General features: G+C 42.1%; 1 protein-coding gene, 1 long non-coding RNA gene and 1 pseudogene across 5 annotated transcripts; 1 reads left to right on the plus strand and 2 right to left on the minus strand.

Annotated features, from left to right (window-relative positions):
* Positions 1-10,428: 10,428 nt before the first annotated feature.
* Positions 10,429-28,910, minus strand: SDR16C5 (short chain dehydrogenase/reductase family 16C member 5). Of its 4 annotated transcripts, none has more exons than XM_037803468.1 (7): positions 28,827-28,866; positions 24,090-24,425; positions 22,162-22,293; positions 19,573-19,672; positions 17,401-17,545; positions 14,611-14,736; positions 10,429-12,037 (listed from the first exon to the last, which is right to left on the minus strand). In XM_037803468.1, exons 2-7 carry the CDS (start codon positions 24,420-24,422, stop codon positions 11,944-11,946), a joined length of 930 nt encoding a protein of 309 aa, XP_037659396.1. In that variant the 5' UTR covers positions 24,423-24,425; positions 28,827-28,866; the 3' UTR covers positions 10,429-11,943. The 4 variants fall into 4 exon arrangements, with proteins under 4 accessions (XP_037659396.1, XP_037659397.1, XP_037659398.1 ...); XM_037803469.1 differs by having other exon boundaries at positions 28,788-28,835; XM_037803470.1 differs by lacking the exon at positions 28,827-28,866 and adding an exon at positions 25,086-25,227.
* Positions 28,911-43,317: 14,407 nt separating this feature from the next.
* On the plus strand, positions 43,318-45,639 carry LOC119509324. Its single transcript, XR_005211677.1, has 3 exons — positions 43,318-43,381; positions 44,548-44,639; positions 45,258-45,639. It is a non-coding gene; the product is annotated as an uncharacterized LOC119509324 (long non-coding RNA).
* Positions 45,640-64,934: 19,295 nt separating this feature from the next.
* Positions 64,935-65,271, minus strand: LOC119508782 (annotated as a pseudogene).
* Positions 65,272-71,822: the final 6,551 nt, after the last annotated feature.

The following is a 71,822-nucleotide window of genomic DNA, read 5'->3' on the forward strand; positions in this document are numbered from 1 at the left end:
TCTAGCACAATGTTTAATAACAGTGGTGACAGTGGAATCCTCATCTTTTTCCTGATCTTAGAGAGAAAGCTTTTAGTCTTTCACCACTGAGTATGATGTTAAAAATGGGTTTTTCTTATATTCCATTTAGCACGTCTAGGAAGTTTCCTTCTATTCTAGTTTTCCAAGTGGTTTTATTACGAAGCGGTGCTGCATTTTGTCAAATACCTTTTCTTCATCAATTGAGATGATTACATGCTTTTTTCCTTCATACTATTAATAGGGTATATTACAGTAATTGATTTTCTTATGTTGATCACCCTTGCATACCTGGGATAAATCCCAATTGATCACGGTGTATAATACTTTTAACGTGCTGTTGGATTTGGTTTGCTAGTATTTTGTTGAGGAATTTTCCACCTAAATTCATAAAGGATATTATTCTGTAATTTTCTTTTCTTGTGTAATTTTCTGGCTTTGGTATTAGGGTGACTTTGGTCTCATTGAATGACTGAGGAAGTCTTCCCTCCTGTTCAATTTTTGAAGTGTTTGAGCAGGATTGTTGCTAAGTACTCTTGAAATGTTTGGTAAAATTCACCAAAGAAGTCATCAGGTACTGGGCTCTTCTTTGTTGGGAGGTTTTTGGCTACTGATTCAATCTTTTTACTTGCTATTGAGATCTGTTTCTTCTTGAGTCAGTGTAGGTAGTTCGTGTTTTTCTAGGAATTTGTCAATTTCTTCTTGGTTATCTAAATTGTTGGTGTACAGTTGTTCGTAGTATCCCCTTGTAGTCCTTCTTATTTCCATGGTATTGATAGTAATGTCACTATCTCTGATTTTGGGTTTTTGCATCCTCTTTCTCTTTTCTTTTTAGTCTAGCTAAAAGTTTGTTAATTTGATTGATCTTTACAAAGAACTAAATTTTGGTTTCATTTATTCTATTTTTTTCAAGTTCTGTATTTCATTTATCTCTGCAGTGATCTTTGTTAATTTCTTTCCCTTTGCTCACTTTGTGCATAGTTTGCTCTTCTTTTTCTGGAGTTTTGAGGCCAGGTCTCTGATTTGAGATCTTTGTTCTTTTTTAACATTAGCATTTAGAGGTATAAATTTCCCTTTCAGAACTGCCTGTGCTGCATCCCTGAGCACTTGAGAAAAATGTGTATCCTGCTGTTGTGGGGTGTAGTGTTCTATAAATGACTGTCAAGTCTAGTTCATTTATCATACAATTTAAATCTCTATTTCCTTATTGATCCTCTGTCTAGATGTTCTATCCATTGATGAGAGTGGTGTATTGAAATCTCCAACTATTATTGTAGAGGTATTTACTTCTTTCAGTGTTCTCAGTGTTTGCCTCATGAATTTTGGGGCACTCTGGCTTGGTGAATAAATATTTATGATTGTTATATTTTCTTGATGAACTGACCCTTTAATTAATATATAGTTTCCTTCTTTGTATCTTTTAATTGTTTTACTTTTGGAGTCTACTTTGTCTGATATTAATATAGCTACTCCCACTTTTTTCTGGTTGCTGTTTGCACAAAATATCTTTCTCCAGTCTTTCGCTTTCAGCCTATCTTTTTCCTTGTGTCTAAAGTGAGTTTCTTGTTGACAGCATATAGATGGGTCCTGTTTTTTAATCCATTCTGCCAGTCTGTGTCTTTTTATCAGGGAGTTTAATCCATTATTCAGTGTTATTACTGTAAGGGCAATACTTTCTTCTACTGTTTTGTCTTTTCGATTTTATATGTCATGTCTTATTTTTTCATCTCTCTCCTTTTACCCTTCCTGATAATCTTCATTTCTACACTCTTCTCCAAACTTCTCTCTCCTGTCTTTCCCTATCAGCCTGCAGCATTCCCTTTAGTATTTCTTGTAGTGCTGGTCTCTTATTCACAAACTCTCTCAGTGTTTGCTCATATTTTTCCATTCTTTTCACCACCTGTTCTTTTGTGTGTATGAATTCAAATGTTTTGTCTTCCAATTCACTGGTCCTTACTTCTGCCTGTTCAAATCTACTGTTGTATCCCTCCATTGTCTTTTTCATCTCCTCTATTATGCCCTTCATTCCCATAAGTTCTGCCATTTGTTTTTTCAAGTTTATGAATTCCTCTTTATGGCCATCCAGTGTCTTCCTTATATCCTTCATCTCTTTTGCTGTATCTTCCCTCAGTTCATTGACTTGATTTTTGAATTGATTTAAGAGATTTGTTTGAACATCTTTATTTAGTTCTTCATTCAGCTCATTGAATTGATTTAGCATTAGTTGCCTCAACTCCTGTATCTCAGTTTAACTACTAGTTTGTTCCTTTGGCTGGTCCGTATTTTCGTGTTGCCTAGAATGGCTCATTTTTTTAAGCTGTCTAGGCACCTGACTTTCTTGATTATTTTATTCTGGAGCTCATTTTCACTCTTTTGCCCAGGATTTTCTTGATGGTTGGTTTTGTTCTCTAGCCTTTGGTGTTCAGTTCAGCTTATTCAAGACCTCTAACTTAGGTTCTATTTAGTTGATCAGAGTTTTTCATCTCTTTTCTTTTTCCTGCCCTGACTCTACGTAGCATTTTTCTGTGAGGGTCTCCTCAGATATGGTCAACCCCAGTCAGGTTTTCTGAGTCCAGAGAGGCCCAGGTCTCAGGAGGAGCGCATGGAGTTCCTTTGAGAATCAGACCCTCCTGTGAGGCCTTTAGATTCTGTGCTTTTCCTATCCTGTCCAGCAGGTGGTGCTTGCCAGCCCGCAGCTCTCCCACCAGTGTAAGGTGGCGTGGAGCCTTTATTTCTCCCGGTCACCCTGACCCTGTTGGGGGTGTGGCTGACTGAAGGTGGTTTCTGAATTCCAGCCCATGGGGTCTGAGTTCCCTGAAGGAGGGCTGCCACTCAAACTGGATCATTCTCCCCTTTCCTTTGGGGAAGTTAGGCCCTTTAGGGAATTGTCTCCCCCACTAGACTTATTGCTTTCTCTCTCAGAGCTATCTTAGCTCTGCTCTTGCCTGGGCCCAAATTGCAAGTCTTTGAGGCTTTCTGTAATGGGCTACTTAGAATAGTTATTTAAAAAAAACAGAGAGAGAAAAAGATAAAAAAAAGAAAAAAGTAAAAAGAGAAAAAAAGCACTTTAATTCCATCCTTGCAGTTCTGATGGGCTACGGCAATGCAAAAAGACAAGGAGTTGGAGAACAACTGAGGAACAATCAAGAATCCAGAAAAAAAAAATGGCTTTTTAGAGAAGGGCACTGGCCTCCTAGGTTTGCATATGTGCCTGATTCTGTTTGAGTCCAGCCTTTCTCCGTATTATGTTCACCCCCAACTCCAAAAGTCTCTTTTTTTGTTGTTGTTGTTGTTTGTTTTTGTTTGCTGTTTTTGCTAGCCCTATCTCCTCTCTGCTGGGCTGACCGCTCCCAGATTCTTCAGTGTCTGGTCTCCGTTTATCCATGGGTGGAGTTTTTGTTCAGCAGTCTGAGATTGTTAATCAGTTCTGCAACTGGGGCTGGATTGAGCCTCCCTCCTGGTTCCCAGCACCGATGGCCCCTCCTCCCTCAGGAAACCAGCTGCAGAACAGTCCGTTGTGCCTGGCAGGGAGGGGAGCAGGCCCCCTGGATGCAAGAACTTACAGATTTTGTTGATCTCAGCTACTACAAACACTTGAGACTGTTGTATGATGCATGTCCGAACTCAGATTTCCCTGAGGTGTCCATTCCACACAGTTCCTGGCTATCTACCACCTGCCCCAGAGGAGTAACTAAAACCCACACCTCATCACTCCACCATCTTGCCCCACCCTTTGTGCTGCAGCCCATAAGTTTCGTATGTTATATTTTTGTTTTCATTTTCCTCAAGATATTTTCTAATTTCCCTTATGTCTTCTTTGAACCATTGGTTGTTTAAAGCACCTTATTTAATTTCCACATATTTGTGAATTTTTCATTCTCCCTGTTATCAATTTTTAGCTTCATTTCTTTGGGTTGGAGCAGATAATTTTATGATTTCAATATTTTAAAGTTTATTGAGACTTGTTTTGTGACCTATAACATATGGTCTATCCTGAACAATGACCCATGTGCTCTATAAAAGAATGTGTATTCTGCTGTTGTTGGTTGAAGTGTTCTACATATGTCTTTTAGGTCTAGTTAAGTTAGAGTATAGCTCTTTTTCTATTTCCTTATTAGTCCTCTGGCTAGATGTTCTGTCCATTATTGAAAGTGGTGTATTGAAGTCTCCTGTTAATATAGGACAGTCTATTGTTCCCCTCAAATCTGTCATTATTTGCTTCACATATTTTGGGGGCTCTGCTGTTAGCTGCATATATTTATAGCTATTATGTCTTCCTGTTGAATTGACTCCTTTATCAGTATAGTGTGACCTTCTTTGTCTCATAACAGTTTCTTGGACTTAAAGTCTAATATCAGTATAGCTGCCCTAGCTCTTTATATTTGTTGCTGCTTGCATGGTATATATATCTTTTCCACCTTTAACTTTCAATCTATTTGTGTCTTTGAATTTAAAGTGTATCTCTTGTAAATAGAGTATAGTTGGATCATGCTTTATACGAATTTTGCCAATCTTTGCCTTTTGATTTGAGTGTTTAATCCATTGACAAAGTAACTATTGATAATGCAGGACTTTATTCTGCCATTTTGCTGTTTGGTCTTTGCAAGTCATATCTTTTTTGTCCCTCATTTCTTCTGTTGATGCCTATTTTCATATTTATTTGTGTGTGTGTGTGTGTGTGTGTGTGTTGTATCATTTCTTTTTTTTATATTTTTCAGATATTGTTTTTGTGGTAACCATGTGGCTTAAATTTAATATCCCAAACCTCTAACAATTACATTTGATTTGATACCAACTTAATTTCAATAGCATATACAAACACTGTTCCTATACCTCTCCTCATTTGAATCCAAGTCTGTGACTTGAAAGAGCCTGTGATCAAGATTCCTAATGCCCATTTTCCCACTCTTAGACACCTCCACAGTTATTAGATGGGGTCCTGGCTGCTCTAATGAAAACTACAATCCCCAGTCTCCATTGCATCTGGCTGATACTATTTGAGGGGAGTGTTGCGTGGAAGCTTCTAGAAATAGCCTTCAAAGGCAAATGGGTGCCTTTGTCCCCTTTGCCTTTATCCCTTCCTACACTCTGATGCCTGGAAGGTGAACACGGTGGCTGCCATTTGCCCAGAATGATGACAACCATGCTCTTGGGATGGGAGCATGAGGGGCAGCCAGGAGCCTGTGTTCCCGGGATGTCACTAAGCAGAGATGCTATAAAAGATGTGTCCCCAGCTCTGGACTTCTACATGATAGAATATACTTTTATATTTCTTCAGTCACTGTTACTTAGGATCACTGTTACAGCTGCACTCAATTTCAACAGTGTCTTATAGAGGGGTGCCACACTTAAGTGAAATTCAGATGTGGTATAACTAAGTGTGAGCTCTCACATGGCAGATGGTAAGGGCTCAGATTCTTACAGACTGGAAACCTGGTGATACTTGTTTTGCAAAGGAAATATTTGGTTCAAATTGATCCTACTCTACCTTGGAAGATACACTGCATGCTGAAAAAGACTGTTGCATTAGGGGAAATGGTAAGATGAATGCAGAATGTCCATGCGGGCTGGATGCTTTCACTGCTTTAAGCAAAGTCTCACCAAGATGAGCCTATGGAATACAACTCCATTAGCACTGCAATTTTTTCCCCCTTCTCCCTTGGGGATCCCACAAGGCAGAGATCTGTCTCCTCTCAAGTCCCATCTTCAACCTGAAGGTCATTCACTATTCTGAGCCTCATGTCTCTCTAGCATAAAATGCTACTGATTCCTCCCACTTTCTCTCAGGCTTCCCACAGGTGAAAGCAACTAGAGAAACAGTGGGGTTTCTGGAGCTCCACAGATGGGTCTAGGGCACCTTTTAATGCAGCCAAGATGAGAACAAGGTTAGGCAGGAGAGGCAGCTTAAAAGTCAAACTCCAGGAAACCACACCCTCCATACCATACCCTTGGCACCTGAATGGAAGCACTCAAAAGTGTGGATTTGAGGTGATAGCCTTAGAAGAAGGAAGAACATGGTCCTAGACCTTTTTAAGAACCCTGCATTAAGGATTGTCTGCAAGACATTGGACCCAGTGCAGCAGCTGAAAGCAAATGAAGAGTTTGGCTTTCCCCTAAACCTTTGCTCAGATGTCCCCAGGGCAGTCTTCATTAAATTGGGAGAGAGAGTATGAGAGAGAGAGAGTATGAGAGAGAGAGAGAGAGAGAGAGAGAGAGAGAGAGAGAGAGAGAGAGAGAGAGAGAGAGAGAGAGAGAGAGAGAAACCAGAAAGGGGCAGTTGCTTAGCTTAAAAGTTAACCTAGGCAAGATTCTTTGATAGTGGTTTAAATGACCAAGGAGCTGGATAAAACAAATCTACCAGACATATACTTAGTCATCAAGGGACTTACTTGCCAAAGAAAACAGAGGCCAGGCCTGAAACAGTCTGTAATTCCTCACACCTCTAGTTTGAGACTATATAATCTGTGAAGATCTTGGAAGGGTACAGTCTGCAAAGCTTATCTCAGATGTGATCTTGGAAAAAACTAAACATCAAAGAGCTCTCCAGGGCAGTGGGGGATGGTGGGCAAGGGGGCACCTGGCAGAGAACCAGGCACTGCCTGCCACCCAAGATGGGGGATCCATGCCAGTTCTGACCAGCTGGATTTGATCATTGCTACAGGCTATTGCAGAGTTTCTGACTGTCCCTTCTTTTGAATGGAGAGTTCTCTCTTCTTCTATCTTCCTAATCACAGCTATCTTATTCCCCATGCAGCATTGTATACTGAGTGTGATGGGGTAAATAACTCTTAGTTTTGTGGTCCCTGGGTCACAAAGAGCCTCACCTGGACCACACCCCTAAATTCTGGACTTGGAGCTGCAGGCATTTACTGGACAGGCTTTGAAGTGGAGAGGGTTCTCCTACGTAAGAAGAGTGGACACTGATATTTCTGTGGTTAAAGAGGCAGACTGTGGCAGAAACTGTATGTTTCCAATATCTGCTCTTATCCTTTGCCCCAGTAACAGAACTCTGACGCTTCAGCTGGCTCATGGCAGTGCAATATAAAGACCCTATTTCTCAGCATTCTCTGAGGTCAGTGTGGCCATGTAGCTATTTCTGGCCAATAGGATGTAGTGTATGCAGGGTGTGCAATGTTCACGGACTGTCCTTGAAGGGAGTGACGTGCCTTCTGCCCTCTGGATTCTTGCAGGCTGGAATGTGGGCGTAACGGCTGAGGTTTTGGTGGTCACCACAGACGGTAGTCATCAGTCATGTTCAGAACATAAGCCCTGAAAGGCTGAACAGATACCCAGAATAAGCTTGGGTTCCTGAAACTGGGGAACAATAGCCCTCAACAGCAAGCTGCCTCTAGATGATAAATATGGGTAAGAAATACACTCTACTTTCTGTAAGCCACTGTTCCAGTGGGGTTTTTGGTTAACCCAGCTAGTTCAAGGCTAATAGAATGAGCAGGACTCAGTGCAGAAAGACCAGCTGGGAAACGACTGCAGGGGCAGAGAATAAATGGAAGAGCCTGAGCTAAAAGCAGCAGCGGTGGAGACGGTAAGGGAAAGGTGATAGAGATGTTGGAGAGGCAGAAGAGAATGGCTTGGTTCCTCACTGTCTGGGGGTGGTGAGAGATGAAAAGCAAAAGCAGGGCAGCACATCTCGGCTTGTGGCTGGGGTGGCTTGCAGGGAGCAGAGGAAAAGGGGCCATGGATATGGTTCAGAGCCTCCAAGCAGAATCTACCAAGTGAGAGCTCCAAGGAGAGCAGCTTGAGGAATGGAAACACCTGAAGGAGTGAGCAGAAGTGTCACTGAGACCAAAGGCAGAGAGGTTCATGGTGTCAGCTGTGAGGAGTGAAAGAAGATAAGGGATGATCTCTTCACAAAGGTCGCTGAAGCCTGGGGAACTTAAGGGCACCTGCCAGATGAGAGGATGGATGACTCGCTGGAGCCTGCACCTTCAGAGATATAATGTCGAGGAGAGTCATGGGAGGGAGGGCTTTGCAGATTTATCTACTTGCATTACTTTTAAATCTGGCATCACCCTTGGTAGGTTTATAGGATGCAAGGGGGAAGCTTGTGGACAGGGGCTGGGACCCCTGATGGCGCCCTGGGAGGCACTGAAAATGGAGAGCACAGGCAGAAGGGACAGCTGGGAGCCGGAAATGGCTTCCTCCGTGGCCGAGGAGAGGTAGGAGTATGGACAGGAGTACCTGAGAAGGTTCTGGTTTAGGGAGCTGCGGGAGCTTGTACCTTCAGCCTTAATCTCCAGGGTCACTGTTGGGAAAGCAGGTGACAGTACTGTGGTGGGCTTGAGAAGAGAGGTCTGGGAGGCTATCTTGGGGAATGGGAACTTGAGCTCGTCGGGAGGGCCAGGGCAACTTCCCTACCCTACTAGCCTTCATGGAATCCAGTGGTAAAGACAGATATGAGGCAAACGTAGGAGAACAACAGTCAGTGGCATTGAGATGTGCTGTCTCATGCACCTCTGTCATCACTGCTTCTGCGAGTGTTGATACACAAGAAGAGTGTCCAGGCGTGCACATTTGATCTGTTCATGGATGCCAGAGCTTTCTCCACCACCTCACAGCTTCCCCAAGGGGTGGCCCCCAATGGCTGGTGCACTTGTCATTGGTTTGGTTTCTGATTTGATAGCAAGCTTAGGGAAAAAAAGGGGACCCAGGCCTATGATGGTTTGAAGCTGTTAAATAGCCCAGAAAAGATCATGTTCTTAGAGCTAATCCATTCCTGCAGGTGTGGACCTATTGTCGGCGGGAACTTCTGATTAGGTTATTTCAGTTCAGGTGGGTCTTAATCTCCTTACCGGAGTCTTTTATAAGAGATGAAATTCAGAGAAGCACATGAAGAAGCTGAGGGAGGACAAAGAAAACACAGAAGCTGCAGAAACAGAGGAAGCCACTGAAGCCAGTAGCTGGAAGCATGAAACCTGGGAGAGAAGGAGGCGGCCAGCAGACATCACCACATGCCTGGAGGGTGGCAGAGGAACTGTGGATCGCTAGTAGCCAGTCTTTGGGGAGAAAAGTATCATCTTGTTGATGCCTTGATTTGGATATTTTCACAGCTTTGGAATGGCAAGCTTGTAAATGAAAAAGTCCCTATGCAAAAGCCAACTCATTTCTGGTATATTGCGTTTCGGCTACTTGAACCAAAATGAGGCCCCGAGCACTCCTTTGTGGCCTGGTTGAGCCAGCTTGCTGGCAGCAGAGGGGAAGCCGTTCAGCAGCTTGGAAGGCAAGTGGGCTGGGGCTGCGGGGATCCACTGGACAGGTCACCAGTCTTGCAGTGTCTCAGGTACCTGGTCTGCTGCGTGATCTCGCCATGCAACCGCTCTACCTGAGATTTCTTGCCTCCCCTCCCAGTCTTTGTTCGTGGCCCATATTCTGGATTGTGGTTCTCCAAGTGGTTATCTCCAAGGTTGGAATTAGGGTTTTCCAAGCATTCCCAATTCATTCTGCCTGAGATTCTACATCATTTCCTTTGATAAAGTCTGAACATCTCAGCGTTTGTAGGAAAGGCCATCTGGGGCCTGGGTTTCTTTTCCTAGTCTGGCATCAAAATGTAAAACCAAACCAAGTTTTTTTTTTTTTTAATTAAAAAAAAAGGAAAAGGAGCATGACCACACAACTTGACCCAGCCAAACTCTTTCCCTCTTTTGCCACCAGGAGGTCTTTGCAGTTTGGAGCAGTCCTGTGCCTGTAGGATGCTGAACAAAGGGGCAGTCCTTGATTTCCTTAGGTTTGCTTAGGTGTTGGGCTCTTGATCAAGTCTTTATTGGAATTAAATTTCAAATGGAAACTGGTAAGAAATGCAGGCAGAGAGCATTTCTTGCCAGTGGCTCTAAATCCCCGTTACTTATTACACACTAGAATCTTCCAATTTAATGTGCTCTCTTCTCCTATGAGTACCCTAAGTAACTCTGAATTTGTTTAGAAAAGTTTGTGAGTATTGTAAAACCACAGTCGAAGCTCAGGCCCAGGTCATAGTCTGAAGATGCACTTCCGTTAGAAATAATTGCTAGGAATGCTGTGAGGATGTGGTAGGTACTGGCTGTGCCCCCCAAGGCTTTTTGTTCTACTAAATCCCCTGAGTTTCTGTCTTTATCTCTCCACTAAATAGACAGGCACCTAGAATATACGCTTTGGAATTGACATCTAGGAGCAATATTGTGCCTCTCTCCTAATTAACCTTGTTAACCAAGGATTTGGAATATCAGTTGGTTTGTCTAAGAGGGCCTTTTGATCCTCTCGGACTGAGTAGGATGTCGGTGTGTGAAACAAAATGCCTTCTACTCCACCAAAATGCTTTTATTCTTTGAGTAATGGCTCTTTCGGTAGTATTCTTGCTTAATGAAACCATGTGTGTAAAGTACTTAGCTCGTTGCCAGGCATAATGTATAGTAGCTATTATCAGGATTATCCTAAAATAAGTTTATTATGATTATTTTTAGGTTTTCTTAATGAAAAAGAAATAGAGGCAGAGTTATCAGAATCACACAAGCTGCTCGGGCTAAATCAACCCCACAGTGGATCCCAGACTACAAATTTCCCAGGAAGCCTGCCCTTCTAAGATCACTTTTACCCCCAAGATATTCATACTCTTTCTTCTTTGGACTCTGACAGGGTCTTCCTATCCCGTCCTTCTCTCCACACAAAAGGGGGCAAGACACAAAGACTCCTGCTTCTCTCACAGGCCATGTATCCACCCCCCCACCCCCAAGCTTGGGAAGGCATGCCAGGGATATGGTAATTAACATATTTTTCTTAATCTTGCTTTTATAGTTAATCTCCAAAGCATGAAAGCAGTTTGCCTATTGATTAAACTGTAAGAACACAATAGATCAGAAGTGAGCACAGCATCAATGAAAATAAAGGCAGAAAATTTCCCATTCTATAGAAAAATATCCCAACATGAAGCCTGACCTGAACTACAAAGTTAAAAACTTTGAATTAACCAAATGAATATGTTTTTGGGTCAATAGGAAGCAATAAATCTGACTCAGTGGTTTCCTTTCCAGAGTAAGGAGCAACCATTTTTTGATCTCTCTTAGGAAAAAAAATATGCAATCCTATTTACGAGTTTTGTCTGGGATCATGGCCTTCCAGGGTTGCTAAGGGAATGTCTAGTAATGCTCCCTGACTCGATGACCCGCACCTTCAACTGGACTTGCATCTGGTCTGTGAGTGTCCAGGGTGTTTAGAAGTGTTTGTGTAGTTGCTCTGGAACGAAGGGCACGGGAGGCTGGGCTTCTCCATAAGCAGGTGATACCTGCTCAAAAAGGCCACAGCTGAGAGCAAGCTGCTGGCAGAGCCCAAGCTCTGTCCTCTGCAGAGAGGGTGTTTCTGGTGGGCTGAGCTATATACCCTGACAGAGACATGTTCCTAATCTTAATCCACATTCCTCTGGGTGTGAATCCATTGTAAATGTTACATTTCAGTTAACATATGGCCCAACTGGAATAAGTGTGGGACTAACCATGTTATTGGAGGCCTTATAAAGAGAAGAAACTGGAAGCCAGAAGTTGCAGAAGGCCCCAAAGGAAGAAGCGAGAAGTCAGCGGAAACTGGATGAGCCAATGCAAGGACAGGACATCGCCACATGATGGGAGGCAGAGACACAAGCCAAGGAACCCCAGGATTGCCAGTAGCCAGCACCAAAAATGCTACAGTCCCCCAACACCTGTTGGAAGTGGAAATGGCAAAAATGGCCTTTGTTTTGGGAAGAAAAAAAAAATCAAACAAAAAAGCAACATTATTTTCAAAGGCACTGGCTGAAAATCCTAGCCCAGGTGGCAGAATAAGAGTGCTCCTTGTGGCATCCAGAGCTATACTTCTGTTGGAAAAAAATGCTTTTCTTCATTGAACCAAAGGTGCGTCATGTTGGATTTTGGTATCAGGTGACTCAAGCAGTCCTGCTGGTTCTTACTCTTTCTTCTTTGCGCCAATGAAACCATCCATGAGATTAAGGACGCCCAAATATTCTGCCAAAATCAAGGCCGTTTTCAGGGGCAAGATACTAAAAAGAACACAAGAGGAAACTTTTTGGTGAGCATTCACGGAAGCATCGTTACCAGCTGAGCTGTTTGTCCCAGATGAAGTCACTCACACATCACACATCTGCCTTCACCTCAGGATCACCCAGGGTGGCCCAGGAGGGTCCCCAGCCCTGTGGGAGGACACTTGTGCAAGGCCTCCATTACATCTCTCCTTGCTTCACTCATGTCATTCAATTCACTTATCACGTCAGCATCTGGAGCTCCAATGCTCCACTGAACGACTAACGGGAAGCAAGCAAGTCTTGTGGCGTGTGCGCGGGCACTGGAGGCAGACCTAGCCCAGCTCGGACCCTAGCTCTGCCCTTCACGGTGCCACCTCATGCAAGTTATTGGGATGAACTGGGAGCCTCTGTCCCTCAAGTGTCAAGTGAGGTCATAAATCTTTCTCTTTAGGGCTGCTGTGAGACTCAGACGCGATGACTTCTCAGGCCCTTTGGCAAGGCCTGACCAAGACTGCTCTCCTCAGCCATCCCACCCACCCACCCACAAACACCCGCACATGCCCACGTGCACCATCTCAGCCTGGCGCCTGGACCACATGGTATGGGACGTTTCATGCTGCAGAGAAAGGAGGGCAGAGCAAACCCGGGATGCCTGAGGATGGGATGAAGGCTGGCTGGGGTAGGGAGGAATCTGCACTTGCTGCTTCTCTGTTGGGTAATCTTCCCCCAGAGAGCCACACGGCTCATGTCCTCTCCAACTTCAAGTCTCTCCCGGAATGCCAACCTTCTCAGCAAGACCTCACTGGAGTACCACTTTAGAACTCAAACCTCAACTTGCAGCCCTTCACTCCCCAATGAGGATTTCCTTTCCTGCTTTAAATATCTTCAGAGCACTGATTACTATCCAGCGTGCCTTTTTTTTACTTTATTGTTTTGTTTGTTTGTTCCTTGCCACTCCCCACTATCCCACCCCAAGAAGATAATCCCATGTCAGGCAGGGCCTCTTGTCTGTTTTGTTCACTGCTGTAACCCCAGGCCTAGGATGGGAAGCGATGCCTGGCACATATCTGTCACTTGCTAGGTGTTTGTTGAATGAATGTCTGAGTGAGTGCTTGCTGTGAGCACATTCATCGTGGCCCTCCACAGACCCTTCCTTTGCTCTAGTCTTCTCAGAAACTCTACTGCCCTTTCTCAACCTCTGCTGAGACCTATTATCTCATAAAAGCAAACATAACTTTCATCATCATTTGAAATGAAAAAATCAAGTCCCACATTCTTTACAACTGGCATTACTATACTAGAAATGTCTACTTGTTATGCAAGAAGTAGTTACTGTATGTAGATACGTGCAATGGTCAAGAAATGGCACTGCACTAATCTACAGGTGATAGCACACATTATCTCTAGCTTATCACAGAAGAAACTGCAGCCTGAATTGATGGCGTGCCTGGAGCCAAAGACTCAGGAAACAGCAGGAACGAGAGCTGGGTTTTTAGATGACTTGTCAAAGATCCTTTGCCCTGTCCCACACAGCCTTTGTCAGTCATACTGATCAGTCCTGTGCTAGATGAAGCCCTGGCCAAGTGGTCTGACAGAAGGATGGCTTTTGGTTCACTGCCCAATGGAGATATAAGGAGCTAAAGGGAAGGGCAACAGCTGCTGGTCACGTGGTGGAGATGACGTGTGATACTTGTGTTCAAATAACTGAAGAACTGTCATTGTCAAGAGGAATGGAATTCCATGTAGTGCTGGAGAGCAAAGCGAGGACCAACAAGAGGAAGTTAAAACAAGACAGATTTCAAATCAACAGAGGGGAGTGGTTCAATAGTAGAATGTGCTTCCTTGCAAAGCAGAAGCCCCTCTGAGGGAGAAGTTTAATTAGATGACCCTTTGCAGTCTAGAAAATAGATTGAGAGAGTGGGGACCAGCAGCTGCTGATGCAATGTTGCGCAAGCATCCCTGTAATCTAGTCCTAACACTGCAGATGATGCATTTCAGCCATATTAGACAGAGAAGGATGGGCAAAGATACTTCATCATGCTTCTAAGAGAAGATCTTTTAAAGTACCCCCCATCTTATTTCTCAAATTTTCTTTCACCATCTTATAGCTCAAATTAATTTCTCTATTACCAGTTTTACCCCTACCATAAATTCCTGAAATATTTGGTTTGATGTCTGACCCAACATTGGGGCCCTGTATTTGAGGAAGTACAGTCTCTATATTCCAACATGCTTGTGCTACAATAAGCACCAGAAAAAGCATCTTTCTTAAAAATATCACTTCTATCTGTCCATAGATCATTCAACAAATCTGCTTCTTTTTGACAATAATATAATGCTAAGACATCAGGAAGGCTCCAACCCCATTTACTAGACTCATGAAGAATACTGGAACTTTGCAAATTTGCATTTGTCTGCAAAGGGGCACAATGAAGGGCTCAACAGAACGTAATAGATTTTCCTTTTAAAAATTAATTCATGTAACAGATACTGTTTAAGTGGCTCCTTCAGAGAAGATTTAGAGTAAACTGTTGACTGGCACATTAGAGAAGAAATAGAAGATACTAAAAGGAAGAAGCTGATACTGTTACCTTCTTAAAAACACCATGATGTATATAAACTTTGGCATATACAAGTACACTTTTTCTTGCAGAATAGCATCTATTATCTTTGTGACTGCATATTCTGGTTCCAGAAGAGGCAACAGAAATGGACAGCTAGGGGGGAAAAAAAACACCCACACATCAACAAATTAATAATGACAATTCTTACACCTAAAGGATAAAAAGGTTGTGAGGCATTGTCACTTATTTGCTTCTTTCCTTTCCAGAGTTCATCTATTTCTGTAATCAATCTCTAATTATCAATGTGGTGAATAATATCTGGAATTTGAAAGGGAAATAATAATTCTAATGAATACACTGATATTACAATATGAACAATGACAGGAAACCATATTAAACAAATGGATCTGAGAGTTTTAAGGCAAGTAGCTGGAATCAAACTGCCTGTGGTCTCCACAAAATGTGGAATTATGTTATTTGTGCCCCTTCAATGACCCCCAGCTCTCCTGTGGCATCAAGGGAAGTGGGGGGAAGGAGATTGCAGTACGAAAAGGATTTGGCCAGGGAAGCCCAGGAGAAGGACTCAGCACATCCAGGGCTGGAGATGGCTCAATGGTAGGATGTCGCCATCACAGATCACTCACATTAAACTCAATTTTTTTAAACACAAACAGAAATACACACTAGGAAAGACTGAAATTCTAAAACCATTTATAGATAAGGCTAAATCCTAGAAAAATATCTTTAAACAAGTTTAAAACATAGAACAAAATTAAAATAGATTTGGAAAACTAAAAAAAAAAAATTAAAAAAAGAGAAATCAGTAGATTGGGAATGCAGAGACTTACAAAAGAAAAAGATAGAGCCCCCCACCCAATGCAACTTAAAAAAAAAAAACAAAAAAAAAAGAACCCAAAGGAGTTAGGCTGGAATATGTTTTATGAAAATAACTAATTTCAGAAAGACGACTGACAAAAAAAAAACCACACACATAATTTCTCAGTGATTTATAGAACTCATGTCATAGCATATGAAGCAATGGAGATTAAACATTTTTTGGGCAACAGAGAGTTTGTGATTTCTTGTTACTGCCACTCCTGTTAATTACTGTAGCAAAGATTATCAGATGATTTCAGCAAAAATATAGGACTCTTTTGGCTAAACCTGCTTATAATTGTGCCTCAGAGTCTCCCCCTGAGTGCCTCTTTGCTGCTCAGATGTGCCCCCCTCTCTCTAGCTAAGCCAACTCAGCGGGTGAACTCACTGCCCTCCCCACTACGTGACACCTGACTCCCGGGGGTGTAAATCTCCCTGGCAACGCAGGATATGACTCCCAGGGATGAGCCTGGACCTGGCATCATGGGATTGAGAACATCTTCTTGACCAAAAGGGGGATGCAAAATGAGACGAAATAAAGCTTCAGTGGCTGAAAGATTTCAAACGGAGTCGAGAGGTCACTCTGGAGGGCATTCTTATGTGCTATATAGATACCCCTCTTTAGGTTTTAGTGTACTGGAATAGCCAGAAGTAAATACCTGAAACTATCAAACTCCAACCCAGTAGTCTGGACTCCTAAAGATGACTGTATAACAATGTAGCTTACAACGGGTGACAGTGTGATTGTGAAAACCTTGTGGATCGCACCCCCTTTATCCAGTGTATGGATGGATGAGTAGAAACATGGGGACAAAAACTAAATGGAAAATAGGGTGGGATGGGGGGGGATGATTTGGGTGTTCTTTTTTACTTTTATTTTTTATTCTTATTCTTATTCTTATTCTTTCTGATGTAAGTAAAATGTTCAAAAATAGATTGGGGTGATGAATGCATAACTATATGATGGTACTGTGAACAGCTGATTGTACACCACGGATGATTGTACAGTATGTGAATATATCTCAATAAAACCAAATTTAATTATACAAAAATATAGGACTCTTGATTAAAAATCATTTATCAATTTTTTGAAATTAGGATATAGGTAGCTTATTGGTGGAAGTCCATATGTCATGTATTTCAGTGCTGCTTTTCTAAATTATATCTTGGAAAACATTAAAAAAATCACTTCAGACAAAGCATATTGAGTTTTGTGCTGGATGCCAAAGAGGGTACTGGGAGGAAGCTTCTCATCCTCAAGGAGCTTACAGTTGAGTTTAAAGACAAGGAACAGACAAATAGCAGCAAGGCCCAAGTCACAACAACTGTACAAAAGATGCGGTCAATCATAAATGAGAAGTATAGCCAACGAGAACTATGTTTACAGGGAAAAAGATGTGACTGTGGGTCAGCCTGTTGGGAACATTTAACTTTCCACGATGCCTGAAGAGGAAAATTAGGGAGGTGGCTGATGGGCAAAGCAAAGTGACCAGTACCAAGTTAGATAGCACTGGGGGAGGAATGAATGTTCAGTAAAAAACAGCTCACAGCAGGAAGCAGGAAGCAAATTCCTTTTGCTCATTAAAAACAAACACAAAAAAATAATCCTGCCCGATCATCGTTAAGACTGAAGATGCCACTTCCTCTCGGAGCCTTTTCAGTGAGGTGGGACCTGGCCTTCCTCTGGGCAGCCTGGAGCTTTCTCATGGCACTGAGGCCTCTGCCTGAACAGCCAGCCATGTGCATGCAAACTCATCTCTGCTAGGCTCTAAGCTCCTTATGATGGGCAGTACTGAATTCATCTGTTTTCCCACAGAGCAGCAAAGTGCCTGGCACTGCATAGGGAGTTAGAGAAAAACAAAACAAAACAAAAAAAATAACAAACAGATAGGCATTCATTTTTTAAAAGTGTGGTTTCTTTGAAATAAAGGACGTACTTACCCTGTAGAAACACCAGTGAACATTTCAGTTTTTATAAAAAATGGACACACGATCGTGGTTTTGATCCCATTTTGTTTTTGGGCAACTGTTTCTGCCAATACAGATTCAGCAAATCCACAGGCTGCAAATTTACTTGCACAATAATCTGAAAAAAGGCAAATGATGCTGATGAATATTCTGAAGTTTTTAAAACGGCAGCACATCAAGGCTTACTGATGTACCACTAATCCCAACACAGAATGCAAGCAGCAACTATTTCAGTGTTCTTCCTCTGCGGCCCACTGGGAGAAGTGAGGAACAAGTGGGAAGGGGCACGGGTCAAGTAACTGTCAGCTGATTCTGAGTGAACGGACGCCAGTGAATGGACGCCTGGGCCAAGTCTCCTTGGAGACTCTTCTGGGGTTGCATCTGGACTTGACGTAGAAGGTAGAAGAATGAAGACACTGTGCTGGTTCTCACATGGGGCACAGGATATATGTGTCTAGACCCTCACCTAAACAACTCAAACACAATTGGGGCAGGAAGACACATGAAGCAGAAACCAAGCAGTAAGTGATCTGGGAGTTTAGGCCAGAGAGGTCAGCACGGGTCATGATACTCGGATGAAGTTTTCTTCCAACTATGATTCCCTTTTCCACTTCCAGAAAAAAAAACAAAGGACTTGGCAGCTTCAACCTCATCCTCTTGGCAACTTCAACCTCATCCTCTTAAATAGCATGAAAATGCAGCGGGGAGTGGGAAGTGCCATTTGTATCAATTTTAACACAGGAATATTCAAATCACAGAATGTAGAAGTTCGGAGAAGAAAAGGAGGTTAGGCGGACTTACACTTTTCCCTGGCCTTATGTAGTCAAAAGGGGCGTATCTGCCATGTTACACAGCAGCTGCTACACCATTGCAGAGCCAGGCTACAGGTGTCAGGCCTGGGATAGTAAGACAGTGAGGAAAAGTGGAAGAGTAGTTCTAGGAAGTGTTTAGGATCATGGGAGTCACCTGTAAAAATGCAGCTCACTGAGCTCTTCAAACGGGCCATTCTGATTAGCAGATGTGGCCCAGGGATAACGGGTTCTGCATTCTGAACTTGCTCATGGGTGATTCTGATGCAGGGGAGTCTAGGCCCACAAGGTGGGAAATATCAATGGCTGATAGTTGTTTCCATGATGAGCTGGGAGTGGGAAGGTCTTGTAGCTGAAGGAAGGGACATGATGCCAGTAAAAGGACTGAGAGGAGCTGTAGTATTTCAAAAGCCTGTGACTTATCAGACATATAAGAGAGGTAGCGATAGCAACTTGATGAATTTCAAAAAGGATAGAGGAAAGAAATTCAAAGCACAGGGAGATGTGCATAGGGAGGTGTGCATAGATTCGTGATATTCTGGGTGGCTGGCGGTACTGAGAAACCTATTCCTGTGAATGAAATGTACTGTGTTAACACTAGTTTTGTGACAAAACCATTAGCTCAAAAGCATTAGGAAGTGTCCCATCAACAAACCGTCCAATCTGTTATCCAAATATGGCTGCCAAGGGTTCTGATGGGCGAGTCTCCGAGAGCTGGTTGAGCCAGTGCACAGGGCATTTCCCCTGGCGACACCCTGGTAGGTTAGGGCCAGCTTTCTGCTCCTCCTATGCCTGCTCCTGAGTCAGGCCTCTGTCCCTGAGGATCTGGGACTCTGTGGCTCCCTCCCCACCCTCTCTCCCCACCACTATTCTCAAGACAGGAAGTGAGATGGATGCGGCCACCACTTCCTGCAAGTCCACAACCAGTGAAAAAGCAGAGAGGTTAATCATAGGTTTTTTGAGGGGTGAGAAGAGTTTCTTCAAACTCATGGCAGGGGAAGACCCCTAATGAAAACTTTAGGAGAAGGCAGGGTGGACCTACTTACCATCGTGGTTAAAGTGCCAGGTGAATTTTGGGGACTGTTACTATGTTAAGCAATTGTGCAAAAAATACATCAATAAGGTGTCTCTCTTCGTAAACCCGAGACTCCAAAGAGCACAGTCTAACTTCAAATAAATATAGTTTTGCTGCACAAGATTCTCAAGCCCTTATCTCACTGAATAATACCTCTTAGTTATTATCCTTTATTATCAGGCAATACTGGTTATACAGAGCTGCCATGTAAATTAAGGTTTCAAGGAAGCTTGCAATTGTGAAATAACGTATTTTGCTTACCTGCCAGTTTGTTGACTCCAATCAATCCAGCTGAACTTGAAATACAAACCAAGTGCCCATGGTTATTAGCAATCATGGCAGGTAGAAAGGCTTTGTAAGTCTGAGAAGAGAAAAATAAAATTCTTAACATTGAATACCACCTTGTATACTTTTGTCAGATGTTTGTATGACTACTGTGATTAAAAATTTTTTTTTACACTCATAAAAATACACGGAGGCCTGGGGATATGAAAATGTAAACATCTGGAAAGAAACCAATTTAATCTGTTATGGCACTATTTCCTTGACGGCAATTCCAATATTACTAAAAATAACTTATTCTGAAGAAGTTTTTTGCACATAAAAAACTTTTTAAAAGTTTTTGTGCTAATACATATATTATAAAATTTTCCATTTTAGCCACTTTTAAGTGTACAATTTAGTGGTATTAATTACATTCATAATGGTGTGCTATCAGCACTACTATCCATTACCAAACTCTTCCATTACCCGAAACAGAAACTCTGTACCCATTTAGCAATAACTCTCAACTGCCCCTCCCACCTCCCTCTGGTACCCTGTAATCTACTTTCTGTCCCCATGAATTTAGTCTAGATATTTTATATAAGTGGAATTACACAATATTTGTCCTTTGGTGCATATCTGACTTTTAGCAACACAATATTAAGTCAGTGATTGAAGTAGTATAAGAAAAGCTTAGTTGTGGCAGCCAAAACCCAAAACAAATGAATACCAGGGAAATGATTTTTCAGATTTATATTGTCTTTTCTTTCTCTTATTTTGGAATGTCAAAGCCATCCTGAACACTGTTCATTAGACATCTTGCTGTTTGCTTTGATTTAAAAAGATAGCTTTGTCTTCTACTCGTCTCTATTTCTTTGAAAACTCTTCCTTATTTTTATTCCACATAATAAGACAGAATATCTGTCAGAAAGAGGGAGGTACGCTCTCTCACTGAACTGTAGAACACCTTCCTCTTTGATGGGGGATCTGGAGAGAGAAGGTAAAGCAGAGAGAAATGGGTTTTGCAGATGTCTCCTTCAACAGAGAAATAATTATTCAAAGATGAAGAGGAGCAGGAGATAAGAAAAGGGATCTCTTAAAAGGTGCAGGTGTCTGATGTTTCCCAACATCACAATGAGTTTCAGGGAGAAACTAAGACACTGGGAGAGGTGGAAAATCAAAACAAACAAACAGAAAGGAGACAGCACAGCATAATGAAAAGCACCCTGATGTAGAGAGCTCTCAGTGGGGACCCACCCTCCTCCTGGGGACCCTGTCACAGTGGCACTCTCCCACCCCTCCAGCAAGGAACGCCCCTGCCTCTGCACTTGGCAAAGGGCAAATGCTCAAAGAACAGACAAGGCTGCCCAGAGAGAGTGAGCAGAGTGGGGGGACAAGAGGGGATGGCAGGGCCCAGGGAAACACCAATATTTAAGGGACAACTAGAAGAAGAGACAGAGAAAGAAGAGAAAGAAGAGACCATGAAGGAGATGCGGAAAAAAACCCGGGAGGCAGGAAAAGAACACAAAAGCTGCAGGAATGGAGACTTCTCTGGAGATCCTGGTCTTCATCTCTAGTTTGACTATATATTGGCCCATTCGGGACAAGAGAACATGAATTATGTGCTGTAGGTCCTATAGAACATGGTGGCCACTTGGAGCTTTCTGTTTTTCTCCTGAAAATCATACGGAACACGACGACTATCACCACCACCACTGCATTTTTAGTGAAACCAGGGGACAGAAACTCTACAAACGCCAAATGACATTTAAAGGCTGCCGAAGGAGGGTTGGGCAGGAAGCCCAAGTGCAAAGGTGTGAGGATTCCGGAGGGGCGATCTCAGAGCTCCCCAACAAATCATCACTCCCAAGAAAAGAGCCATGTGCTGGGAAGGCAGTGCTGCCGGCAAGGCTGGAACTAAGTAGGCTCCAGAGGGGGAGAGGTTGAAAGAAGGAACCTGCATGGCTTGGAGAGGCCAGAGGTGGCTGAACTCTAGAAAACTCAGGAAATGCAACTTCAAAAAGTAGATGCATCACTATGGAAATCAGGAGCTATGTCCCTTATGGTTGGCAATATGTAACAGCCAGGGCCAGTGGCAGGAACCTCCTTCCCTGAGATAGGTACCAAGTATGGTGAGCGTATGTCTCGGTTTGCCCAGAACAGATGCTTTTTAATAATGTTCCCTTTCACTTTCAAAGCTGTCCCAGTTTAGACAAATTATGACATCTAAGTATTGTCACTTACTAGCTGTGCAACCTTGAACAAATATTTTAACTTCTCTGTTTCCTTGAGGAAATGGATATGTTCCCTATTTTAGGGTTGTACATGGGGTGCCTGAGATTGCCAGCAAGCCATAAATGGTGATATGAAAATGAGGACAGTCTCTCTTTGCAGGGTCTCTGAGAAGAGCTTCGGGGAGGCGGAGGTCAGGCTGGGCCAGGAGAGAACAAATGAGTGGACCAGGACAGGTCCTGAACTGAGAAGGTGTTTTCTTTAGAGGGTAATACTCTTGTAAGAGAGCAGGAGGAAGGTGTTTCTAAATGCCAAAGAAACCTTATACTTGTTATGAGAAGAGAAAATAGTTACCCATAAATGTGCTTTGAAATTCACGTCAAATGACTTTTCCATCAGATCATCTGGGCAGTTGAGGAAGCTCTTGCCTGTTACCACTCCGGCATTGTTGATCAGGATGGAAACGTCGCCTACTTCTTTTTTAACCTGAATTGAAAAACAGCAGCACCATAGTTTTATATATATTTTTATCCCTGTTACTCAGATGGGATTTATGCCCACTAGAAAGAAAGAATGTGCTATTTCCTTTACATCATACACCCAACCCTGAGGCTCCACTTCTTGTTTCTTCCCTTCATCTTAAGATGGTTCAAATGTTGAAACACTCCCTTCCTTCTACAATTTGAGCTGCTATATATGCTTGGTGATTAGTAACTTTTTTCTGGGAGCTGTATAAGTAGCGAATCATGATGGGATACAAGAAGAGCTTCGTTATACCCAAATGTCATCTAAATCGAGACCTAGCCCACAATGAGATAGGGGTGGAGCAGGGAGAGAAAAGAGGAAGGATGAAATTTGTAGACAGTTTTAAACACACAGCCTAGCTTAGAACCTTTCTGTGTTGCTTTCATCAGCTGGGTTGGTTTTCTTCTCACCTCGAACATTTAGGGGTAAGCCGCCCAAGGAGAGGACCAGTGGCAGGTGCAAAGTGGACCGAATACGTGCTCAATAACTTCTATTTAATAAATAAAAATTCTGGGTGTGACTTGGGAGCCCTTCCCTTATAACACATCTTCAGGGTGTCATCCTGGCTCTTACGTCAGATCTGGGCCCAGGATTTTCCAGGAATGAAGACAGGAGGTGGTGCTGTCCCTTTGCTTTTGATTGTGTTCTGAATTTCATTACTCTAACCTGTATCAAGCAGCAGGGTCCCTGTCCCCCAAATCAGAAGGAACCATTTTGGGGTTACCGTGTTGCTATCAGTGGCAGCCCATGTTAGCTCGTCAGGTTTCCATCTCCAGAGATGTAAAATGTAAAGTCAAAAAACTCATCCGCCAGTGACCTGCAAACGTCTCCACCGGGATGAGGAGTAGCAAGCAGCAAGGGGACCTTAGGTAGAGTCTAGAAGTTATGGAAAAAGTTTACGATGTGAGTAAGATTGCTCACAGAAGGCTCGTGTGATACCTTGCTTCCCGCTAAACTGGGGAGTCCGGAGAGTCACAGGAAAAGCGTTGCGTGGCTGATATGTGCCAACATGGGGACGGAGGGAAAGGAGGCAGCCAACCGACGGGTTGAATTAAGGCAGTCCTCACTATTGGCATATTGGAGTCCTGGTTTCCTGAGAGATTTCTTTACACGTGCATCTCTATAGCTATCTAAGAAGCAGATGTAGCTAAGAGTCTTTAGGATGCATAGAATATTCTGGTTTTCTTTTGAATACTTAAAATAAACAAACATTTGAATGAAAGGCACTGAGGTGTGGCAGAAATAGCCTGGGTTTAAAATGAGGCTAAATAGGGGTTCAAATCCTGGCTCAGTCATTTACCAGCTCTGTGACTCTGGGCTGGTTCTGTACCATCCGTGTGTCTTGGTTTCTTTATCCTCAGAGAAGGAGGCTATCACCAACCCAGTGGAGGTGGTATGGCTTAGTGGTTACAAGTCTGGTCTCTGGACCCATGAGACTCAAGGCCCGGCCGCAGCTCTACTACTTCCTCACCGTGCTTCATGGGTAAGCTACTTACCCTCCCTACATCTCAGGTTCTTTAGTTGCGGAACGGGCTAATATGGGATCTCCTTTACAGATCTCCTTACTGTAGTGTCTTGCATATAGTAATGGCTCAAAATCTTAATTCCCATCCTACCACTATATTCTTTAAATTAAAGGGATATGGAAGATAGACAAACAGGCACTGAGAAAGGCAAATGCACAGAGAAACTGATGGATGTCCCAGACTTACTTAGGGTGCTTACCCCCTATCAAACAGCAAGCGTCCAAGATTTACCTGACTGGCCACACTATACACGTCTTCCTTGCGACTGCAATCACAGGTATAGGCGTAAACTCTTGTGGCTCCCGCTTCCTGGACCAGCTTGCACGTCTCCTCGTTCTGGTCCTCATTGATGTCCCAGAGAACAAGCACAGATCCAAGGCTGGCAAATTTTAAGGCTAAAAGCCTTCCCAGTCCTCCCCCTGCACCAGTTATCAGGACGATCTCGCCAGCGACGTTTTTCCTGGGCCTTGGGATGATGGTAAAAAGCAAACTCTCCAGAAGAGAGAGCAGAGACTTTCCCAAGAAGATCAACATTTCTTCCACTGATTTCCAGTTGGGAGTCATGTTCTGGTTGACACATATAAAGAAAGATAGACCTATATGAGAACTCAGCAGTCTGTTCCCTGAGGTTGCTGACTGCACCGAGCTCCTGCTTTCTGAAGCCGTCAAAGTAACTGAGAAGCTTGACCTAAATGTCTTTCCTGGTGGAAGATGCTGAACTCAGAAAGGGGAAGGAGCCTCCAGGGACTATTCCACTTTCTCTCCTCAGTACATAACACTGAGCCAGGCACACCACTGAATGCCTATGTGGTACAGAAGTGCTCATTAATCAGGAACTGTAACTAGTACGCCAAAATTTAACCCAAAGTCTGAGTTCATTATTTCTGCAAAGTTAACCTTTCTTCATAATAATCATGGGTGATGCTGGCTGGTATTATGCTTAAAGTCTTGACCATGTCATAATGTTTAGGACAACTTTTTTCTCTCTGTTTTTCTTTTGGTCTGTGGTCTCATTTTAGGTTTGGGCTTTCTTGTTTGCAATGCTGGTCTTTAATTTTGAGTAACTATTTTAAATCTGAGATTCCAAAGAAAAATTCTCAATCCTATTTGTGCCAAGTATTTGAAGAGAGGTAATGAAGCATTCTAGACCTTTTCTGATGGATTCATGGTCAGCACTTGAGGTCTTTCCCTGGGCTCTGGGGCTGTCCCCAGCTCCACAGTACTTACCCCCCTTCTGCGGGACTGCTGGACATCAGTAAGAGACAGACTTGGGTCCCTGCCTGCCTCTGTCTCTGCCAAGGTATGAAATCTTGGGCAAGTTCCTTAGGCTTTCTGGGCCTCGGGCTCCTTGTCTGTTCTGTCCTGTGGCCTGGGGTGGTGAGAATGTTGCTGGTTGCTTAACCACAATGCTAGCACACGGTAAAAACTTCACTTATGTTTTCATGTTTCTCAGTTTCATAGTGCTTCTCACCAAGAAGGCACTTGATAGGTTGGCGAAATGAATAAAAAGCCTCCCCTTGACAAGTTCACACAAGGCTCCATGCTTACTTACATTCTGCTACTGGCCACTCGCACTTTAATGAGAACAGGTTTATAAGATGCTTTAGGAACAACTAGCTGAGAAAGAAGGAAACACTTCCTCCAGGATGAGAAAACAATTTTAGCAGGGGTCACACAGTGCTGGGGGTAGAGGAGCTTTCCTGAATGGGTTGGCAATGAAGGGACTCAGATGAGGGCACCATTGTCAGGAGATGGAAAGAGGGTGCTGAAAGAATGGTAAATCTTCATTGCCTTTGCAGTTTGGCCAGAAGAGCACTGATTTTTATTAATGGCTATGGGAGGATAGAGACAGCTACAGGAAGGCTCAGATCATAGCCACATACTGAGAGAAGGCCAGAGTTGAATGCGCCCTAATATTGTTCCTTGGCTCATTCTAAAGACAAGACTGAGGATCAGAGAGCATACATGGCTTGTCTAAGGCCTCGGTGCTAGTTAGTGGCAGGGCCTGGTGTGCTCACTTATTGTTTACTGGGCACCGACCCTGAGTAGGTACAATGCTGGGAGCTGGGCTGAGGGGATGGGCAGCCTGTTGCGCTCTCTGAGCTAAGGGTCAAGTGAAAGAGACAGACATTAAACAAATAAACACAGTCGCCAGCCCTAAGTGTTTCAAATCAGGTGCTAGAGAGAGATGGCAGGAGAACTGATTTAGGTCAGAGAGGGTGGGGTGAGGAAGCAACAGGGAAGATGTGCTGGGAAGTAACATTTCAAGCAATAACCAAATAATGAACGTTAACAGGTGAAAAGATGGGGGAGCAGCTTGCCCGGCAGAGGAGTGGAGTAGTCCAAGGCTCTGTGGCAGGTAAGAGGAGTGGAAAGAAGGCAGCTTGGTCAGAGGGGAGCAAGCAAGAGAGCTGGGAGCCAAGCGAGAGGATGGCAGGCTCAGAACATGAAGCTCACTCAAAGTATGATAGAAAGTCCAGAAGGGGTTCAAGAAGGGGACAAGGTGATCCGATAAGTGGTTTTAAGAGATATTTATTGGCTTCTCTGTGATTAGCTCACAGGAAAAGAGGGCAGGTAGCACATCAGGAGACCTCTGCACTAGTCCAGGTGAGAGGTGATGGATCTGAGCTTCAGCATGGAGGTGGAGTTGGCAGGTTTAGAGCTATTGTTCCCACTGTGCAGTGAGGTGGTCCTGAGGATTGGCGTGCCCAGACCATACCCTCAGCTCAGCACTCTCCAAACGAAGGGACAGGATGGTCAGAGATGCGGCAGGGAAAAGCATAAGAAAATGTCCTTGACCCATAGGTGATCAATTCTCCAAGTGCAGGCAGCTAGGGAAGTAACAACTGGCAGGTCAGGGGATATATGGATATTCTCTTCCAGTTAAAGTAATTCAATCACACAGATCAGGAGAGGCACCAGGTCTCCTGGGTCCATGCAATAACGACTAGTCCAGCTAAGTCAGGCCAATTTAAATGCCACCGAGGAAAGGCTGGGTCAGAGAAGCTGGTTCAGGGCAGCAAGTTTTAGCTGTGTGCCCAGGACTGGTTGGGAAAAGAGCACGCCAGATCTGACAAAAACAAAGAGATGTTTTCTGCTGTGGGGCCCTGGGCTTCCCCAAGCTTTGCTCTGATTTATTTTTGCAGACTGGCTTTCCAATTCTTGCCTGGGCTTCCCAAAGCACTGCAGGATCTTGAATCTGTCTCTGCTAACACTCCTTCAGATAGGAAATCCTCACCTGGGTGATTTGGCCAAGCCAGCCAGGATTCCTTTTTGGGCACATCACCCATCGAGACCCTGCCGGAAGGACACAGAGCTCTTTCCTTGGTCTCAGCAACGCGTGGGCAGCTAGCAGTCCAACATATTCCTGGGTGACACGAAAGCTCTCAAGGTCAGGGAGTTCTAGAGTTTACTACTGCACTCTCTCAATGTTGGTGTGATGCAAGATGGTGAACAAGCCCATCGTTTCATCATCATCTTGGCAGATGCTAACTAGTTTTTTTGAGTTTGACATCTCACTGTTTGAGGATTAGGGTGCCTGCTTGGGCACCCACACAAGAATGAAAGTTTGGGTGTGACTTCAGGAGCAGCCACTGATTTCTCTGCATCTTTGGTCAAAATTACTTCACCTCTTTGTGCCTTGGTTTCCTCATCTACAAAAGGGAGAGTCTAGTAGAACCCATCGATACCTCATAGGGGAGCTGAAGGAGTTAAACAAGCTAACACAGAGGTACAGTATTAATGAGAGTTCTATAGCCCTTACTAGCCCACAGGAAACTTCTGAACAGACACCAAATTACAAAAAAAAAAAAAAAAAAAAAAAAAAAAAAAATCAACATTATCTAGAATTATTATTGTTTTTCCTGCTAATCTAAGAGTTAAGGATTCCTGGTCATGCCAACAAACGATGGCCATCATAAGTATACTTACAAACAAAGGCAAGTGACAGGTTCCATTTCATTTTGTTTTTTATCATCACTCCCAATTTTAAACAAAGTTCTTATCAGCCCCTAATATTCATCCCTAGTATTAGCGTAGTACTGGTAAGGTATTTCTATTCAATATAGTCTATAATATGTAAAGGATAGTTTTTCCATATACCACTCTGTTGCTAACTCTTTGTACCAGTGTCATACCTTAGAAATACATCATGCAAACATTTATTTATATTTGCAGTGCTAATCCGTGGGATACATGCCTTTCAACAACCACTTTAGATCATGTTTGCCTTCAATGCAACACTGATTATAATCACATTAGCAAACAATCATCACCCCGTTCATTCCCATATCTTTAAATTCACTCTCATTAACATACCTATACATATTAGGTTATTATTCCCCCGTCACTAGCTTCTATCTCTAGGTCCTCTATATTCTACAAGACACTGATTTTACAGCGTTCACGGAGTACAAAGTAGTGGTAACAAACAACAGCCATCCTTTTGTGTCTGGCTTTTTTCATCCATTTCGTTTTAAAGACACTTTCTAGAAAGTCACGGAGCATATTACATTTAATCGAGCTGGAGAACCTCTTTGGTCTTGCCACCCCGTGGCCCAGCCAGTTAGTCCCCAAGCTGAGCTCATTCCTCGACAGAAAAAAGGCAACATCTGCTTCCCAAGCAAGGGTGCAGCCGCGAGACCGCCAGGTCGGAAGGCTCGGGCAACGCGGGGTGGCAGACGGACGAACAAACCCAGCTTCGGCTGAGAAGGGTGGACTGGGGGCTCCAGGAGCGGAGACAGCCGCACAGAGGCCGGAACCCGGGCCGAAGGAGGCAAGAGGGCGAGGGAAGGCCGGGAGGAGACGCCTCTCCGGGGTCGCCCCATCCCCGCCCGGCCGGGCTGCCTCGGGGCGGTGGTGGAGAGGAGGGCGCCGGTGTTCCGGCGCGTGGAGGGGCCGGCTGTCCGTCGGGGACCGCGGGTGACTCACCCCGGACACGCTGTCCTCGCTCCCCTGGGTGAAACTCACCGGTTCCGCCTCAGATGTCCGCGTCCAAGCCTTTACCCCAGCGGCGTCCTGGCGCACAGGCCGGGAGACCGCGCGCGGGGGCGGGGCCGTCGGGGGGCGGGGCCCGGGCGGCGGGGGCGGGGCCGCGGGGGAGGGGTGTGGTCTCCGCGCGTCACGTGGCCCGGGCTCGCCCGCGGCTGTCGCGCCGGTACGTCCTTTCCCGGCGCGGGGAGATGGAGCCCCGGGCAATGCGACCCTCCCTCCCGTGCGCGCATGGTCTCTCTCTCAGCCTCGGCTTGCTGTAGAACCCTCTTGCGGTAGTTTAAAAATTCGGATGCCCAGGCTCCCCCTGGATTATTTAATCAGAATTTCTGATTTTAAAAGTTCCCCGGGTGAGTCCCCCGAAGTTGGGAGCTCTTGCGTCAGAGAACGCAGAGGGGGTGCAGCCTGTTCCCAAAGGCGGCAGCGCCAGGCTCCTCCGTCTGGGGCCAGGGTCTGAGAGCCTCCTTGGCCCCGCGGAGGTAAGGAGGGTGGGCGAGGGGGTTGAGGGCGCCGGAGGAGGGTGGGGTGACCGTGGGAGCGGGTGCGGCGCTGGCAGGTGACCGAGGGGAGGCGGGGGAGGTTCCAGAAGTTTGTTCTAGCAAGATGATGAAAGGCGAAAGAAAAAGTAAGAGAAAAATTCGAGAGCTCGCTAGGACTTCAGCACTATTTATGGAACATCTCTGTGCACAAAGAGCCAGAAGATACACCAAGGAAAACAAAATGATAGAAGTCAGTTAATTCAATTAGCTAATCATCTAATATGCTCATACTCCAGGGTGGAGTTTGCCGCGTGGCATAAATAACAAATGTCAACAAAGTTATGGGGGTTTGAAGGAAAAACTGGGAGTCAGGGCAAGGTTTGTTTGGAATTAGCCTGAGGGCTGAGTGGACCTGACACAAGTGGCAGAGGCGCAGAGCGATCATGGCCAAATATATGTGCGATAGAAAGTGGGCGTGTGAGCAGCTGCAGTTTTGTTCTCTCCTTGGCTGAGAGGAGAAAACAGGTTTTGTAAGCCTGAAAATGTAGGTGTGAGAGCCGGTCTTGAGTGTTTGCACCTTTTAGGAGTTTGGCTCCGGTCCTGTGGGGAGTGGCACGCTATTGAAAGCTTTTGAGTAGTTGCCTGTAGAAGAGGTGTGCGTGTTGGTGTGTGTGCGGGTGCATGTGTGTGCATGTGTATATGTGCAAGTGTGCATGTACACCTTGGTTTCATGTCAGCCATCATCATCTAGAGGTGTGTGCAGTGTCGCTGTCTGTGCAGAGCTCTGGAATACTTTTTTTTAAAAAATTCAGTTTTATTGAGATATATTCACATATCATACAGTCATCCATGGTGTACAATCAACTGTTCACAGTACCATCATAGAGTTGTGCCTTCATCACCCCAATCTATATTTGAACATTTTCCTTACACAAGAAAAAATAAAAATGAACACCCAAATCATCCCCCCCATCACACCCTATTTTTCATTTAGTTTTTGTCCCCATTTTTCTACTCATCCATCCATACCCTAGATAAAGGGAGTGTGAGCCACAAGGTTTTCACAATCACCGCCTCAACACCATGTAAGCTACATAGTTATATAATTGTTTTCAAGAATCAAGGCTACTGGGTTGCAGTTCAGGGGTTTCAGGTATTTCCTTTTACCTATTCCAATACACTAAAACCTATAGAGGGGTATCTATATAGCACATAAGAATGCCCTCCAGAGTGACCTCTCGACTCCATTTGAAATCTCTCAGCCACTGAAACTTTGTTTCATTTCGCTAACCCTTTTTGGTCAGGAAGGCTTTCTCAGTCCCACAATGCCGGGTCCAGGCTCATCCCTGGGAGTCATATCCTGCGTTGCCAGGGAGATTTACACCCCTGGGAGTCAGGTCTCACATAGGGGGAAGGGCAGTGAGTTCACTTGCTGAGTTTGGTTAGCTAGAGAGAGAGAGAGGGCCACATCTGAGCAATAAAGAGGTTCTCTGGGGGACTCTTAGGCACAATTATAAGTAGGCTTAGCCTCTCCTTTACAGCAACAAGCTTCACAAGGGCAAGCCCCAAGATTGAGGGCTTGACACACCAAATTGTCAGTCCTCAATGTTTGTGAGAATATCAACAATAACCGAGGTGGGGATGTCCAACATTTTTGCATTTTCCCCTAGCTCCTCAGGGGGCCCCTGCATATATGTTTTTATTCTCTGCTGAAGTTACTTTGGGATGTATGCTATTTCACACTAACCTGCACAAACCTACCAGATCTCACTTCCTATTCAAAGTTTCATGTAATTGTAGTGTTTGAATAAATTGACCCTACAAGTTAAATTAGTGTGCTGTAGAAGATGTATATCCTGCACCAAATAAACATCTCTTCCCTTGGCCTCTCACAGAAGTTGACATTTTAAAACATAGTCAGTATTATTCTGGGATACTTTGATGGGAACTGGAGAGCTCTGAGTGGGTGGGGAAGACAGATTCATAAACTGCAGACGTGCAGATGACAGATATGCACCCCAGAAGCCAGGCTTCCCTAGGAGAGGGGCCCTAACCACTCTGGGCATGAGGAGCTGGGCTGGAAGGGCCTTTCAGACTGTGAGATAGAATGGGCCTATGGGTGGGGTTAACTACACATGGTTGGGGGTGTGGAATAAGGCACAGAAAAGTTAGGTGATGGGGCAAAGATCACACAGCCAAGAGCTAGAGTTCAGATGGGTGGATGTTGGAAAATATTAGCCCTACGTAATCTTCCTTTTTCTTTGTAGAGTCCTGAGCTGTCATTCTCCCTCCTGGTCAGAAAGCCTGAGTGGATCTAAAGAAATAGATACTGAGAACTGTTAGAAATATCAGTAATGCAAACTATGGGTATAAGCCATGGGGGAGCTAGAGGCCCTGCAGTTTGGAGAAGGCTTCTCTTTGTGGGCGGAAACCCAAAAGATTGACCATAATCCTGAAAGCTAACAGAGGATTTTTAAAGGGTCCTTTTTGGCTTATGCTAGGGACAGGTTATTTATGATAGAAGGTATATAGTGGGCTACTAAAGATGTGAAAAAATGGTCTAACCTCACTATTAGTCAAAGAAATGCATATTGAAACATTTCTTGCTTTCCAAATTGACAAATATTGTTTAAAAAGAATGTCTTCATATGGGCAGGGTGTAAATTATAAATTTCTGGAGAGCAGTTGGTCAATATGTGTCAGGAACTAAGGTGTATATATCTTCTGATCCAATTCCACCTATAAGACTTCATCTTTAAAAAACAATCAGGTGTCATTTTTTTGCCTTCAGGAAGGGAAATTGGGTGGCTCAGAGTCAGGGACAGGAAAGAGACTTTTCACAGTATTGAATAATGTAGATGTTCATTATTTATGTTTATGTATTTTTAGGAAATAACTATATAAACAAAAATAAATTAATCATTGATTTGTAAGATATATGTTTAGGTGGTGTGCCAGTTTGAATGTATTATGTCCCCCCAAATGCCATTATCTTTGATGTAATCTTGTGTGGGCAGACCTATCAGTGTTGATTAGATTGTAATTCTTTGAGTGTTTCCATGGAGATGCTCCCCACCCAACTGTGGGTGATGACTCTGATTGGATAATTTCCATGGAGGTGTTGGCCCGCCCATTCAGGGTGAGTCTGAATTAAATTACTGGAGCACTATATAAGATCAGACAGAAGGAGTGAGCTTGCTACAGCCAAGAGGGACACTGAAGAAGGCACAGGAGCTGCAGATGAGAGACAGTTTGAAGATGGCCGTTGAAAGCAGACTCTTGCTCCGGAGAAGCTGAGAGAGGACAAATATCCCAAGTGCAACTAAGAGTGATATTTTTGAGGAACTGCAGCCTAGAGAGGAATGTCCTTGGAGAAAGCCACTTTGAACCCAGAACTTTGGAGCAGACACCAGCCACGTGCCTTCCCAGCTAACAGAGGTTTTCCGGACACCATTGGCCATCCTCAAGTGAAGGTACCCGATTGCTGATGTGTTACCTTGGATACTCTATGGCCTTAAGACTGTAACTGTGTAACCAAATAAACCCCCTTTTATAAAAGCCGGTCCATCTCTGGTGTTTTGCATTCTGGCAGCATTAGCAAACTAGAACAGATGGAGTACTCTATTTTTTTTTTAAAGCATGTTTTTTGAGGGTATGGGAAAATACTCTTCATATAATGTGAGCTTAAAAAAAGATAATGTGACTGAATATCTGATATGGTCCTAATTGTCTATGAAAATAAAATTTAATTTTATTAAAAATATGTAACATAAATTCTCCATCTTAACAATTTTGTTACCAAGAAGTGGAATTTTATTTGATTTTTAATATTTTTCTTTATGTTGTTTTGTATTTTCCCAAATTTTTCATTACATATGTGTTTTTCCTTCAGAATAAAAATATTTCTTAGGACACACCCACCCTCATTGCTATGTATGTTAGTTAGGGTTCTCTAGGGAAACAGAATCAATGAGAGATATCTATAAATATAAGATTTATAAAAGTGTCTCACACAACTGTGGGTATGCATGAGTCCAAATCCCATAGGGCAGGCAGCAAACTGGCAAGTCCAATGAAGATGTTCGATGAACTTCTCAGGCAGCAAACTAGCAGCTTCGATGACGAACGTGTTCGATGAACTCCTCAGGAAAAGAACTGGCAACTTTAACGAACTCCTCAGGAAATGCTTTGCTGGTCAGCGGTAGAAGAAGTGAAGGTCCTCTATCTGTCTCACTTAAAAGTCTTCAACTGATTGATTGGATTAAATCCAGCTGATTGAGTTCTCTCATTGTGGAAGACACGCCCTTCGTTGATGTCATCAGTCAGCTGTAGCCAACTGACTGATGATTTAACAAACCAGCCTTCTGGTTTATTAAGCAGGCACAAATGTTCTTGCAGCAATGGTTAGGCCAGTGCTTGCTTGACCAGACAGCTGGGTACCATCACCTGGCCAAGTTGACACATGAACCTAACCATCACACTATTCAAAATGACAGACCGAACATATGCATTTCTATTCTATGTAATTTCAAAATCTCATTTAAATAAAAGGGATTTTAATCACATTAAAAATGTGAATAAAAATATAGTAGTTCTTAAATAAAGAGAAAGAATCTATGCATAAGGAATGATTAGAGGTTGATAAGTAGATTGGATCTCATTTACAGAAGAAGAGCAAAAGATACCTTAAGCTAAAACACACCCAGGGAAGGCACTACAGAAATGTGTTATTCTTTCCAGCAACTGCAACCCCGGAGTTACTCTAATTTAGTAAATGAGTACAAGCAGTAGAAATGGGACATGTGAATCCAGCTGGGAGACAGAGCCTTAATATAAAAAACAAAACCATGAAAGTACCAAAGGAAAATATAGGAAAAGTATCTTGTAATTTGGGGCTGGATGAGAAAAAACAAAGACCACACCCAGAAACCATAACTTACTGATTCGATTACATACATAAATGTAAACTTCAGTGTAGCAAGAAAATATCATAAGCCAAGTAAAATGACAAACCACAGACTAGGAGAAACTATTTTCACATAGATTTACAATCGATAATTAGCCATAATTCCTGTGTTTTTATAGATGAATTGTGAAGAATAATAAGAAAATTGGATAAAGAAATGCACAGGCAATTCACAGACGAATTAATACAAATAACTGAAAACATCTGAACAGATGCTAAATTTCATGGGCATTCAGGAAAATGCAAATTGAAAAGGAATAACTTTTATTTCATCCATCAATATCTGAAGATTAAAAAGTGAGATAAAAATCCAGGGTTGGTGGAAGTGTGGGGACTCAGGCATTCTCAGACATTGCTTGTAGAAGTAAACTTGGAGTATCCTTCATCAAAGGTAAATGAGCAGTAGTTATCATACTTTTAAACACTGCTCTTTCACATCTAGGAATTGATCAGGTTGAAGTATTGGCATGTGAAGGAAGACATATGGACAAGAATTTTCACTGCATCTTGTTTATAAGAGCAAAAAAATTAGGAACCACTTAAATGCGCATTTTCCCCCCATTAATCATGGAAAGGCCATATAATAGAATTCTATGAAGTTAACAAAATGAGTGAAGTTAGAACTACGCTTACTGGCAGGGCAAGACCCCCAGACTTGGTTTGTTTTGGTTTGCTAAAGCTCTTGGAATGCAAAATATCACAAATGGGTTGGCTTTTACAATGGGGGTTCCTTAGTCCACAATTTTACAGTTCTAAGGCCATGAAAATGTCCCAATTAAGGCATCAACAGGATGACACCTTCTCTGAAGAAAGGTCTATGGCATCTGCGGTTCCTCTGTCACAAGGGAAGGCACATGGCAATGTCTGCTGGTCCTTCTCCTGGGTTCTGGTTTCAAAATGGCTTTCTCCAAAATGTCTCCGGGCTTCTGTCTCTCTTAGCTTCTCTTGTCGATCTGCTTGTTTCTTCTGGGGCATTTCTGTCTAGGCATCTCTCTTAGCTTCTCTCACTCCTGTGGATCCTCCTTGCTTCTCCTGGGGGCAAACTCTGTATTTCATCTCTTAGCTTAGCATCTCCAAACGTCTTTCTGTTTGCATCTTCAAGCTTCTGGGTCTGTGTTGGCTCTGAGCTCTCCCTCTCAGTGAACTCTCTTAAGGACTGCAGTAAACCAATTAAGACCCATCTTGAATGGGTGGGGTCGCAACTCCATAGAAATAATCTGATCAAAATGTCCCACCCACAATAGGTCTGCCACCCAAAAGAGTGGATTAAAAGAATATAGTCTTTTATGGGGTACATAACATTCAAACCAGCACATGGTTAAACGAAAAAAATACAGAATTATTCTATTTGTGTTAAATTTGTGGGGTTGGTTATGCTTCTCATCCCTCATCATTATTCATTGGTAGTCCTTTTCCTCTTTCTGTTTTTATTCACATTTTTCTCTCTCCCCTTTCACTTGTTTGTGCATGTCTGTGTATATCTCTCCCTGTGTGGTATACAGACTGAAATTCACAGGAAAATGGACATAAAGTAACCATTCACACTGGTTACTTCTGGAGGGGCATAGAATTGAGGGGAATGAAGGCTTTAGGTGTTGCGATATGTGTTTCTTGGTTATATGACTTTTTACAAATGTTATACATTGCTTTGTAACATTAAAAACAAAACAATGATTAAGTATCCACCCTTTCTGTTTTAAAAAAAAGTCATTTTAAGAACATATTGTCTTTGGGGATTACTTTGTAAAAATGGAAAAGAACTATAGTAACCAGATGAGCCATTGAAAACACATTAGTTTTACCAAGATGGCTCATTTTTGATAGTTTTGATTTTGGAAGGAGGAGATTATAAAATCCTCAGAAGAATAGGATTAGCTCAAAAGGAGGTTCCTTTGTTCCATGACAAGGGGAAAGCAGTGTCAGCTGGAACAGAAGGAGGAAACAAATACATGTGACTCATGTGAAAGAGCAGGAAGGACAAAACATGTGAGTCATTAATCCAAGAGTTGAAGGAGGCAGGACATATTTGTAGTGCCACCTCGCTGGGGTAAAATAACCACATACCAAAGGATGTCAAAAGTTTTAGAAAGCTGAGACACAAGGAAGACAGTGATAATGTGTCCCAAATGTCTCCGGAGGACCTAACACTTTTCCTTCCACTCTCACTGAAAAGGACAAAGCAGTGTGTTGTTAGAAGTTTGTTCTCACCCTTCCATTTATTCCAAGATCATTATCACTCCTAACATACTTTTTTTTTTTAGTATTATTATTATTTCTGAGTAATCACAGGGTGAGTGGCGTGGTGATGAATTTATGTGGATTTGACCTGGTTTACTAACTCGCACTCTGCTGAAATCATGAGGGAAGACGGTTTGAACACATCCAGTGTCTCATGGCCCAGACACATTTTCTCTTTTCATCCTGCCTCTCTCTTTTGAGTTTCTTTTCACTTTTGATTCTCTCTTTGATCAAAGGAAATACCACTCATGAAGTGCACCCACTGCCTGCCTTAGCTTTTGACAGAGTTTTTGGTGGAAATACCATGTGGGCAAGGAGCAAGACAGAGATTTTTTTTTTTATCTCTCTCTCTCTCCAACAGCCTTTTGGGGGTATAGTTTATGCACTATAAAACACACTCATTTTAAGGTTAAATTGTAGTGAATTTGCAATGGCTATGTAGTTGTGTACTTCTTACCCCAATAAGTTCTGTTTGGGAGCACTTTTAACCAAATGTTTAGTTTAGATTTATTGGGGGGGGTAATAGAGATAGGAAAAATTGGGGGCCCCAAATGCACGGGATAACAAACTTGTGGTTAGGAATTCTCCAAGGATTTCCCCCCCCCATTTTTATTTCACATTTAGATCTAAAAATTATAAGTATGTTTCTCCACTGTCTCTTTCTCTCTCTAGGGCATGCACCCCGCCCCCCTGCCCCTCAGTTCAAGCCTCCATCAGGATAACCTTGGTGGGACTCTGGCTTCATGGGCATGTTTTCCAGTCCATCCTCTCAGCTTCTACATACCGCAGATCTTTCTCTAGTCTCCTCTAGGAAGCCAGAACCCCCCGTGGCAAATAACAGCACTACATGAGCTTAACTCTCAGGATTTTTACTTTCTTATTATCTGCGGCAAAGGTCTTCCTCCTTTTCCCAACAGTTCAGCCAAGTATTTTTTTTAAAAAGACCTTAAAGAAATTTCAGATCCATACTGGAAGACTTTCTCAGGACATCTACTTTTCTATATAATCAGAAATAGAAGCCATCATGTTCATCCTTACAAACATTTTCTTTGAGTTTTTCTGTAACATGTTTCATATTCTAGGAGTCTTCAAGCTGGGTGTAACTGAAGACTTTCAAGGAGATACACAGTGTGGGATCTTTTTAAGGGATTTGATTTCTAGGTTGTTTTAGTTTCTTAGGCTGCTCAAGCAAATACCATGAAATGGGTTGGATTAAACAATGGGAATTTATATGCTTACAGTTTTGAGGCTGGGAAAATGTCCAAAGCTAGTCATCATCAAGGTGATGCTTTCTCCCCAAAGACTATGGTGTTCTGGGGCTGGCTGCTGTGATCCTTGGCTCATTTGTCACTTGGCAAGGCACATGGCGGCCTCTCCTGGTCTCTCCCTTCCTTTCCAGGTTCCATTTCAGCTTCTTGCTTCCTGTGACTTTCTCTCCCTCTGTCTGAATTTCATTCCAGTTATAAAGGACTCCAGAAATAGGATTAAGACCCATCCTGATTGAGGTGGGCCACACCTTAACTGAAATAGCCTCATCTAAAGGTCCTACTTACAGAGGGGTCACACTCACAGGAAGGGATTAAAATTAAGAACATGTTTTTCTGGGGTTTTGTGATGGTTGGGTTCATGTGTCAACTTGGCCAGGTGATGGTATCCAGGTGTCTGGTCAAGCAAGCACTGGCCTAACCATTACTGCAAGGACATTTATGACTGGTTAATAAGCCAGATGGCTGGTTTATTAAGTCATCAGTCAATTGACTGCATCTGTGGCTGATTAAATCAATGAGGGTCTGTCTTCTGCAATGAGAGAATTCAGTCACCTGGATTTAATCCAATCAGTTGAAGACTTTTAAGGGAGAGGGAGAGAGTACCTTCACTTCTTTTTCAGCTAGCCAGCATCTCCTGAGGAGTTCATCAAACACTTTCATTGGAGTTGCCAATTTGCTTCCTGCCCCATGGAATTTGGACTCATGCATTCCACAGTTGTGTGAGACACTTTTATAAAGTCTCTTATTTCAGATATCTCCTGTTGGTTCTGTTTCCCTAGAGAACCTAACTAATACAGCTTGGTACTGGGAGTGGTTCTTGAGAAACAGAATCTTAAAATGGGCTTTTACAATTGGTTTTCTACTTGATTAGATTCAAAGGCACTAATGTCTCCATTTCCAATAATCAAGATGGCACTGACAGTACATGGCGTGAGTTGGCAATGGAGAGACACAAAATATCACTGATTGATTCTCCTAATCATACTCTTGTACGAGGCAAGGCTCTGGGTGACAGTGTTTTTGATCTTAACAAAGTTTTGCAGAGTTAAGAGGTATTATGATGTTGGCTGTTTGCTCTTAGATATGCTGGATAAAGTTAGAAGAGAAAGGGACAAGCTAAAGGCTTCAAATTTGAAACTTGATTGCCATATGACAGATGTAAAGGTTTCCATTTGTGCTCTGAAAGAAAATTTTATTTCCTGTGGCCTCAGACTTGAGATTTCTGAAAACCACACCTAGAGTCTTATTGTGCATGTAGCAGATTTACAATGTAAACTAAAATCTCAATGTCTCAGGGCATCTGCTGTTAAAGTCAAGGCATTGACTGAAAAATGGGATCCTGAAACTTGGAATGTGGACATATGGATTGATAATAATGGCAGTGAGGACATTGGAACCCTGGATTCTCCTGAGTCTTTGATAGATATACCTGTAATGGTCTGCCCTGAGGAAACAGCACCCCGCCTCCTCCAGTCTGCCCTGAGGAAAATGCCATCCAACCTCCACCTAAAGAGATTAACCCTTCAGTGCCTACTTACTCTGTAACTACCTCCCCTGAGGAAGCAGCCCAACTCCTCTGTCTGGAGAGATTAATCTTGTTTTACCAGATGAAACTGTAAGGGAATGTCCTGAGGTAATTGGCTTGAGGGATACTTTAATTCTTTTCGTGACCCATCCCCACCACTACTCTTTTCTTCAAGACCTATAACTAGATTAAAGTCCCAATAGGTCCCAAAGGGTAAGGTACAAAGTGTGACCCATGAAGAAGTACACTATACTCCAAAAGAACTGCATGAGTTTTCCAATTTATACAGATAGAAATCAGGGGAATATGTATGAGAATGGATATTAAGGGTGTGGGATAATGGTGGAAGGAATATAAAGTTGGAACAAGCTGAATTTATTGATAGGGGCCCACTAAGTAGAGATCCTGCATTTAATTTTGTAGCTTGAGGGGTTAGAAAGGGTGTTAACAGGTTGTTTGGGTGGTTGGCTGAAACATGGATCAAAAGGTGGCTGACATTACCTGAGGCCAAAATGCCAGAACTGCCCTGGTAGAGGAAGGGATTCAAAGGCTTAGAGAGATTGGAATGTTAGAGTGGATTTATCATGGAAGACCTGCTCACAGACACCAGGAATGTCCAGAGGACACACCTTTTACCAGGACTGTGAGGAACGTATTTGTGAAACTAGCTCCATAATCCCTGAAGACCTCTGTAGTTGCCCTACTCTGTAGGTAAGATATTACTGTGGGAACTGCTGTCACTGAGCTGGAATCCTTAAACACAATGGGGATAATCAGATCCTGGGTTGGCAGAAGCCACATGGCAGCAGTTAATCACCAAAGGCAAGGTGGGCATGGTTACCATAGTGGACAGCAAGCTCAAAGCTGCAGTCAAAATAATCTGACTCACAGAATTACAGTATTGGCTAGTAGATCATGGAGTACCTAGAAGTAAAATAGATGGGCAGTCTACTAAATTCTTGTTTGATCTGTATAAGCAAAAGAATTCTAGGTCAAGTAAACAGAAGTCTAACTTGAATTACAAAACAGAGAGTCATGGCCCCTTCATCAGTTCCCAGACTTGAGACAGTTTACAGACCCAGAGCTCCTTGAATGAGGGGAAGGCCAGGTACCTTTGGGGAAGGACCCTGTTACACTGCCAAAAATTTATACTGTTACTCTTTCTCCCAGCCTTCTCCAAGGGGACCTGTGGCCTTTTACCAAGGTAACTGTGCATTCGGAAAAAGGAAATAATCAGATATTTTGGGAATTATTAGACACTGTCTCAGAAGTAACATTAATTCCAGGAGACTAAAACATCACTGTGGTCCACCAGTCAGAGTAGGGGCTTATAGAGGTCAGTTGATTGATGGAGTTTTAGCTCAGGTCCATCTCACAGTTGGTCCAATGGGTCCCTGGACCCATTCTGTGGTTATTTCCCTAGTTCTGGAATGCATAATTGGAATAAACATACTCAGCAACTGGCAGAATCCCCATACTGGTTCCCTGACTCGTGGAGTGAGGGCTATTATAGTAGGAAAGGCAAGTGAAAGCCACTAGAACTTGGACCATATGATCCAGCTGATTCAATGGTGCTGAAAGTGTCCATGGCATATAGAAATGCTCTTTGGAGTCTTTGGCAGGCTTCTATAGGAAAATCACAAAGCAGGTCCTTAGGATTTTGAAGTAAAGCCTTACCATCCTCTGCAGATATAATTACTCTCCTTTTGAGAAACAGCTTTTGGCTTGCTATTAGGCCTTAGTAGAGACAGAATGCTTAACCATGGGCCACCAAGTTATCATGAGACCTGTGTTGCCTATCATAAGCTGGGTGTTGTTTGACCCACCAAGCCATAAAATTGGGTGTGCACAGGAACACTCCATCATAAAATGGAAATGGTATATACAAGATAGGGCTTGAGCAGGTCCTGAAGGCACAAGTAAGTTACATGAGGAAGTGGCCCAAATGCCCATGGCCCCCACTTCTGCCTCTTTACCTTCTCTTTCCCAACCCACAGCTATGTCATCTTGGGGAGTTTCTTACAATCAGTTGACTGAGGAAGAGAAAACTCGGGCCTAGTTTACAGATGGTTCTGCACAATATGCAGGCACCACCCAGAAGTGGACAGCTGCAGCACTGCAGCCCCTTTTTGGGATGTCCCTGAAGGACAGTGGTGAGGGGGAATCCTCCCAGTGGGCAGAACTTCGAGCAGTGCACCTGGTTGTTTACTTTGCTTGAAAGGAGATCTGGCCAGAGGTGCGTCTGTATACTGATTCCTGGGCTGTTGCTAATGGTTTGGCTGGATGGTCAGAGACTTGGAAGGAACATATTTGGGAAATTGGTGACAAAGAATTCTGGGGAAGAGGTATGTGGATAGACCTTTCTGAGTGGGCAAACAACATGAAGATATTTTTGTCCCATATGAATGCTCACCAGAGGTGACTTCAGCAGAAGATTTTAATAACCAAGTGGATAAGATGACCCGTTTGGTGGATACCAGTCAGCCTCTTTCCCCATCACTCCTGTCATTGCCCAATGGGCTCATGAACAAAGTGGTCTCGGTGGTAGGGATGGAGGTTATGCATGGGCTCAGCAACATGGACTTCCACTCACTAAGGCCGACCTGGCCGCAGCCACTGCTGAGTGCCCAATTTGCCAGCAGCAGAGACCCACACAGTCCCTGATATGGCACCATTCCCCGGGGTGAGCAGCCTGCTACTTGGTGGTAAGTTGATTACATTGGACCACTTCCATCATGGAAGGGGCAGTGATTTGTTCTAACTGGGATAGACACATACTCCAGATATGGGTTTGCCTTCCCTTCACGAAATGCTTCTGCCAAAACTACCATCCATGGACTTACAAAATACCTTATCCACCATCATGGTATTCCACACAGCATTGCTTCTGATCAAAGAACTAATTTCACAGCAGATGAAGTGAGGGAATGGGTACATGCTCATGAAATTCTCTGGTCTTACCATGTTCCCCATCATCTAGAGGCAGCTGGGTTGATAGAACAATGAAATGGCCTTTTGAAGACTCAATTATGGCACCAACCAGGTGGCAACACCTTGCAGGGCTGGGGGAGTGTTCTCCGTGAGGCTGTGTATGCTCTGAATCAGCATCTACTCTATAGAGCTATTCCTCCCATAGCCAGGATTCATGGGTGTAGGAATCAAGGGGTGGAAATGGGAGTGGCACCACTCACTATCACTCCCAGTGATCCACTAGGAAAATTTTTGCTTCCTGTCTCTGCAAGCTTAAGCTCTGCTGGTCTACAAGTCTTAGTTCCAAAAGGAAGAGTGCTCCCACCAGGAAACACAACAATAATTCCATTGAACTGGAAGTTAAGACTGCCACCTGGCCACTTTGGGCTTTTCATGCCTCTGAATCAACAGACAAGGAAGGCGATTACTGTACTGGCTGGGGTGATTGATCCTGACTAGCAAGGGGAAATACGACAGCAACTACACAATGGAAATAATTGCAAAACAGGTTGTGTTGGTTAATTTCTGTGTCAACTTGGCTAGGTTAAGGTGTTCAGCTGTTTGGTCAAGAAAGCACTGGCCCGATTGTTAACTGGAAGGGTATTTTGTAGATGGGTTTGCTTCTGTAGTCAGTTGATTTCACCTATGATCAACAAAGGAGCTTGCCCTCAGCAGTGAGCGGAGCCTCCTCATCCAATGAGTTGGAGTTCTTAAAACCATAACTGAGGACTTCCTAAGTCAGAAAGAAAAATTCCTGCCTCAACTTCAGCCAGCCAGCTTCTCCTGGGGAATTTAACCTCACCTTCATTGGAATTTCCAACTTGTGGCCTGACCTACGGAATTTGGACTTGCCAATCTCCATGGTTGTGTGAGCCAGTTCCTATAATAAATCTCTTAATGTTTCTCTAAACATTTCTCTGGAGAACCCTCATAGTACATGATGGTAATTTTGAGTCTGATCATTATGCAGCAGCCTATCTCTGGAACTTTGTTTCTGCTGGAACTTGAGGCTGGATCTCCTCCACTGATTTCAAATGCTGGGTCCACAAGAGGATTTTCTCCTAGTGATGTGATGGCCTGTGCTTGGTGTGAGTGAATCTTTCCTGCAGGAGCTTCCGGGCCAGAATGGATTGGGACTCGTGCACTGGTGGGACAAGGGAGACCTGGGGCCGGGTAGGGCTACAACCTGGGGGGTGGTGGCGGGGGTTGGTGGTGGTGGTGGTGGTGGTGGTGAGAAAGGTTCCGGGCTGATAGCTTGCTCTGCCCTTTTCTCAGTGCCCCCACTTCCTCCCTGCAGAACTCCCAGGGGAGCCCAGACTTACACTGGGAGCCCAAGACAGGCAATCTCTTGCTTTCAGACTTAATTCTACAAAAGTTTAGCAGTGGACTCACATGTCCTTAAGATAGATTCGTTCTCTTCTACTGGGCACCTTCCTTTGTCTTCTCTCTGCCTCCAACCATGAGCCCCTTCTGGGTGGGTTTGGAGTACATTCTGGCCACTGCTGAAACATGTCTTTCCCTGAGGAGAGAAGCCCCAAGCTGGGTGGAGAAGAAGAGATGGAGAGAGGGGTGTGATAAAAATTACACTGGCCCTCGACTCAGCTGAAACCAAAGCAAAAAAAAAACCACCAGCTTGTGGTAGGAGGCTGACAGCAGTGTTACCTTGTAGGAATACCACAAGAGCAATCATTTCCCTGCTGATACAGTTGGGTCTGCCAAAAGCAGTGCTAGTAGTCTGCAGAGGAAATGGCATGTGAGTGAAGGGCAGATGTAGAAAGTCGAGGACCTGACATAATACAATTTTGACCAGGTTTGTAGGATGTTAGAGCTGGGAAGGATTTTGGAAATCAGTTAAATTGTGTCATTTTCTAGCTGTGGTTTTGCAAAAGTAACTGAGGGAATCTGGGACCCTCACCTCCGATTTTACCTGATCTACTCTACTGTGATTGTTTTCTGTATTGGGGACTAGTAAGGGATTCTGAGTTCAGGCTCTGAGATCAGCTGGAAGTGGACAGAGGCATGATCCCAGTGCATTTGAGATCTAGTTCTGCATTTTATCAGCTGTGTGATGTGAAGTAAGCTGCTGCTTGACCTCTTTAAGGTTCAGTTTTCTTATCTGTAAAGTGGGCATAACACAAACCTATTCTGTTTGTGGTGAGGAATAAATTATGATAATGAAGGATATTAATAGCTAACATGTATGGAGTCTTTGCAATGTCCGCTTCTAAGTTCTTTATGTTCATTGACCAATTAGTTCTCCTACAGATGAGGTTTCTGAAGCACTGGAACTAGATTCCAAACAGGACCATAGCCTTAACCACCGTACTTTCCTGCCTCTCATCACAGGTAATGAAATAACGAGAGCTGAAATTTACTGAGCACTGTGCTAAGAGCTTTACATGGGTGATTAAGCAATCAACTACAATTCTTTGAGCTACTGTAACCGAGAAATTAAGAATTAACAAATGATTGTGATTAGTGAATCATTATGCAAATATTTTCCTTTCTATATTGTAAAATAGCCAAAAGTTAATACCTGAAATTACTGAAACTCAACTAGTCTTGGCCCTGTGTATACTTACTATTGTAGCCAAGTCTCAGCCTTGTTTATACTAGATATTGTAATGGTAACAACTCCACCTCCCCTTGCTTGAATCCATAAAAATCCTGAACTCCTTAGACTCAGGGAGACAGATTTTTGGGCCAATAGGTCATCTGATCTCCAGCTTCACACATAGCTATAAATTCTCTTTGAAACCCAGGTGTTGTGTCAAGAATTTGCTGGTATGCACGATGGGCAGAGAAACTCAAATTTGTTCCATATCATTGCGGCATCTTATTATTTCCGTTTTAAAGATAAGAAAGCTGGGGCTTCGCAGTCTTGATGAAGATCGCTTGGCTGGTAACTTGGGGGTTTGGATTTGAACCAGGGGCTCTGACTCTGCCACGTGGTCTCTCCCGCAGGAGTTCCAGCCCAGGGTGTGGATCTGTGACACCTGTGCTCAGGAAGTCCCCGTGTTCGGTGAAGCTCTGCTGCTGACATCTTAAATCTTCCTAGTTTATCTTTAAACTTGAGCTTCGTAGTGAAGTTCGATGGGACGGTGGGGTGGGCTCATGAGCAGAGGAGGTTCATGGTGGCCAGTGAGCCCACGGGGAGGTGGGCTCAGGTGCCCTGTGTGCAGCCCACGCAGGTGCTGGGACTAGGACCCGGGCCCAGATGGGTGGAGGGGACGGTGGCAGCACCAGTCTGCACAAATATGAACTCTGCCCTCTAAGAGCCAGAACAAGAACTGCCAGGGCTTGGGCCGTGAACTTTGTCTGTAAATTGTAAAATAAAAGCCTACGCATGGACACTGCAGTAAAGCACATCAAGGAGTTATTGGGATTCTTCAAAGATTTAGCATTTCTGGTTTTGAAAACTATTGGAACATTGCAAAGGAACTATCCACAGGATTAGAAATAGAAATTAAATGTAAAGATCATATCATATTCAACAGAAAAAAACTACTTTCATATGAAGCTTCATGTGAACCAATTATTAATGAGGAAGACAATTTTTAAATTAAAAATTTCCTTGTAATCGAGAAACACTGACAGAAGGCATAAACAGGCATTGATTTATGTACAAATCATGAAGCCATTTTCTGTTCCTTCTACAGCATACACATGTTGCAAAGAATGTCAGAGGAAGTATTAAAATACACTGTTCAAATTTGCATTCACAATTCAGTTTAGACTTACGTGAAACTGATTTGTATGAAGAGCTAAATCTTTTTAGAAAAATTGTTCCATGAGCCTCATTGGCTTTAGAAGTATTAAAATTTATATTTTGAAATAATTTATCAGAAATGTATCCTCTTGGTTTTCAGAGCCTATCAAATATTCTTAACAGCTCCAGGAACAGTTGCATCAGAAAAAATCTTTCTCAAAATTAAAAATTACTGAAAATTTAAATTTTACAGTCTTTTATTTGCCAAGAGCAATTCATGTTGCTTTTGCTTAATTTTGATTGACAATTAAGCCACTGACAGTGTTGATTTTAAACCAATTGAACACTATATGCAATTGAATTTAAAGTAAATCCTGATGATTTGTTGTTTATTTTCAGTTTCTCTTGCTTTTCAGCCTAACTTCCCAAAGCACTTGTCGATTTTCGACAATGCATTAGATGGCAGTGTTCACGCAGTTTGCAATGGCACTTGCTGCAGGCATTTGGTTGCACAGACCCAAATATACACTGTCATTTTGGAGTTTATATCACTCCAGCTATGTCTTTGATGCTGCTGTTTTGCTGGTTTCATTTTATGCCTTTGGTACAACCAGAAAAAACACAAACATTTTGTAAGAATGTTAGTAATTGTGGATCTCCCATGACAGATATAAAATGACAAATCTATGTCTTTTCTTAAAAATTGAGGTGAAATTTATACAACATTAAATTCACCGTTTCAAAGTGAACAGTTCAGTGGCAGTAAGTTCACAGTTTTGGGCAACCACCCTGTCTTGCTAGTTTCAAAACATTTGCATCACCCCAAAAGGAAACCCTGAACGTAATAAGCAGTTGCTCTTCATTCCCCTTTCCTCCCAGACCCTGGCAAACTACATTTTTTTTCTCCATGGATTTACCTACTCTTGATGTAGCATATAAATGGAAGCATACAATATGTGGCCTTTTGTGCCTGGTTTCTTTCACTTAGCACACAATGTTTTAGGGGAATATTCACATGGTAACATTTATCAGTACTTCATTGCTTTTTTTTTTTTTCCTATTTATTTATTTATATATTTATTTATTTATTTTAATCTTCATTTTATTGAGATATATTCACATACCACGCAGTCATACAAAACAAGTCGTACTTTCTATTGTTTACAGTACCATTACATAGTTGTACATTCATCACCTAAATCAATCCCTGACACCTTCATTAGCACACACACAAAAATAACAAGAATAATAATTAGAGTGAAAAAGAGCAATTGAAGTAAAAAAGAACACTGGGTACCTTTGTCTGTTTGTTTCCTTCCCCTATTTTTCTACTCATCCATCCATAAACTAGACAAAGTGGAGTGTGGTCCTTATGGCTTTCCCAATCCCATTGTCACCCCTCATAAGCTACATTTTTATACAACTGTCTTTGAGATTCATGGGTTCTGGGTTGTAGTTTGATAGTTTCAGGTATCCACCACCAGCTACCCCAGTTCTTTGGAACCTAAAAAGGGTTGTCTAAAGTGTGCGTAAGAGTGCCCACCAGAGTGACCTCTCGGCTCCTTTTGGATTCTCTCTGCCACTGAAGCTTATTTCATTTCCTTTCACATCCCCCTTTTGGTCAAGAAGATGTTCTCCGTCCCACGATGCTGGGTCTACATTCTTCCCCGGGAGTCATATTCCACGTTGCCAGGGAGATTCACTCCCCTGGGTGTCTGATCCCACGTAGTGGGGAGGGCAGTGATTTCACCTTTCAAGTTGGCTTAGCCAGAGAGAGAGGGCCACATCTGAGCAACAAAGAGGCATTCGGGAGGAGGCTCTTAGGCACAACCATAGGGACTTCATTGCTTTTTATAGTTGATTAATATTCCATTGTATGTATATACTACAATTTGTTTATTCATGTACTGATAGACATTTGGGCTGTTTCCACACTGGCTGTTGTGAATGGTGCTCTTATGAACCAGTGTGTATATGTATTTGTATTTAGTGCCAGTTTTTGTTTCTTTAGGGTATATACCGAGGAGTGGAATTGCTGGGTCATATGCTAATTCTGTGTTTAACTTTTTGAGGAACTGCCAAACTGTTTTCCACAGCAGCAGAACCATTTTACATTTTCATCAGCAGTGTATGAGAGTTCCAATTTCTCTACATCCTTCCCAATACTTGTTATTTTCCATTTTTCTTTTGATTATAGACATCCTAGTGGGTGTAAAGTGGTACCTCATTGTGGTTTTGATTTGCATTTCCCTAATGACTAATGATGTTGACATCCTTTCATGTGCTTATTGGCCATTTACATATTTTCTTTGGAGAAATGTCTATTCACGTTCTTTGCCTGTGATTTAATTGGGCTGTTTGTCTTTTTCTTATTGAGTTGTAAGAGTTCTTTATATATTCTGGACACTAGACCCTTAATAGATATATGATTTGCAAATATTTTCACTCATTCTGTTGGCTATCTTTTTACTTTCTTCTTTGTGTCCTTTCACAAAAGTTTAAAATTTTTATGAAGTCTCATTTTTCTGTTTTTCTGCTTGTTGCATATGCTTTTGTTTTTTTTTTAAAATTCAGTTTTATTGAGATATATTCATATACCCTATAGTCATCTACAATGTACAATCAGTTGTTCATAGTACCATCATATAGTTGTGCATTCAACACCAAAATAAATTTTTGAACATTTTCATTACTCCAAAAAAAAAAAAAAAAAATTAAAATAATAATAAAAATGCTAGTAAAGAAAAACACCCAAAACATCCCATCCCACCATCTCTCCTATTTTCTTTTAATTTTGTTCCCGTTTTTCTGCTCATCTGTCCATATAATGGAGTGTGAGCCACAAGGTTTTACAATCACACAGTCACACCATGTAAGCTACATAGTTATACAATCATCTTCAAGAATCAAGGCTACTGGGTTGCAGTTCAACAGTTTCAGGTATGTCCTTCTAGCTATTCCAATACACTAAAAACTAAAAAGGGATGTCTATATAATGCATAAGACCTTGTTTCCGCCCTCCCTTTTTTCTATTAATGTGGTGTATTACTTTGATTGGCTTTCTTATGTTGAACCCTTGCATCCCTGGGATAAATCCCACTTGCTCATGGTGTATAATCCTTTTAATGTGCTGTTGGATTTAGATTTGGTTGGCTAGTATTCTGTTGAGGATTTTTGCATCCATATTCCTAGGATTATTGGTTTGTAGTATTTTTTTCTTTGGTGTCTTTGGTTGTTTTCCTATTAGAAGTGGGAAGTGTGTGTTCCCTCCTCTTTTTTTTTTTTTTTTTTTTGGAAGAGTTTGAGAAGGAGCTGTGTTAAATCTTCTTTAAATGTTTAGTAGGATTCATTAATGAAGCCATCTGGTCCTGAAACTATTTTGGTTGGGAGGTTTTGATGACAGATTCAACCTCTTTACTTGTTATAAGCCTCTTCAGACTTTCTGTTTCTTCCTAAGTCAGTGTTGTTAATCTGTGTTTCTAGGAATTTGTCCATTTCATTTTGGTTATCTAATTTGTTGATGTGCAATTGTTCACAATATTCTCTTATAACCCTTTTTTTTTTCTGTAAGGTTGGTGGCAGTGTCTCCACATTCATTTCTGAATTTATTTATCTGCATCTTCATTTTTTTCTTTGTCAGCCTACTTAAAGGTTTTTACGTTGTTGATCTTTTCAAAGAACCACTCTTTGTCTTTGTTGTTTCTCTCCATTGCTTTTCTATTCTCTATTTCATTTATCTGTGCACTAATCTTTTTTTTTTACTTATTTTAGTAACTTTTAATTTTGATATAATTTAAACTTATAGAAAAATTACATGACTAGTACAAGAAATTCTTGTATGATACCTTTTACCCACATTAATCAGTTTACATTTTGCCTCATTTGCTTTATCGTTCTCTCTTCCCCACCCCCTCTCTCCATATATAGACATTATTTTTAATATATGTATTTATGCCTATTATTTTTTTCTGAACCATTAGAGAGTAAACTAGGGACATCATTTACCTTTACCACTAAATGCTTCAGTATGTAATTTCTAAGAACAAGGACATTCTTTTACCTAATCACATTGCTTGATAATCAAAATCAAGAAATTCTACATTGATCTAGTACTGTTATCTATTCTATAGTTTGTATTTTACATTTGTCAAATGTTCCAGTTATGTATTTTATAGCTATTTTTCCCCAGACCCAGATCCATTATAGGATCTTTTTTTTTTTGATATCCCTGGGTTTTTTTTTTTTTTTATTTTGAAATAAATTCAAAGTTATAGGAACAGTTGCAAAAACAATACTAACCCCATACGCAGGATTCCATCATACCCTGACCCCCCTCCCCAAATAGCTCAATCCACCAACTTTAACATGCTGTCACATTGCTATTTCTTTTCCTCCCTTGCTATCACCCATCATCTATTGCTCTGTCTTCTGAACATGAGAGCTAGCTGCACACATCCTTGAACATACACTATAATTCACGTATACACTTCCCATGAACAAGAACATTCTTTTATGCAATCCCATTAAGTGCAGCTAAGAAGTACAAGAGATTCAACAATGATACAAAGCTTACATTCTATATTTCCTTTTCCTTATGTCTCAACTGTGTCCCTTTGAGCCACCTGTCCTCTATCCTCCAATCTCATCCAAGTTCATCCTTAGCATTCAGTTGTCATCTGTTTAGACTTTTTTTTTTTTTTTTTTTTTTTTTTTTTTTTTTTTAGGTTGTGGAAACATATATACAGCCTAAATCTTCCCATTCCACCCCCTTCCTAGCCTTCCGTTAGTGGGATTAATCACATTTAGAATGTTGTAATGCTCTTTCCCACCATCCATTACTAGAAATTTCCCTTCACCTCAAACAGCAACCCTATACTCATTTCTTAACTCCCCATTGCCCCTTCCCCCATTTCTCTTAACCCAAACTCTACTTTTCATTTCTATGGTTATATTCTCTGATAATTTCTTTGTGTTTACTGTGGGGCTTAAAATTAACCTCTTAAATCCATATCAGTCTTGTTTTTCTTTGATACCACCTTCACTTCAATAGGACACATAAACTATGTTTCTATACTTCTTTATTCCCCCACCTTTATATAGTTGTCTAAAATTACATATTTTACATTGAGTTCAAAACCACTGATTTGTCATTAGAGTTTGTGTATTTTATGTCATGTAGGAAGTAAATAGCGGAGTTACAGTTCAAAAATTATTGACTTCTATTTGTATTACATTGTGGTTGGAGGATGTGCTTTGAGTATATTCAATTTTTTTTTTTAATTTCTTGAGGCTTGTTTTATGTCCCAGCTTGTGGTCCCTTCTGGAGAAAGATCTGTGATCACTAGAGAAAAGTGAGTGTCCTGGTGATTTGGGATGTAAGGTACTATGTATGTCTGTTAAAATTCTCTATATCTCTTTCTCCTTTCTTTGTTTTTCTGTTGGTAGGGCTCCCTTTAGAATCTGAAGTAGGGCAGGTCTTTTACTGGCAAAGTCTCTCAGCATTTGTTTGTCTGTGAAAAATTTAAGCTCTCCCTCAAATTTGAAGGAGAGTTTTGCTGGATAAAGTATTCTTGGTTGGAAATTTTTCTCTCTCAGAATTTTAAATATGTCATGCCACTGCCTTCTCGCCTCCATGGTGGCCACTGAGTAGTCACAACTTAGTCTGATGTTGTTTCCTTTGTTTGTGGTGAATTGCTTTTCTCTTGCTGCTTTCAGAACTTGCTCCTTCTCTTCAGTATTTGACAGTTTGATCAGAATATGTCTTAGAGTGGGTTTATTTGGATTTATTCTATTTGGAGTTTGCTGGGCATTTATGCTTTGTGTATTTATACTGTGTAGAAGGTTGGGGAAGTTTTCCCTAACAATTTCTTTGAATACTCTTTCTAGACCTTTACCCTTCTCTTCCCCTTCTGGGACACCAATGAATCTTAAGTTTGGGCGTTTTATTTTATCTATTGTATCCCTGAGATCCATTTTGATTTTTTCAATTTTTTTCTCCATTCTTTCTTTTGTTCTTTCATTTTCTGTTCTGTGGACTTCTAGGACACTGAGATATTGTTCAGCTTCCTCTAGTCTTGTATTGTGAATATCTGGAGTCTTTTTAATTTGGCCAGCAGTTGCTTTTATTTCCATAAGATCTTCTATTTTTTTATTTACTCTTGCAATGTCTTCTTTGTGCTCTTCTAGGGTCTTCTTTATGTCACTTGTACCCTGGGCCATGGTCTTCTTGATGTCCTTTAAATCTTTTGCCATGTTTTTGCTCCTCTATTGTAGTTCTTTGATTAATTGCGCGAGGTACTGTGTTTCTTCCGATATCTTGATTTGTGTGTTTGGAGCTGGATTCTCCATATCGTCTGGTTTTATCATATGCATTAATATTTTCTGTTGTTTTTGGCCTCTTGGCATTTGCTTTGCTTGATAGTGTTCTTTCAAGTTGTAAAAAAAAAAAAAATACCTATCTAATTTTTCAGAAACACAGTTTGGTGGCGTACACTTTCTCTAACTAACCAGCAGATGGCGTCTGTGAGTCACCTATACTCCTCAAGTCAGTTCTCCACCTTGTCCCCGTGTTGTGTGGGGAAATGATTCTTGTGGGGTTCAGTTGGAGAACTCAGTTTGGGTGTGTTGCTGGAGCCATCCGCCCTGAATGTGGGGCATGTGTACGGGTGGCCAGGGAGGAAGGACAGCTTTAATATTCAAATCCTCCAGGTTCAAGGAGATTCAAGGCCGCCGCAAGAGTCTAAGCCTTAATTTCATTTCAGCCCCAGACCCTTTCTCTCACTGTCCCACAAACCACCGGACTTGGCGTAGCGTCCTTGAGTTCTCCAAGCGGGTCCCCCTTCCCAGCCACGATCCTCCAGGACCTCTGCTGAAGGAATGCCGTGCTACGTCACCAGTGCGCGCTGTCCCTCAAGGGAAGCCCCGGGCTGCCGGGCCATGCCGGGGCGCTTTCAGCCTGATGCAAAGATGGCTGAACGGGGCATCTCCACACCCCCCTCCTCGCACAGTTCCACCTTCCCAGCTCCGGGACAACTGGCGGGGCTCTGGGCTGTGGGCATGGCCCCGGGCAGGAGTTTATCCAGCCCTCCGGGGAGCCAGCTGCTAGCTGCAGGGTTTCTTTCTGCTTCTGGTTCTCCCCTCCATTCCCCCAGCCCTGAGGGTATCTGCAGCGGGCTATCTTCCTGGCCAGACACCAAGAGGCCGGCCCAGCCCCCTCTTGCTGTGTTTTGCTGCATGGTTCCCACTATCGCAGCTGCAGCCGCTCCTGGGTTCCCCCCCCTTTTTTTTTAAAAGAGCCAGTCCGTCTCCATACGCCGAACCCTGGCTTCTCCAGACCACCGCGTGGCTGTGGGTCTTCCAGCCAGCTTACTCACTCATTTCAGAATGCAGACACCTGGTTTCACCAAGTATACAGCCCCTCTGGAACTAGGAGACCTCGTCCAGCTGGCGCATCACTGTAACCAGTATTCTGGGTCACTTTCTGTTTTTTTATCTAGTGTTTTCACTGAGGTGTTTTTTCGCCCTGTCTCACCTAGCTGCCATCTTAGTTTCTCTGCACTGATCTTTATTATTTCCTTCCTGCTGCTCATTTTATGTTTGGTTTGCTATTCTTTTTCTAGTTCCTTCAGGTATAGAGTTTGGTATTGATTTGAAATATTTATTCCTTTTTAATGTAGGCATTTACCTCTATAAATTTTGCTCTGAGCACTGCCTTCACTGCATTCCTTAAGGTTTGGTATGTTGTGTTTTTGTTTTTATTAGACACTAAGTGTTTCTAGTTTTATTTGTGATTTCTTTTTTGACCCATTTGTTATCTAACAGTGTGTTGTTAATTTTCACATTGTTGCAAATTTTTCTTCTGTTATTGATTTCTGGCTTAACTCCATGGTGGTCTGAAAAGATACTTTGTATGAAATAAATTTTAAAAATTTATTGCAGCTTGTTTTGTGGCTTAATATATGGTGTATTCTAGAGAATTATCTGGGTGCATTATAGAAGAATGTGTCTGTTCAGGTGTTCTTTGGTGGAGTGTTCTATATAAGCCTATTAGGTCTAGTTAGTTTATAGTGTTTCCCTATTGATCTTATTTATGTCTTGTTCTACCCATTCTTGAAAATGGTGTGCTGAAGTCTTCAACTATTACTGTAGCATTGTCTATCTCTTTAATTTTGTCAATGTTTGCTCATGTGTTTTGGTGCTCTGTTGTTAGACATATATATTCATATCTATCTTCTTGATGAATTAACTTATCAATTTATTATAATGCCCTTCTTTGTCTTTTTTGTTAGTTTTTTAAAAAAGTAATTTTATTGAGATATATTCACATACCATACAATCCATCCAAAGTATGCAATCATTGGTTCACAGTATGATCACATGATTTTGCATTCATCACCATGATCATTTTTAGAATATTTGCATTACTCCAGAAAAAGAAATAAAGAAAACTCCAAACATCCCATACCCCTAACCCCGTTATTGAACCCTAGTATTGCACTCTACTAATTTTAAGACTTGCAATATAGGTAGTTTAACTAAGACAGTGTAGTATTGTCATATCTATCTATCTATCTATCTATCTGTCTGTCTATCTATCTATCTATCTATCTATCTATCTATCTATCTGTCTATATCAGTGGAGCAGAACAAAACACCCAAAAGTAGATCCATACAAACATGGCAACCAACTTTTTTTTTTTCCCTCTATAATTATACAGTCATTATCAAAGATCGGGGCTATTAGATTGATGTTCAACAACTTCAGGAATTTCTTTCTGGCTATCCTAAAACAATATACACAAAAAAGTATCTATATAATGAGTCAGTAGCCACAGTTATTTGTTAAATCCTAATTTCTCAGTTACACCTTCTCCCTCTCATTTGATCATTCTCTCAATCTTAAGGAATATCTGGGCAATGACCATTTTAACTTCATGCTGGGAAGGGGTGTTGACATTATGGGGTAGAGGAATGAAACTTGTTGATGTTCATGGAGAGATTGGTACCTCTGGATTTCAGGTCTTAGCTGGAATAAGATCAATCTGGAGGTTTAAAGTTTCTGAAAGAATAAACTTACTATGAAAAACTTTTATAGAGACTTAGATGGAGCCCTGGGCACTCCCTGGGATTTTCGGGAATACTATTGGTTGGGGGCTTGGCATACTGTAGTAGTTTGCAGTATCTAGCTAAAGCTTGCATAAGAGTAACCTCCAGAATGACCTCTCAACGCTATTTGAAATCTCTCAGCCACTTGTGTCTTGTATTAATTTTTGATTTAAAGTCAATTTTGTCTGATATTAGTATAACCACTGTATAAGTTAGTGTTCTCTAGGGAAACAGAATCAATGAGAGATATCTGTGAATATAAGATTTATAAAAGTGAGTCACATAACTGTGGGTATGCATGAGTCCAAATTCTGTAGGGCAGACAGCAAACTGGCAATTCCAATGAAGGTGTTCGATGAACTCCTCAGGAAACAATCTGGCAACTTTGATGAACTCCACAGGAAATGAACTGGGATCTTCGATGAACATGTTCAGTGAACTCCTCAGGAAACAAACGGGCAACTTCGAAGAACTCCTCAGGAAATGCTTTACTGGTCAGCCAAAGAAGAAGTGAAGGTCCTCTATCTGTCTCCCTTAAAAGTCTTCAACTGATTGATTGGATTAAATCCAGCCAACTGCATTCTCTCATTGTGGAAGACATGCCCTTCATTGAGTCATCAGTCACAGCTGCAGCCAATTGACTAATGATTTAATAAATCAGCCTGTTGGTTTATTAACCAACCACAAACTAGTTTTTATTTCCATAAGGTCATCTTTTTTTTATTTACTCTTGCAATTTCTTCTTTATGCTCTTCTAGGGTCTTCTTCATGTCCTTTATATCCTGTGCCATGCTCTTGTTGTTTGTCTTTAGTTCTTTGATAATTGCTCCAAGTACTGTGTTTCCTCTGATCTTTTGATTTGGGTGTTTGGGTTTGGGTTATCCATATCATCTGGTTTTTCCATATGCTTTAAAATTTTCTGTTGTTTTTGGCCTCTTGGCATTTGCTTTACTTGATAGGGTTCTTTTAGGATGTGTAGGATTATTCAAAGCCTAATCTCTAATTTGTCAGATCTACAGCTTGGTGGAGCACACTTTCTCTAATTAACCAGCAGATGGCATCTGTGAGTCACCTATACCCCTCAAGTCAGTTCTCCCCAACTTTGTCTTTGTGGTGTGTGGGGGTCTGATTCTTGTGGGGTCCAACTGGTGCATCAAGTTTGGGTGTGTTGTTGGTGCTGTCTACCCTGAATGTGGGGCATGTGTCTGAGCAGTTAGGGAGGCAGGGCAGCTTTGATAAGCAAACCTCCCAGGTGTTCCTGGAGATTTAAGGCTGTTGCGAGAGTCTAAACCTTCATTTCAGTCTCATCACAGATCGTCTCTGCCGCTGACCCACAAGTCCTTGGTATTGGCATATGGTCCCTGGGATTTCTGAGTGAGTCCCTCTTCCAAGCCGTGCCCTCTAGGGCCTCTGCTGAGGGAAGGTTGTGCTACATCACAAGTGTGCACCGTCCCTCAAGGGAAGTTCTGGGCTGCCGGGCTGTGCAGGGGCGTTCCCAGCCTGCCGTAAGGATGGCTGAATGGGGCATGTTAATTTCTCCCTTTTCACACAACTCCACCTTCCTAGCTCTGGGACAACTAGCTATGGGTGCATGAAAGGCTATTGTCCACGCCCACTGTTGTGGCATGTGTGCATGTGATGCTGGAAACACTTCCTGTTGCACTGGATTTTTTGGTGCAGCTCTGGGCTGTGGCTCCAGCGCTGGGTAGGAGCGTTCCCAGCCTGCCGGGAAGATGGCTGCAAGGGGCATGGTTACTTTCCCCTTTTGGCTCTCCTCTGCCTGCCTCACTCTGAGAAAATTAACAGCTGGTGCCTGAAAGGCTATCTTCCATGCCAGATATTGAGGCATTCACACAGCCTGTTCCGCCCACGCTTCATTGTGTGGTTCTCACTGCCGTATCTGCAGCCGCTTTTGGGTTTTTTAAAAAAGAACTAGTCCACTTCCAAACACCAACCCACAGTTTCCCCACACCTCAGTGTGGCTGTCAGACTTTCAGCAGGCTGACTCACTCATTTCAGAATGCAGACTCCTGGTTTCACCAAGTGCATGTTCCCTGTGGATTTAGCAGACCTTGTCCAGCTGGTGCATTGCTGGAACTGGTGTTCTGGGTCACTTTCTTGCTTTTATCTAGTATTTTTCACCCTGTCTCTCCTAGCCGCCATCTTAAGTTCTCCCTCCATTCATTTTTGAAGGATAGTTTTGCCGGGTAAAGATTTCTTGATTGACAGTTGTTTTTCCTTTCAGCACTTTAAAATGTCATCTCATTCCCTTCTGATTAGAAATCTGCTGTTAATCTTATTGAAGATCCCTTGTATGTGATGAGTCACTTCTGTCTTGCTACTTTCAAGTCTCTCTTGTCTTTGGTTTTCAACAGTTTGCTTATAATGTGTCCTGATGCGGATTTCTTTGCATTTAACCTTCTGGAGTCCTTTGAGCTTCTTGAATGTATAGATGCAATTTCAAATTTAATCAAATTTAGAAAGCTTTGGCCATTATTTTCCCAAATATTTTCTCTCCTCTCCTTTTGGGATTTACATCATGCATATGTAGGTATGCTTGATGGTTTCCCACAGGTCTCTCAGGTTCTGTTTATTTTTCTTCTTTCTTATTTCTTTCTGCTCCTTAGACTGATAATTGCGAGCAACCTATCTTCAAGTTTGTGGATTCTTTCTTCTGCCTCCTCAGATCAGCTACTGAATTCCTCTAGTGAATTTTTCATTTTAGTTATTTTTACTTTTCAGCTCTAGAATTTCTATTTGGTTCCTTTTTAATAACTTTCTTTCTCTTTGTTGATATTCTCTATTTGTCCGTACATCCTCCTCCTTGTTCCCTTTAGGTCTTTGTCTGTGGTTTCCTTTAGCTCTTAGAGTATGTGGTGGTTAGGTTCATATGTCATTTTGCCAGGTGATGGTGCCCAGTTGTCTGTTCAGGTCAACACTGGCCTTACCATTACTGCAAGGACATCTCATGGCTGGTTAATAAACTAAAAGGAGAGGAAAGGGCTGCCACAAAGGCCCTTAGGAAGGGTTAGACTCCTGCTATGTCAAGCCCCAAGGATGCAACGTCATTCTGTAAATGACTCTCAGACTTTGAAATCTAATGGAGTTTGTCTTGCAGGTTTTAGGAACTGTTTTGGTCCTGTGAACCCTGTTTTCCTTTCAGTTTCTCCTTATGGCAGTGGGAATGTTTATCCTATGACTGTCCCACCTTTGTATATTGGCAGTACATAACTTGTTCTGAGTTTCACAGGTCCACAGCTAGAGGGGAATTATGCTTTAGGACAGACCACACCTGTAACTGATTCTGATGGGATCTTGTACTTACCTATTATTACCAAAATGACTTAAGTTTCTGTGATATTATGATGGGATGAATCAATTTTGTATTTGGAAAGAATACGTTTTTCTGGGGTCAAGAGGGTGGAATGTGCTGGTTTGCATATATTATGTCCCCCAGAAAAAGCCATATTCTTTAATTCAATCTTGTGGGGGCAGATATATTAGTTTTGATTAGATTGTAATTCTAGAGTATTTCCATGGAGATTTGATCCACCCAATTGTAGGTGATAACTCTGATTAGTTTCCATGGAGGTGTGGCCATGCCTATTCAGCATGGGCCTTGATTAGTTTTCTAGAGCACTGTATAAGCTCAGACAGAAAAAGTGAGCTTGCTACAGCCAAGAGGGAGATTTTGAAAAATGCACAGGAGCTGAGAGAGGAGGTGCATTTTACAGAGACATTTTGGAGATGGTCTGTGAAAGCACACTTTAGCTCCAGAGAAGCTAAGAGAGGACAAACACCCCAAGAGCAACTGAGAGTGACATTTTGGAGAGAAGCTGAAGCCTAGGGAGGAAAATCCTGGGAGAAAGCCATTTTGAAACCAGAGCTCTGGAGCAGATGCCAGCCATGTGCCTTCCCAGCTAACAGATTTTCCCGACACCATTGGCCATCCTCCAGTGAAGGTACCCAACTTTTTATGCATTACCTTGGACACTTTATGGCCTTAGGACTGTTACTATGTAACCAAATAAACCCCCTTTTATAAAAGTCAGTCCATTTCTAGTATTTTGCAAAAAGGCAGCATTAGCTAACTGGAACAGTGAGCTTTGGCTTTTTTAAATCTGGAGCGTAGACACAGCACTCCAGCACTCAGTTGTTTGTTTGTTTTTTACCTTGTGTTCTACGTGGCTTTTTTTAAAAAGCAGTTTTATTGAGATATATACATACCAGACAATTAATTCAAGATGTACAATCAGTGGCTTTTAGTATAATCACAGAGTTGTGCATTCATCACCACAATTTTAGAACATTATCATTAGTCCAATAAGAAAAGCCCTGTATCCCTTAGGAGTCACCTCTCAATTCCTCTATCCTCTATCCAGACCTACATAACCACTAATCTAATTCTGTCTTTGTGTGTTTATTTATATTTAAAGAGTACTGAAATATTACTGTTAACTAGAGTCAATAGTCTGCATTAGGTGTATTTTCCTCATATACTGCCCTATTATTAACAACTTGTACTAGTGACGTACATTTGTTCTAGTTCATGGAAGAACATTCATGTGGTTGTACTGTTCACCACAGACATCATCCTCCACAGGATTCATGGTGTTATGCAGTCCCAAGTTGTATCCCCTAACTTTCCTTCTAGTGATGTGCACAACCTAAAACTACCCCTTTCATCCACATTCATACACATAATTCAGCACTGTTACTTATACTCACAGTAATGTGGCTACCATCACCTCTATCCATTTCTAAAAATTTACCATCAACCCAAATAGAAATTCTGCACAAATTAAGCATTAGCTTCAGATTCTCTACCCCCATTCTATCTCCTGGTAACCTATATTCTAGATTCTAACTTTATGAGTTTGCTTATTATACTTAATTCATATTTGTTAGATCATACAATATTGGTCCTTTTGTATATGGCAATATTTCCTCAACATAAAATCCTCCAAGTTCATCCATGTTGTTGCATGCATCAGGACTTCATTCCTTCTTACTGCTGAGTAATATTCCATTGTATGTATATACCACATTTTGCTTATCCATTTATTGATTGATGGACACTTGGGTTGCTTCCATCTTTTGACAATTGTGAATAGTGCTGCTATGAACATTGGTGTGCAAATGTCTGTTAGTGTCCTTGCTTTCAGTTCTTCTGGGTATACACCTAGTAGTGGGATTGCTGGATCATATGGCAGTTCTATACTTAGCTTCTTAAGCAATTGCCAAACTGTCTTTCATAGCAGCTGCACCATTTTATATTCCCACTAGCAGTGAATACATGTTCCTGTCTCTCCACATCCTCTCCAACACTTCTAGCTTTCTGTTTTTTAAAATAGTGGTCATTCTCTCTCATTGTGGTTCTGATTTGCATTTCCCTAATAGCTAGTGATACCAAGCATCTTTTCATGTTCTTTTTAGCCATTTGTATTTCCTCTTTGGAAAAATGTCTATTTAAGTTATTTGCACATTTTTAATTGGGTTGTTTGTCCTTTTATTGAGTTGTAGGATTTCTTTGTATATTCTGGATATTAAAGCCTTATTGGCTATGTGTTTTCCAAATATTTTCTCCCATTGAGTAGGTTACCTTTTCACTTTCTTGACAAAGTCCTTTGAAGCACAGAAGTTTTTAATTTTGAGAAGGTCTCTGTGCCAGACAGTACTATGTCCCCCCAAACACTATTATCTTTGATGCAATCTTGTGGGGGTAGGCTTATTAGTGTTGATTAGGTTGAAATCTATTGGTTCAGTGTTTCCATGGAGATGTGACTAAATCAACTGTGGGCAAGACCTTTCATTGAATTATTTCCATGGAAGTGTTGCCCCACCCATTCAGGGTAGGTCTTTATTGGATCACTGGAGTACTTTAAAAAGAGTCACATTGGCCCAGACACAGAGCACCTGTGAGTGACATTTAGAGAGAAACTGGGAGTGACATTTTGAAGAGGAACTGCAGCTAAGAGAGGACAAAATGCCCCAAGAGCCACATTTTGGAGAACACCAGTTTGAAACGCAACATGGGAGCAAGCAGATGCCAGCCACATGCCTTCCGAGCTAACAGAGGTTTTCCGGATGCCAATGGCCATCCTCCAGTGAAGGTACTCTATTGTTGATGCCTTACCTTGGACACTTTATGGCCTTAAGACTGTACCTGTGTAACCAAATAAACTCCCTTTATAAAAGCCAATCCATTTCTGGTGTTTTTCTTAAGAGCAGCATTAGCAAACTGGAAGAGTCTCATTTATTAATTTTTCTTTCATTGCTTGTGCTTTGGCTATAAAGTCTAAGAAACCGTTGCCTACTACAAGATCTTGAAGATGCTTCCCTACATTTTCTTCCAGGAGTTTTATGGTATTGGTGTTTATATTTAGGTATTTGATCCATTTTGAGTTAATTTTTGTATAAGGTGTGAGGTAGGGGTCCTTTTCCATTCTTTTGCATATGGATATCCAGCTCCCCCAGCACCATTTTATAAAGAGATTGTACTTTCCCAGTTGGGTGGTCTTGGCAGCCTTGTCAAATATCAATTGACCATAGATGTGAAGTTCTACTTCTGAACCCTCAATTTGATTCTGTTTGTCAATATATGTATCTTTATGCCAGTACCATGATGTTTTGACTACTGTGTAATATGCTTTAATGTCAGGAAATGTGAGTTTTCCAACTTTGTACTTCTTTTTGAAGATGTTTTTGGCTATTTGGGGCTCCTTAACCTTCCAAATAAATTTGATAATTGGCTTTTCCATTTCTGCAAAGTAGGCCGTTGGAATTTTGATTGGGATTAGATTGAATCTATAAATTTCCTTTGGGTTGTATTGACATCATCTTGATATTTAGTCTTCCAATCCATGAACACAGAGTGTCTTCCATTTATGTAGGTCTTCTTTGATTTCTTTAAGCAATGTTTGAACAGTTTTCTGTTTACAGGTCCTTACATCCCTGGTTAAATTTATTCCTGGATATTTGATTCTTTTTGTTACTGTTGGAATTTTTTTCTTGACTTCCTCCCCAGATTGCTCATTATTAGTGTATAGAAACATTACTGATTTTTTTGTGTTGTTCTTGTATCCCACCAGTTTGCTGAACTTGTTTATTAGCTCTAGTAGCTTTGTTGTAGATTTTTCAGGACTTTCTGTATATAGGATCATGTCATTAGCAAGTAGTGAAAGTTTTACTTCTTCCTTTCCAATTTGGATGCCTATTTTTCCTGCCTAATTGCTCTAGTCAGAACTTCCAGCACAATGTTGAATAAAAGTGGTGACGTATATCATTTTCATGTTCCTGATCTCAGTGGGAAAGCATTCAGTCTTTCACCATTGAGTATGATGCTAGCTGTCAGTTTTTCATATAGGCCCTTAATCATGTTGATGAAGTGTCCTTCTATTCCTATTGTTCATAGTGTTTTTATCAAGAAATGTTGAATTTTGTAAAATACCTTTTCTGCATCAGCTGAGATGATTATGTGGTTCTCCCCCTTCAGTTTGTTAGTGTGGTGTATTATGTTAATTGATTTTCTTGTGTTGAACCACCCTTGCATTCCTGGGATAAAATCCGCTCGATCATAGTGTATAATTCTCTCACTATTTTGTTGGATTCAATTTGCAAGTGTTACGTCAAGGATTTTTGCATCTATATTCATTACAGAAACTGGTCTGCAATTTTCTCTTCTTGTAGTATCTTTATCTGGCTTTGGTATTTTGGTGATGTTGGTTTCATAGAATGAGTTAGGTAGTGTTCCTTCCTCTTCAATTTTTGGATGCGTTTGAGGAGGATTGATATGAATTCTTCTTGGAATGATTGGTGGAATTCATCTCTGAAGCCATCTGGTCCTGGGCTTTTCTTTGTTGGGAGGTTTTGATGACTGATTCAATGTCTTTACTTGAAATTGGTCTGTTGAGGTCTTCTATGTCTTCTTGAGTTAATGTAGGTTGTTCTTGTGTTTATAGAAAATTTTCTGATTCATGTAAGTTTTCTAATTTGTTGGCATACGGTTTTTCATAGTATCCTCTTATGATCCTTTTTATTTCTGTAGGGTCAGTATTGAGGTCCCGTTTATCATTTCTGATTTTACTTATTTGCATCTTTTCTCTTTTTTTCCTTTGTTGGCATAGTTAAGGGTTTGTCAGTTTTATTGATGTCAGGGGTGTGCAGTTAGGTCTTTGATTTTAGCTCTTTCTTTTTTTTTAGTGTAGGTGTTTAGGGCTATAAATTTCCTTCTTAGCACTGACTTTGCTGCATCCCATAAGTTTTGATATGTTGTGTTCTAATTTTCATTCATTTCAAAATATTTACTGATTTCTCTCACAATTTCCTCATTGATGTAGTGATTGTTTGAGTGTGTTGTTTAACCTCCATATATTTGTGAATTTTCCAGTTTTCCACCTGTTATTGATTTCCAGCTTCATTACATTATGTTCAGAGAGACTGCTTTGTATAATTTCAGTCTTTTAAAATCTATTGAGACCATTTTGTGACCCAGCATATGGTCTATCCTGGAGAATATTCCATGAGCACTTTAGGAGAATGTGTATCCTGCTCTTCTGGGGTGCAAATTTCTGTATATGTATGTTAGGTCCAGTTCATTGTTTCCTTATTTATTCTTTTATTCTCTGTTTCCTTATTTATTCTTTGTGTAGATGCTCTATCTATTGATGACAGTGGTGTATTGAAGTCTCCAACTATTTTTGTAGAGATGTCTATTTGTCCCTTCAGTTTTGCCAGTTCTGCCTCAAGTTTTTTTTTTTTTTTTTTTTTTTTTTTTTAATACTCAGTGAATGACAGCAACACATACTTTTATTTATAATGGCAGGGGGCAAACCTGAATAAAGTTTTAAAGCTCTGTATTTCACACTAATATCTCTTAAGGGCTTAAGTAATGGAAAAGAACTTAACAAAAATAACAGAATCATCATCTATGGATTTTTCATCATTAGAAAAGAAATTAACTATTCATATAAGATTATTCCCACATGATCGCAGTATCTGCACTTGTGTCTCTGACCCCCGTGGCACGAAGTGAAAACTAACAGTGCTTAACTTTTCCTGCAGAGTTTCTCAACTTGGGCTCTCACATGTTTCACGGAATTGTTGCACATTTCTCATGAGAGCTCATAGTTGTCAAAGTTGAGAACACTGGCTCAGGGCAGTGATTCTCAAGATGAGATAAGGTGGGGTGAATATTGTAAGGAAAATATGCATGTAGTTTGAAAAACACATTTAAGAAGCTATTGATTTTGTAATGCAAACTCTAGAAAGTCAAGCTCAGGAAAATAATTTTGGCTGATGGGTAGTACCAAAGACCAAATATAGATGCATGCTTGGTGGTTGGAATTAACATGGTTTTGGTTGAGAAACACTGGTTTAGAGGTAGAGAAGTGCTGGCATCTGGAGAATAGTCAGTAAGAAAAGCATGTCCAGAAGAATAACTTTTGGGTCAATGGATGAATCCTGAACCAGAACTTGTCATTGTCTTTTGGAACCCAAAAGGCCTATCCAGAAGAAACCCAAAATAGTCCATCAGTCTTTTTGGCCCCATTGTGTGGGGAGAGTTGGTCTATGTTTTAATCCTGATCCAAAGAAGAAGAAAAGCTTTTTCCCCTGCCCGAACTTCACTTCCCTATTATTATTATTATTATTATTATTATTATTATTATTACTATTACTATTGTGATAAGCATATTTCAGAATTTAAGTAAACAGTTGCTGTAGCTAGGTTAGAATGGTCCCAGATCCATCCACCAAGAAGAGCTGTCATCATTGGTGAGGATGTCCAGTTCCTAAGGGGGACGTCATTGGAGTTAGCGCTGCTATAATTATTTTAGAGCTTCAGTTTGCCATAGCCAGGTCTCCAGTTCCCCACTCTTTTGCATATTTATTAGATCAGAGCATCCATCTATACAATCTTTTCCAATAAAGACCCAAGGTACCATTATTGCCACTGTGAGCTGTTGGAAATAATCTTGAATAATATTTGTGTTCACTGGTGGCTGTGATATCAACGAATTCCAGAAGCCCTTGTTTGAAGGGCATTTGACAGAGGATCTCTTGGGTTTTTCCATAGTGGGGGCAGATGGGCTTGATGAACACAACCACCTTCCCAGGGTGGATTTTTGTATTCACAAATTATTGAGCCTGCTGACTGGCAGCCATCTTCCTGGGGGGATCCTAAATTGCAGGTCTGCCTCATGTATTTTGGGGCATCCGGGTTAGGTGCATAAATATTTATGATTGTTATTTCTTCTTGGAGAGTTGCACCTTTAATTAATGTAAAGTGTCCTTCTTTGTCTCATAACAGTTTTGCATTTAAAGTCTATTTTGTCTGATATTAGTATAGCTATCCTAGCTATTTTTTGATTACTATTTGAATGGAATATCTTTCAACATCAACATTTCTGTGTCCTTGGGTCTAAGGGGAGTCTCTTGTAGACAGCATATAGATGGGTCATTTTTTTTTGTCCAATTTGCCAATCTACCTTTTGATTGGGTAGTTTAATCCATTAACATTCAATGTTAGTGTAAAGGCAGTACTTACTTAAACCATTTTATACCTTGACTTTTATATGCCATATCTTATTTTTGTTTTGCTTTTTGCCTTTTAGTTATCCTTACTGATAATCTTCATTTCTACACTTTCCTGTATTTTACTTTCAGCCTGCTGAACTCCCTTTAGTAGTTCTTGTCGAGCAGGTCTCTTGTTGATGAACTCAGTTTCCGTTTATCGGTAAATATTTTAAACTCTCCCTCATTTTTTAAGGACAGTTTTGCCAGATAAAGAATTTTTGACTGCCAGTTTTTCTCTTCAGTACTTTAAGTATATCACACCACTGCCTTCTCACTTCCATGATTTCTGGTGACAAATCAGAATTTAGTCTTATTAAGCATCCCTTGTATGTGATAAATCTACTTTCAGAATTCTCTTATTTTTGGCATTTGACATTCTGATTAGTATGTGTCTTGGAGTAGTTGTATTAGGATTTATTCTTTATGGAGTATGTTGTGCTTCTTGGACATGTATATCTTGGACATGTATATCTTTCATATGAGTTGGGAAATTTTCAGCCATTATTTCTTCAAATAGTCTTTCTGTCCCTTTTCCCTTCTTCTGGAACACCCATGATGTGTATGTTTGTGCACTTTGTGCTGTCATTCAATTACCTGAGACCCTGATCATTTTTTTTTTCTATTCCTTTCTCTGTTCTTCTGTCTGTGTGATTTCAGATGTCCTGTCTTCTAGTTTGCTGTTCCTTTCTTCTGCCTGTTCAAATCTGCTGTTGTATGCCTCTAGTTTATTTTTCGTCTCTTCTATTGAGACTTTCATTTCCATAAATTATTTATCTTTGCATGCTTTTAAATTATTTATGCTCACCCAGTGTTTTCTCCATATCTTTTATTTCTTTAGCCATATTTTCCTTGAATTGATTTAGGAGATTTGTTTGAACATCTTTGATTAGTTGTTGCAAATTCTGTGTCTTCTCTGACTTTTTATTCCCTTGACTAGGACCATATCTTCCTGTTTCCTATTATGGCTTGTAATTTTTTGTTCATGTCTAGGCATCTGATTATCTGAATGAGTTTACTCTGATGGCCAGCTTCTCCCTCCTGTCTTTGGTTTATTGTTAATTGGCTTTGAGTTAAGGCTCTTCTTTGCACTTGGTTCAGCTTATTCTGGATCTTTAGAATTACCTGTGTTTTAACTGATCAAAACAGGGCCAGGGACCTATGTTCCTACTGGCCTACTGGACCAGTTCCAAAGGGCCTTGGGGAAAGAGCCAGGACAGACACCAAAAAGCGTTCTTTTGTTTCAGATCCCTGAAGCTGTACTTTCCTTTCCTGCCCAGAAGATGGTGCTCTTCAGCAAAGTATTTTCCACAGCCATAAGGAGGGAGTGTGTGTTTCAACCTCTGCGGGCTCCACTCTTGACACAAGCATTGTTGAAACAATATCCTCATGAAATCCTGTTGGGGCAGGCTAGAACTGCAATTCAGAGCTGAGACCCAGTGTTTCAAACTCACTGATCAGAAGCCATGCTCAGCACTTGGCCTTCCTTCCCCATCCTCCCATTCCCAGGGAGGAAGACCTCCACATCCCTCTCCGTCTGCAGCACCCAGCCACAGACTGTACCAAGGCTACTTGCCTTGAGGGCGGAAGATGGGCACCAGCCACCACTGTAGAGCAATTCACTCACAGTTTTTTTTGCCCTATCTTCTCAGCCCCCCATTTGTGCACTTTGTGCTGTCATTCAATTACATAAGACCCTGTTCTTCCCTGATTGCTGAACAGTGCTCCCCTGGCCTCCAGAGCCCCACAACCAGTGTTTCAGATGGTTTCTACCTATCCACTAGCTGCTTTTGGAGGAGTGTGTCCTGCAGCTACCCTACTTTGTTATCTTCCCTGGAAATTCTCTCAGGAGTCAGTTTTTAATAAGTTGTATGTTCCCCCATGTGCTGCTGTGAGAATAGCCAGGGTCGTATGGTTTTGCATCACCACCTTGCACATAGCCACCATTTCTTGATTTATTGTTGGGAGGCTGTCCTCAGTATTATTGAAGTCCATGGTTACACTTTCAGAAGGTTTCTGTCTTAAGCATGATGTCAGTATCACCTCCCTGGAGAACAAAAACAGAGATCAAACAATCCCACTAAGAGAATACAGACCTGCTCCCCTTCCCTCTCCAAACAGGCTAATTTGAGGGTACTAGGATTGAGTCTGATATCCTAGAGCGTATCCAGGGGAAGCCAAGAGTGCATCTCCCCATCCACCCAGGGGCAGCCACTGCCATGTGTTTGTGCTGCATAACCACCATGTGGCGTTAGGACAAATCCACTAGATACCAGGGCATTGGCCCCAGGCGGTATCAAACCGGTCACTGCTATTTAGGACCTGGAAAACGTTAGGTTGTGTCCCGGGGTATTTAGCTCCACCTACCATGAATGAATGGTATTACCTGTGATGTCAGTGGTGCTCAAGGTTGACATTGCCTTCTGTTGCTCTGGATCCAAGGCTGGACAAAAAGGACCTTGAAGAGTGTCTGCTCACAGGGTGAGCCTCTATTAGCTGCTCAAGACATGAGCTGCAAACTCAACAATGGGATCAGTTGTATGTGCCCACCCTGTGGGCCTAAGCTAAAAACACATTTTGTGTGGTGCTCCAAGTGTTAGCATAAACAGTTATCCATCAAAGATGGCATAAGCCAGGAGCAAGATAAAGGACTTCTTAGGAGCATACATTGGGCTATCTCACCTTTTTATTAATACAAGACCCAGTGACCTCTGCTGCAGCAGAGACTTGCCCTGGCTGACTATACCACATCTTTTGTTCCTCCATGGGAGGAGCTGCCACCTCTGTAACAGTGTTAACAATAATCCAGGGCACCACTGCCACAGCCGAGCCCTTTGGGATTGGTCTCACCTGCCTGGTGCCACTGTGTCTCTCCAGGTCCTCTCTCTTCCAGAAATGTTCAGGGTCAGCTATTATGGCAAGGCCCTCCTGCCTTATTGGGCACTGTCTACCGAGATCCCAATGTATTATTCCGGTTCCTGGAGTGTTAGGGAGATGAGATTGTAGTGTTATTTAATCTCGGGTGGCATTTAGCTCAAGGTTCCAGACCTCCTCTGTCCATTTTTATACTCTCAGCCTCGCACAGGGCTGGTGGTGCCAGGATGCTATCAAAGGTTGGCTCCCTTGGTGAGCCCTGCTTAAGGTTTCTGAGGGCCTCTGTAGGACCACTGTCCATGAATCAGTGCCACTGGTAGCATGTTCATAAGAACCAACCAGACAGTGCTTAGCTTGGCCCATGGACTATTGTGTCCCCTTTCTGTCTCTACCCACAAGGTGTCCTTTGCTGGATGTATGGCCACTGCTGTCCTGGGGGTAGGGGTGTGCCTGCTCCTTGCCTTATCCATTAGGATAAGGAGCTACTCTGGGGCCTCTTCCAATTCTATGGTGTATGTTATGGGCCCCAGAAGGGCTTGGAACTCCAGTGAGATGGGTCTAGATGTTAAGTGTCCCTTCCTCTGTAGAAATGCATGCCATGATACTAAGGTGCCATTCTGGGCTACCACAGAAGCAGGTCTTGCAAACAGGCCCTCTACTCATCCCTTAATGGGACATGTGGTTCTCCTTTCCACCATCATATCCCCTGTGATGGTTTCTGTTTGTAGTGAAGCTTGGTACACAGCTAGGAATTGCTTTTCTAGGATGGTAGAGCATTGCTCAGATCCTTTGAAGAGTCGAGACCAAAACCCTATGGAGATAGATGTCTTCCCATTCCTTTGCCATAGGGCCCACCCATTTTATCCTCTGTGATGGAGACATCTAGCTCAATGGTCTCCCTGGAGTCACAGTTTGTAAGGACTGTGCTTGGGCTACTAAAAATTTTCACTTTGGCACAGGCTTCCTTTTCTTTGTGCCCCTAATTCTATACTGATCCCTTTTTATTACCCTATACAAGGGGGTGCAGGTATTGTGCAAAATGAGTAATGGATGCCCTCCAATAGCCCAACAGATCTGCAAAAGTCTGCACCTCTTTATCTGTTTGTGGGTGGTGATAAGCTTGGATCTATTTATCACAGTAGATGCTGAAACATGAGTCTCGCCCATCCGTACCATGCCCAGTATTTTCTTGGTCCTGGTATTTTCTGGGGGTTGATTGTTCTTCTTTTCTGAAAATGCTGCTAGAACCACAGAGGTTAGCAGGATATCATCCACCTGGTTTTCTACATGTACTCCTGAAAGAGAACCCAAGGTGGCCAGGGACCTGGCCATGACAGATAGTAGGGCTATGTATATGTCCTTGGGGAAAAACCTGGAAGGTCCACTGCCATCCATCTCACATGAAGGTAAACATGTCCTGTGACTGTTTGTTGGTATACTGAAGAAAACATCAGCCAAATCCATGCCATAATAGGTCCCTAGACAGATTGCCACTTTCTCTTTTAGGCCAGCCCCTTGGGAGTTATAAGACAAATAAAACTGCCATGTTAAACCCTCCTTTTGTGCCCAATCTTGCATTAGGGTGCAGATACGCCATTTGCAGTTTCTCTTGTGATATGGCAGATGCCTCTGGCAGAGATTAGGGTGGCACTTGAAGTGAAAGGGCTGGTGCCAACAGCTCCTTTGGCTCCAGCCCAGTCTTGGTGTCCATCCTGCAGATGGCAAAGTAGTAGGCGAAGCACCTGGGCACTGAGCCCCCTCTGTGCCCACTGCTGCTCATAGCTCCAGGATGAAACCAGGCTGCCGAGCCATCCTGTGCCATGTGGGTGCTGTCCCCAGCCTTGCCCTGGTCTCCGCTGCCGATGCTGTGATGGGGTGCACCGTGGATGCCTTTTCCTCCGTGTAAGGCACTGCAGTCTTAGCAAGCCTGGTGAAGGGCACGTGGGCAGAGGAGAGCCCCACTGTGGCTTTGAGCTCCTGGCTGGCCTGGTCTGTTTTCCCTTATTCTGTATAAGGGGACCAGTGTGCAGAGACGCCTCCCCAAGCTGGTCCTCTGAGCTGGACTCACTCCAGCTCAATCTCCTTTTAGGTTCAGAGTCCACGAAGAAGATGCTAGAAGATACCACATGGGCCAGCGGGCCGTGGCAGGCCTTCCTCTTGTGGGGAGCCCTTGCAGCCAACCTCCAGGAAACACGTTTTCCTTCAATGCCAGTTCTGGTGCAGGGAGACTCACGTGGGACAAGCGTGGGGTCTGCCTCGACTTAAAAGCCTCATGCCCCACAAGGCCAATAACTCCATGGACATAGCCTCCCAGGTCCAAGGTACAAGAATCCTCCTCCTCGGGGAAGCCCGAAGCACCGTGTCCCCATCCAGTATTTATAGTTCACTTACAGCTGCTCCCAGTCCGATGCCATTCACTGCTCAGGAATCCTTTTTTATCATAAACAGTGTTGCTTAGAAGCATATGTGACATTTCATCCTTACCAGGTTACCTGGGGAACAGAGCTAGGAGTTAGCCAATGGGAAAATTCTCATGCAGAAAGGCAAATGGCTTTGTTAACCCTTTACTTACGGTATGTACATACAAATGAAAGGTAACAGAGGAAGACCCAATAAATTAGACCCAATAAATTAGAAGTCAGACTCTCAACAATATTAAGCAGGAAATAGCAAAATAGAAGAAAATGTAAGTTTTTGTGGCTGATAACTATCACAGATCTTATGCCTTATTTAGTGACTTTCTTATTCATCATTATATTACAGTGCCATATATAGAAGGTACTTGGTCAATATTTGTTGAGTGATGAGTGAATGAATGAATAAAAGACTCTTCAAGCCATATAATTGAAAATAAAGGAGGCCCAATTTTAGGAGTAACAAGATACAGTTTTGGTTGAATCAAATGAAAGCTGACAGGACAGATCTTCTGACACTTTAGTGAGGGGCTGTGGGACCCATATATTTAGAGATAAATAGCACCTCAAAACCCATGGCTGGAGTCCACCAAGTTATACCACACATGAAACAGCTCCTGAGGCTGTAAGGAAAAGCTTGAAACACTTAGTTAAGAAGGCAGACATGTGTCAAAATTTTGGAGACAGATTTTACTAACAAAACTATTTAAAAATTACTTTCATATCCTTGAAAATATTATTTATCTGGAATGTTTTAGTCCTCTAGTTAGTAAAAACTTCTCTAGTTCATCTCAAATTAAAATGTGCTTTCTATGCATGGAGTAGAAATATTACATTTCTAAAAATATGATAGAT

Source organism: Choloepus didactylus, chromosome 14, assembly GCF_015220235.1.
Source record: "Choloepus didactylus isolate mChoDid1 chromosome 14, mChoDid1.pri, whole genome shotgun sequence".
Lineage (NCBI taxonomy): Eukaryota > Metazoa > Chordata > Mammalia > Pilosa > Megalonychidae > Choloepus > Choloepus didactylus.

Excerpts from the sequence above, each read along its gene's own strand:
- SDR16C5 (XM_037803468.1), bottom strand. The coding sequence starts at position 24,422 with ATGACTCCCAACTGGAAATCAGTGGAAGAAATGTTGATCTTCTTGGGA. Across the intron at positions 19,673-22,161 it reads ATTTCAAAGCACATTTATGG|ACTTACAAAGCCTTTCTACC; the intron begins GTAACTATTTTC and ends TTCTCTTCTCAG. Across the intron at positions 17,546-19,572 it reads TGGAGTCAACAAACTGGCAG|ATTATTGTGCAAGTAAATTT; the intron begins GTAAGCAAAATA and ends GCCTTTTTTCAG.